The sequence below is a fragment of the Gopherus evgoodei genome, chromosome 14 (genome assembly GCF_007399415.2).
Source record: "Gopherus evgoodei ecotype Sinaloan lineage chromosome 14, rGopEvg1_v1.p, whole genome shotgun sequence".
NCBI classification, from domain to species: domain Eukaryota; kingdom Metazoa; phylum Chordata; order Testudines; family Testudinidae; genus Gopherus; species Gopherus evgoodei.
The window spans coordinates 3,477,479-3,548,507 of NC_044335.1; the positions used below are offsets into that span (position 1 = coordinate 3,477,479).

The window sequence follows — 71,029 nt, forward strand, 5'->3', positions numbered from 1 at the left end:
TGAGTCCAGAGCCACTTGGGAACAGTGAAGTGATGGCCTATCACCATCTCCTTGAGAAGGACATTGTGATCCTGTGCACAAAGAGAGGGTTACACATGGGGAGATTCACCAAGGCACAGTTAATCGTGCAGTTGGAGGAGAAGGACCGCTCTGAGGAGCAGATTCCTGGCCCAGATGGGGCTACAAGAGGATCTTGTCTGGTCCCCTATCAGACGAGGGTCTTCACGATTGGGTTCCCCATCAGGAGATTGGAGACGGATGGGATGGGAGCAGTTCCAGAGCATCGCCCGGTGACTCCGTGACAACTGGTCACTGATGGCAGACAGGATACTGGGCTAGATGGACCCTTGGTCTGACTCAGTGTGGCCGCTCATGTTGTTGAATTCTTGCTCCCCAACTCCTCCCCTTCCCCACCCCATTCCAACCCTTTCTCCAAATCCCCAGCCCTGCCCCGGACACGCTGCATTTCCCCTCCTACCCCTCCCGAGGGGGGAGAAGTGGAGCAGCGGTGCGCTCAGGGGAGGAGGCGGAGGTGAGCTGGGGGGGAGCAATTCCTCTGCCCCCCTCCAGGGTTACTTCCTGCAGCCCTCCCTGCACCCTCCAGCGCCACAACTCACCTCCGCTCATGGCCAGCTCCCGGTTTTTTGCACCCCAAGCAAAAAAAAAAGGAGACAGAGTGCCACCCCTTGGAAACTGCCGCCCTAAGCACATGCTTGGAGCGCCGGTGCCTAGAGCCGGCCCTGGGTTTAACCCCCGAGGAAGGGAGGCCGGTCTTGCCAGAGAAAGAGGGTCCATCTACACTACAGTCAGCGGTGTGATTGCAGCTCAGGCTTTGATCTAGCTAGGGGTGGCGATGGGCTAGACCCGCCGGGGACCCTGAGTACACACTCAGTCAAACCTTGTGCCTAGCTGACCTGCACTCACACCTCCTGACTGCAGTGTAGACAGAGCCAGAGTGAGACACCCTGTCCAGGGCTGGTAGTGTCCCCGGCAGAGCAGCCTCGGTCCAGGTCACGAGGGCTTCTCCTTTGCACCTCGGCCCACATGGACAGCCTCCTAGCTTGCCTCGAGGAATGCCGCCCTCAGGTTCCTGGCTCCTCGCCATGTCTTTCCCATAGCTTTCAATCAGACCTATCCTCACCCCCGCCCCCTCCTCTCCTCTCCAAGGTCCACTCGTCCCCCTTCTCCCTCCGCCGGCTTTTCAAACCACTCCTTAAACAAACACGGGGTGGCAGAGCAGGGGGCCCAAATTCCTCTCGTTAGCTCCCTGTTTACATTACTGCTGGGAAAATTACCCAGGGCACCTAACGGGCACTATCTGATGGGCAGGAGGGGCGGGGGCCTGGCAGTGACTCTCCCTGGAAATTAGCTATAGCACCAGGCCAGAGGAGAGGGACACAACCCCAGAACCCTGACAAGAGCCGGCTGTGCCGCCATCTGCCACAATCCCCTCTGTGCTGCATCCAGACGGGTCTGTGCCTTGCTAAAAGCTGCTGCTGCTTGGCTCACTGCTCCCTCCCGCCTGCCTCGCACCACCGCTGTGTTCATCCCCTTTCTGCTTGTCAGAAAACAACGGGTGTGTTTGTGCACCCTGGGCCAGGAGGGCACAAGACTCTGCCTGGGTGTATAATACACCCCCCCATTGGAGTGCATCAAAGCAATCACAAACCATGTGCCAGGCCTAGCCAGGCTGTGAGAAGAAGCCGCGCCAGTGACGTGAGTGGATTTGTGCCCATTTACACCAGGGGAGAGCTTGGCCTGTGCACGCCCTGTGGAAAACTAACTAGCCATGCCGTCGAGGGCCCAGGCCTGGGGTGACTGGCAGAGTGCCCCGCACGCCCAGCTGCCCTTGCCCGGGGATGGTCATGGCGGGCAGAAACAGTAGCCCAAGTGGTGTGAAGTCCCTTTGTTCACCAGGTCAGCCCTCGCCGCCTTTCTCACTGAGCTTATGAGGGGGGTTTTGACCCCTGCGCACTGCCGTCAGACCCAGGCCTCTGCTAAGGGGAGATGTCTCACAGTGGCACATGGAGCAGGCCAGGCTCCGTGTCTGGAAGGAGAACAGGCAGAGCTGTCGTCTGATGGTGTTTGTGTACCGGGACACCAGGCTGCCTTGGGGAGCAGTCACCTCAGCTCTCCCACCCCACCCCCTGGCTCAGATCATAAGATAAGAACTGCCATTGTGGGCGGCAGGTAGGGGAGGCTGGGGGAGGCTGTGCCTCCCCAAAAAGCCAGTGTGGCCCCGCCCACACTCCACCCCCACCCCCCAGGCGGTGCTGCTGGGCCCAGGGGCCATGCTGCCTGCCTTTCCGGGGCTGCAGCAGCTGTGGGCACCAGCCAGCCTGGGGTGGGGGTGGCAGCCGTGGTGGGGTGACTCTGGGTTCTGGGGAGCGTGGAAGGGGCAGGGCTGGGGGCTAGCCTCCTCCAGCCCGCAGTTCACGCGCCGCCCATGATGGTCAGACCACAGGTCCATCCAGCCCAGTATCCTGTCTCCTGACAGTGGCCAATGCCAGGTGCCCCAGAGGGAATGAGCAGAACAGGGAATCACCAAGTGACCCATCCCCTGCCGCCCACTCCCAGCCTCTCGCTAGCCCTGTCCAGAGAGCTGCAGCCACAGAGGACCCAGCGCACTGAAAGCTGCAATGGATCATTCCAGGAGGCTGTGGCCTGCCCGCCATCCCATGAACGGGGCTCTGCCTCCTACAGACTCTGCTAGGCCTCCTGCGCTCGGCTTTCAGCTCCCTGCTGGCTTTGTTGGTCTGGGAGCCACGGACAGATCCACATGGTGGGAGCTGGGCTCCTTGTAGCAATTGCACTGTCCGGCAGCTGCTCTGTACTGGGGAGGTTGGATTTCATGTTACTCAGACCCCAACCCTAGCTCCCTGGGGCACTAGAAAAGTCCACCAAAAATGCAAACACAGTTATTGGAATTGCAAACACTTGACTTCCCCTGTGCTGGGAGCAGCTAGACTCATCCCTCCTTCACTGGCTTTGCAACGGGGACATAATCCTCCACCACGCCATTGCTGGGGTGTGTGTGTGTGTCTCTCCTCTGCCGCAGGGCCCGTGCCCCCCTCCCGCCCACTAACCCATATGGAGCAATCTCTTCCTCCCCTCTGCTGCCTAGAGACAGGCCCCAGCTGCAAAGTTTGGATCTGGATCCAGACGTGAATTTCCCCAAAGTCCCGGGAGGCTCAGAGCCGGGTTTTGGTTTGGTTCATTGCAGAGCTGGGGGTGGGGGTGGGGGGACGTAGCTGTGACATGTGGATCTGCTTTTGGATCACAGCTCCCCAAGGTTCACTCAGGGGTGTCTGGGCTGCTGGGGTCCGGTTCAGCTCACTCTAGCCACAGAGTTCACATCCTGGTGGGAATTTCTCCCAAGCCGAAGGATTTCCAGCTCTAGGGTTTGGTTCAGCCCTGAGGCTCACCCATGGCCCCCCAAGAAGGGCTTGGAGCTCACCATCTCTGTGCAAAGGGTGCTGCGCTGGAGCAACCCCTTGTCTCCCCATCCTGGCCTTACTCTGTTGAGCAGACGAGCAGTTCGTGCCAAGAGGGAGATGAAACCCTGTGTTCTCACCACCCCCTACCCTGGCCCTCGCACCCTCCGAGATGCTCGGCACAGCGGTTCCTTCTTCCAGCTGGCAGTTTTGTGGGGTTTGCTGCCCTCCTCTGTGTGTTATACTGAAACTTCCCCTTTATTTCTGGCCAGCCCAGTTGGATGAGTGTCACCCACCCAGCCACACTAAGATCAAGCCACCCGCCTGCAGCATGAGGCATGGTGCTAGCTTGGGCCCCGAGAACCTGCTGGGCCCAAGCCTGCTCCTCTGCAGCCCTTGTAACCAGCCGAGCCCTCGCCACAGCTCCCCGAACACGCCTGAGATCGGCCCTGGAGTTAAAATAGCCCTAGCCGTGGCGCCTGCCTCGCCCCAGGCCTGGCAGTGGAGCCCAGCATGTGATTAATGACACCTGCTGCGGTCAGCACCAGGTTAGTTTTAAACCATGTTCCCCGGGGGCGAAAGGGCCCCTTACAGCACCAAGCTATCAGAGAACAAAGGACGGAGCCCTCCCAGCCAGCGAGAGGGGCATTAATCTCCTTCTGTCTTTTCAGCTGACACCCCAGGCCAGGTTTTCAGTGAGGCTCACCCTGCAGAAATCTGTGGGATTGCACGCCCAGTCTGCACATGCTAGCTCTGCCCTTCTGCACAGATATCAGGGCGTGGCGCAGTAGATGGCCAGTGCTGGTAATCTGCACCCACAGCGACCCAGCTGGCCCCCAGTTTCCCTCTGGTCAATTCCCTCTGTCAATACCACCCAGGGGCGGGGGTGGGGGGGAGCGATTTAAAAACCATCCTCAGTTCTCAGTGCTTGGCCGTTCCTGTGGATTCCTGTCATTTCACTCAGACCCTGGTCTGCCTTTTCTCAGGCAAAACGCCCACTGATGTCATTGGGCCAAATGAATCCCCACCGATGTTTCCCGGGGGATGAATTTGGACCAGGGAATTTTGCCAGAGTATGGAGTGCAGGATTGGGTCCTCGCCAGCCCAGACTTTCTCGTTGTGCCTGGCCTACTTCTGCACCCCTTCCCTAAACACCTTTCTCTCTCCTGATAGTCTGTTGTAAACGTAGGCGCCTTGGGCCCCGCCAAACAACGTGTGTTCAGACACTCTTTCAGACCCCTCTAAAATTAGTGTCTACATCTCACAAGCTCATGCACCCAATTACACAGCAGTATGGGGCACGCAACGCATGTACTAAAGCACTAGATGCGTACATGGCCATGAAAATCCAGGATGCGCCTGTGGTCGTCATGGTAATTGCACATCCAAATGAGGCACGTACGTGCATATGCATTTTTGTATCTAGTGGGGATTGGCCCAGGGTGGCGCTGGATAACAGCATCCTCCGTTTCCTGGGTGTTCCTCAAAGCAGCTGCGAGCTGGAGTTCTTCTCCAATCCCATTCTGTCTGTAGTTGGGCTGGCCAGCAGGTCTGGCTCTGAACTTACATCCACTCATTTTACACCTCCAGGGAGTCAGGGCTTGTTTACCCTGCTGTAAGTGAGGTCAGGATCTGGCTCCAGATCTTTTAATAACAGTTTCATAAGCTGTCAAGAGTCAGCTGCAGAGCATGCATGTCACTGATTTTTTGGGCAAGTCTGTGCCACTTATAAACCTATAACAACCTTGTTTCAGGGGGCAGCCATGGGCAGAGTGCCCACCCTGCCTTAAAGCCTCGTTCCTGCCTGTGTTTTCAGAATGACGTGTTGAAAAGCAGAGCTAACGGAGGCTGGCTGAAGGAGCCACTCACATCGGTGAAAGAAATCGCAATCAGAGGGAACAGCTGGATCATTGGTTATAGACCTGCAGAATCAAGTGATTCTGCTTTGTATGGAGACAACTCGATGGAGATGGCCACTTGCATGAGGACGCATGGGGCCAAATTCTGCTCTCCATGATCAGCCAGCCTGGAACTCTCCGCTAACCACAGCAAAGATGCTCAGGAGAGAAGCGACACCTAGTACACCCCAACCCCCCAGCAAAGCTGGGAAGTGGCCCAGAGTCAGAAGTGAGCCGCAGGAGAATGAAAGGCATGGAGGCCAGGGGATGAGGGCTGAATGCCTGCAAAAACGATACTGCTCTCCAGCATCCGCCTGCAATCCCCAGAGAGGGTCTAGCTAGCCAAGTAGGGGGAGCAGCTGTTTGGGGTGGAGTAACTGGTATGAACCTGAGAGTAAACGGTCCCCTGGTGAGATCTAGGATGGTTGCAGCTGATCATTCAAAACAGCCTCAGTCACTGCCTCATGTCTGGGGCAAGGCGGAATCCAGCGGCTTAGGGAGGGCTCTGGAAAGCACTGGGCCTCAGCAGACCCTGAGCTCAGCCCCAGTCTATATCAGGAGAGTGCATGTGCCCCATGGGACGGCACAGCTTGCTCCCCACAGCACAGCCAGCCCAGCTGTGCTTCCTCCCATGTTGGGGTGGAAGGAAGGAGCTGTCTCTATGCTCCCCTGTTCACAGGGGTTGCACTGTGCCCCTCTCAGTGTGGGGTGTAAGCAAGGGGCTCTCTCTTCCCCCAGCAAACCTGGGGCAAGCTGCACAAGGGCCAGAATGGACCAGTAAATAAAATCCAGAGCCCCTGAAATGTTCAGCAATGCAGACAATTGCCAGATTCATCCCAAGCCCAGCAGACAGACAGGTGTGAGGGAAATGCTGCTCATTGAGGGCTTTGGTGCCCCAGCCACGCAGGATCTGAGCGGTATCCATCCACTGGTATCTCCGGATGCACTAGGCAGCAGCAGTGACTCTGCTTCCAAACTGGGGGCAATGTGAAAACTAGCCCCTTCTGCCATGCCCAGCTGTGCCTCCGTTTCCCCATCTGTCACATGTGGATAATGTCCACCTCATGATGCTGTTGTTTGGCTTCTAACCTTAACCACGCAGGTCTCTGCAATCTGCCACTGGGAAGCACCGGAGCATATTATCCAAAGTGACCCCCAGGCTCCCAAGTTGTCAATAAATCTCTATAAGAACTTAGTTTCAATTGGAGAAACAAAATGCAGTGTTAATAGGGTGACCAGACTGCAAGTGTGAAAAAGCGGGATGGAGATGGGGGGTAAAAGGTGTCTTTGTAAGACAAAGACCCAAATATTAGGACTGTCCCTATCAAACAGGGCCATCTGGTCACCCTAAGTGTTACTAATTCAAGATGCTGAATTTAGGCACAATCCAATTTGGCTCCATTTGGCTTCTCTGCTGGGTTGATGTGCTCAGTAATTGTGACATCCGATACATTGGATTATTCATCCTGGAAACTGCTGGGTTTATGAGCTATGCCGGAGTTATACAACAGAGTTTCACTCCAGTTATTAATCAGGCCAAGCAGCCATTTTTAGTGCTTCCCAGGCTACAGAGCGAGAGAGACGATACTTTGAATGCTACCGAAGCCATCTGCTATTGGCAGTAAAAATATGCTGCTTGGGAACGGGAAGTAAGTGAGGATCCGTTTGCTGGGGAATGATGGCTCAGTTCTGTGCTGGAAATAGGCATAACGCTGGGAACACAGCATAGCAAGAGCAGAACCGCTGGCGTCCTTTGGTGTGATTAGACCTGGTGCAACAGCAAAACTGTGGACACCAATGGATTTTATTGGCTGAAAATAGGCAGAGACTTGGCATGTGCATGAAACCATCCACCCCCAATGTGGAGGCCAAGCAATCTATGGGGTGATCCAACACATGTCAAATGTACAGCTCCCAGCAGATCCAGGCGGTCACATGGTCTGAACCCCAAAAGACACCACCTGATGGGCTGCATCCAGCTCCCATTTCAGTCAACAGTGAAACTCCCATGGACTTTGAGCAGAACAGAATGGGGACTGGCACCGGCTGCTGCCACCGTTCCAAGGGTCAGACTGGGGCAACAAAAGTGAAGGCAGGTGCATTTCGTGGACGGAGGCACAGCAAAGATGAGGGTTATTCTGAGCAAATGTGTCTCAAAATGGTGCCCTGCAGGTCTGTAGGATCAGGGAATGCCTGGGCTTGACGTCCTACATTTGATTTCAGTGAGACGGTCCATGTGCATGGCTGTTTGCAGGACCGTGGCCCTGGAGATGGCTGGGATGAGGTGCCTAGTCACAGGTCACCAAGGGATGAACTTGACTTGAGCTTCCTTCTGCCCCTGCAGTTAGTCAGGAGCAGGGTGCGGAGAGTGCTTGCTGGGGAGCAGGGCCGGCGCTTCCATTTAGGCGACCTAGGCAGTCACCTAGGGCACCAGGATTGGGAGGGCAGCATTTTGCAGCCCTCGGCAGCAATTCGGCAGCGAGAGGTCCTTCCGCGCTCCATGTCTTTGGCGGCAATTCGGCGGCGGGTCCTTCACTCGCTCCGGGGCCCGCCGCTGAAGTGCCCCGAAGACCGGGAGTGTGGAAGGACCCCCGCCTAGGGCACCAAAAACATGGTGCCGCTCCTGCTGGGGAGGCCCGGGAAGGAATGGCTTTTGGAAGGTCAGGCTCTGTACACAGGGCTGGGTGACCGCCTAGCCGGTGAGTTTTCTGTTGACTTGCTGGTTGTGTTGACTTATTTGACTTTTTTCTCATGAAAATTAGCCGGTGAGGCTAAGAACGTGTGGCTACGACTCCTCGTTCTAGAGTCGCTCCCTCAGCTCCTGGGGAAATTCTCTGCCTTCAAAGGGAGGTGACGCTTAGAAAGATCAAGGGCAGGACAAGCTTTTAATGGTTGCTCTGGTTTGGACACATTGAGCCAAATGCTGCATCATCACCCCGCCCGGACTTCAATTCTTCTCCCAACTGCACCTGAACTCAGCCGGGGGCTCCAGCAAGGATGTGTGGGAAATGGAGCAGACTTTGCCCTAGGAATCTAATCTGTCAGCAGAGATTGCAACAGAAGGGGGAAAAAAATGCTGGAATCAAAGATTTCCCGTTACATGGCCTATGTTAGCAGCAGGGGTTGTTCAGGGCTCAAACGCTACCAGGAATATTTCCAGAAATGTGTCAAGACAAGACACTGCTTGCCCCATCCTGTCGACCTTGCATAGTCCAGCTGGCTAGCAGAGCATCCTTACCAGCTTCATTCATGTGCCCCATGGGGGATATTTGGGTTGGCTGCTCCTCTTGGCTCTGCATTGGGAGCTGTAGGAAGAGAAAACTCTTGCTTTCTGCAGCAAATTCTCCAGGAAAGTGCATGGAAAACAGTCTGAAGGAATCTGCGGGGTTATAGTAGCAGATGGGAATTTGGAGGAAAGATTTGCACTCCGAGGTCACGCCCACAGGGGACAGTCAGGATGATTTAGAAGCTGCACATCGAACATGCTCTCACACACAGAGCTTGTCGGCTGTCGGGGTTTTCCTACCTGAACCGGGGATTAAATGCACAGGGGTGCAATGTGGAGAAAGCCTCATTTGCATATTACTCTACAAGCATAAAGTAACTCAGCCTCGCCTGCAGCAAGGGAGTGGTAGGGGAGATAGTAGGAAAATCTCTCTTACTCCAAGGGTGGTGAAGCTCTGGACTAGGTTTCCAAGGGAGGTTGTGGAATCCCCGTCATTGGAGGTTTTTCAGAACAGGTTGGACAAACTCCTGTCAGGGATGGTCTAGGTTTGCTTGGTCCTGCCTTGGTCCTGGGGGAAGGACTTGTGACATTTCGAGGTCCCTTCCAGCCCAACACGTCTAGAATTCTCTATCCCAGCAAACAACCCCAGGCCACGCGGTGGCCTCGGTTACACTCACACCTGCGTGTGACTGAGTGGAGGTGGAGTGCCCCGCTGGCAGGGATGCAAGGCTTTCTGAGGTGAGAAGCGAGCACAAAGGGCGAGGGGGATTAGCATTATTATTGCTCTCCCAAGCGACCCTTCTATGTCCATTCCCTTCTGATGCCCTGGAAACTTCCTAGCTGGTGTAAGCTTTGGCCCACGTTGTGCGAATTCCCTGTACCTTTCGGCAGGTCTAATTGAAAGCCCAGAAGGGTGACTCCTTTCCCAAAGCTCATGGATTCCTTCCAGCAGTTCCACTGAATGCAGTTATGTGTATCCTTGTTCTAGGTCGACCACGGTCTCTGCTCTCACCCCCAGAGGCTGGAGTAGCATGCTGGCTTGGGAAAGGTGGAAGGGCTCTGCAAAGCATAAAAGCAAAGCAAACATAAGCCTTTCCCACTGCTCCCTGGGGACCATTCATCCTGGATACTGACGGCGCAACCTTCCTACTTCTCTGGCTGTAGCTAGTCAGACCTGGGCACCCTCCCCAGCACTTCCTTGTGCTCTGAAGTCAGTCTGCAGAACAGATCACACCTTGCAGCAAGGAGGGAGAAAGTCTCCAGTTCCCTTACGGAAACTTCTCAGGCAAAAAAGACCAGAAAGGAACATTTAGGCATAAAGAAGAGTCTTAAATCAGTGACGCTTCCAAAAGCCAGGGCCCCTGACTGGAGCAGAGGGAGACGTTCCAGACACTCTTCTTTAGCCTCACATAAGCACCTTGCCTTTATAGCTGTTTATTTCCATTTGCGCCGCCCCCCCCCCAGTTATGGTGCCCAGGATATTGGCCGATACAGGTGAGACGGCTGCAGACCATGTAGCAACACTGATCTACACCCCCCCAGCTCAGGACCTGACCCTTGGGATCAGAACCCTGGGGTGACAACATGCCCATTGTATTGCCGGAGATGCATTTATTCAGGCTTACACCAGAGCTGCATTTAGCCTCAGAGCCCAGTTTTCAAATGCAGGCTGCTAAATAGGGTGTCCAACAACCACACATACCAGCAATTAAGGTTGTTAATATGTGGCACTTCCAATCAAGGATCACACTTTAATGTCCTTAGTAAGCTCAGCGTCACAGTCCCTCTAGGAGAGTTTTTGTTTTAGCAGCCATCGTAACGAGAGGTAAATGGCAATCTGGCCACCAGCATAGCTTTCCTCCAGGAGGGGGTGCTCTGAATGGCTTTTGGCAGATCACAGAGCAGTAGGACTGGAAGAAAGTTAATTTTACACCACCATTTTGAGAGGAAAAGTCATTTCCAGCCAAAAAACCAACCTCAACTTTTCGTTTTGAAATGGTCAAAACGGGACTTTGCAGCAATTAAAAAAAAAAAATTCCAAAGTGTTTTGGATTCAGGTGATTGGTTGAAACTGACCCTTTCAGGAAATTCCTGACTAGCTTTACTTAGAGCTTTGCTGCCGGCTGAGGGCCTGGGGTCTGCACAGGGTGCTGGGTGGCTGCAGGGGGAACGAAAGGGAGCAGGCCCTGATCCCGGCACAGAGCATGAAACAACAAACTAGGATGAGCTCTGTGGCTCAAAAGCTTGTCTCATCAATGGCAGTCGGTCCAATAAAAGATAGTCCCTGCCCCACCTGCTCTCCCAAACAACAAAACAGGCTGCAGTTCAAAGGAACCAGCAGCACCGAGCATGGAGGCGGAATCCCCATGGACCTGGCCACCAAGCGTAAAGACAGGCTCCACCCACATCACTCTTCTGCTCCAGATCTGAACTTCCGGAAAGTCTGGTGTGGGGGGCAGAGAAAGGAGTTGCTTCAACACGCTGCAGCAATGTATCAGGCAAGACTGGCGCTGAATTTCCCCAGCATTCAGGGCTGCCCAGCTCCAAGGGCTGATCTGTGCCCTTTACTAGAACTGGACGTTTTCATCTGATGCTGCAGAGGAAGGGAAAATGGCCTCTGGTGTGACTAGCCATGCTCAGGTCGCTGTGTGAGGGGCAAATGTGATCAGTGATCACAAGGGGACCGCAGTGATCAGCTGGTGCCTTGATGCCTGAGATTTCATGCCCCTTAACTACAGATGTTGTTATTGCCAATAAAATTACCCACCCAGACACAGTATTTGTTTCCCTGACCTCCAGCAGCTGTGAATTGCAAGCTGGGTGAAAAACGATTCCCTTTATTGGGCCACTGCTTTCATTGAGGGCTCACTTGTTCCTGTGTTCTGGGGCAATGTAGAAGTGAGGGACCAATCAGGCTCCACTAGGACCAGCATCAGTTCAGATATATCAACCCGAGTGCCCTCTACCTCTTCTTGCCAGGTTTAGCAACCCTGGTCTTTGCAACCCTTGTCTGGTGTCTGTCATACACCAAACCACTGTTTTCCATGCCCTTCTCTGGAGCTGTTCCATTTCAGGTATGTCTCTCCCCCAATGAGGCAGCCAAGAGGGGACACTGGGGTGACCAGACAGCAAATGTGAAAAATCGGGATGGGGTTGGGGGGTAATAGGAGCCTATATAAGAAAAATACCCCAAAATCAGAACTGTCCCTATAAAATTGGGACATCTGGTCACCCTAGGGGACTGCCAACCCCAAGTGCTCAAAAATCTTGAGTTAGCCCCCTGCTCCATCATGAGAATGGCTTAAAGGTCAAGAGTTTGCAGAGAAATAAATGCTGGGTTCGTTTCCTTTGCCTCCTGGTTTTGGAGCTGTTGGGTCACGTGGTGGACGACACGTTTTCTGCAGAGTAATGTGGGAATAACTGAGAGATGGGGAAACCTAGAGCTGCTAAGTCCATCCTCTGACACAAACTAGTGAAGGCACCATGGCAGCAATGGCAGAGCTTCACAGCTGCTCCTGAAAGGGGTCTAGTGTCTTTCTTCAAATGTGGGGCTAGCAATGTGGGTGGGGGAATCCCACAGCTATGCAAGGCCCTTTCCTCCCAGGGGTTCCTGTAGCCGCACTGGCTGCTAGGGTTAGCGCTTGGGGTGGGAGCTTGCATCTCCAGCTGTTCCTCTCTCTGCAGGCAGTCCTGACGGTGGCATTTCAGAGCTGCTCAGATACTCTGGTCTCTTCCCCCACAAGGGCTGCAATCATCATCATTACTACAGTAGTGACCCTTCCTGCCATCAGAATTAAGAACTATGCGCACAGCTGGACTGTTACAATAGCTGACTGTTTCTGTTAGCCAGCTGTCATTCCAGCCCGCCGTCTGCCCCGTGGCTTGTCTCACGCCCCTTGTGTGTCTTGACATGTCGATAGTAAGTGCTTTGGGGCTGGCATTGACTACGTTTGTACAGCACTTAGCACATTAGGGCCCCAACCTGGGCTCTACCTCAATGTAAATGCTCACTGTTTTTATAGGACAACACATTTATGTTGCCATTTTCATCCAGAGATCTCACAGGATTTTACATAGGACCATTGTGTCTCAGGTAAACACCCTGCTGCCAGTTCTCATTATCTTATTGCCAGTCCCGCAACTGACGTGTCGATTCCAAGGCCAAAGGGGACAACTGTGTTCATCAAGTTTGATCTATACAACACAGACCAGGGACCTGCCCTGAAAACATGCCCAGGGCAGATCTCTTTGAGAAACATCCAAGATAGATTGAACAACTGCTGGCAATGGAGAATCCACCGCGGCCCTTGGAAAACTGTAGGTGTTGTTTTTCTTCAAACCCCAACTCCTAGAATCCGGTGATTATGTGAGGCCCACAGCTTGCTTTTCCTTCCTTTTTGAAGTGTCTAGCTAGCCTTTGTGGCTGCAGAGAAAGGCCTGAGATTTAAGGCTGAAAATCCAGAAGCCAAATGAAAAGGATCCAAATTGTATATTTAAAAGAATGGTGATTTTGAAGCCACTCTCATGATTTTTGCTTGTTTGGGGTTGGGATTCTGTGCATAATTTGGCCAAGCAAATTAGTGGCAGAGCCTCCATCTCTGCTCAGCCCACTGTCCTTGGCCCCACTGCTCCCGTAGGGAATGGGGAGCACGCACCCCTGATGTGAAGCAAACAACCTGCAGTTTAAAAATGGATTCTCCAAGTCCTGCTTGAGTCAGTGAGCAAAGACAGGACACACACACTGGAGGGTTTGAGATATTTATTTACTTGTAAACAAATCAACCAGCTGCCCTTTCGAATGCAATGCAGGGTGATACATAAACCCAAGTTATGAGAATCCTTGATGCCTTTGAATGTTGCTTCCTCTATTTATTTAGAAGTAATCAGGAAATAGTCCTAGCCATTGCTTACTTGACAGCGACACCTCGTGGTCACTAGTAAAAATGATACAGGAGGCGCTCCCTTGGAAAGGGTTGGCATTGTTCCGCTAACCTTTTGTATGACAAAAAACTAGCAACACGTTGCCAGTGACCTAAACACATGGCTGTTACAATCCCATCAGCATCAAAGTCTGAACCACAAATTGCTATGTATAATACTTTTATTTAAAACCAAAATTCTTATTTTAAACTAGCATAAGAAAATATATATATATAGTGAGAGACATTTTAAATACATCGGTTTTCTAGAAATAAATTTCTATATTTCATATATATATAATATATATTTATTTATATAGACAATAAAACCTAATTTGTCAGCATGACACAAATGAGTTAGAATGCTAGAAGGCATCTGATGCTGCTAGAAGTTTAGGGTGGGGGTGTGGGGACTTAGGGTGACCAAATGTCCCAGTTTTATAGGGACAGTCTTGATATTCGGGGCTATGTCTTATATATGAGCCAATTACCTCCCACTCTCATCCCGATTTTTCACACTTGCTATCTGGTCACCCTGGATAGGGAAGGACCTAAGGTACAAAGCCTCCATCTGGAGACAGGGCTGACCATTTCCAGAGTTTTTTGGAGCAGGGGGAGAGGGGGGCTTAGATCTAGTTTTGGTTCAGTCCCAGCTCTGGCTTATCACTAGGGCAGCATTGTAATTCTTTCTTTCTTAGCTGAAATGCTATAATGTCCCCCATGTAATGTCCTCTTCCCACCATAGAGAGTCTGGAACTCTGCCCTAACAGATCTTAATCTGGTACCTACACCACTCTGATGGGCGGCACTCTCAGGACAGTCTGCTTTGAAACATCCTGAGCTCTCTGTTGACGAAGGGTGCGTGGAGGTCTGGCACTGGAAAGTGAGAGCTGCTGAGCTGCCTGTCTTCTTGCTTGGGTTTTGTAACGCCACAAATCTCTGCGGGAGTGACACACATATTTGAGGAATTTGCAAAAACTTTCTAACCCCTTCTGCACACCAATGCGGCAGGGTCCCCAGATCCCCACAGGGTGAGGGCTGGACTGGCCACTAAAGGAGCAGAGTTTGCCTTTGGTGCAGTGAAGGATCCAGAAGCTCAGATCCTTCTCTGGCACTTGGGTAAACTCTCCAGAGTGGGTGGGCTGGGAAGCTTCTATCTCTGGTGGTTGCTCAGGCTTGCCTCCTAGTCCCGAATGGCAATAGGACAAGAGATTTACTTACAGAATTTCAACTCTCCAGACTCTCAGTCCAGTATTTCAACCAAGTTTGAATCCCACTGTAAAAATGAGGGACAGTTCGGGGTGTTGCAGGATTCTTCTACTGCCCCGGTTTGTCCGTGGGAGAAAATCCCCCAGCCCTTACGCAGGCAATGGGACTGGTACCTGAGTAAGACCTGCGGGATTGGATTCTGGGGCTCCTTATTTGGCGTTCTGTGCCACATGCCAGGTTTGCAGTGCCAGGGCAGCTGAGGGCTCTCGCCACCTAGCAGGAGCACAGCCCTTGGGAGGAAGATGGAGCATGGGCAGGGCCTGGTGCAATTCTGAGATTTCCAGCCTGGGGAATGTACCCCTTTTTCAGTCACTCGGCTCTCCCCTGCTTTTAAGCTCACAGACGCTTTCATTTCTCACGCAGATGAGATAGACAGCTGGCCCCAGGAGAGAGCCAGCGTTATGTGTAAGCCTCTGGCCCCCACTCACCCCCGAGCAGGGGTCTCCGGGAGCAGCAGGCATGGAAAGAGTTGGAGGGAGAAGGCTAGGAGCCTTGGCACGGGGGCCATTCAGACCTCTGCGTGGCCAGGTAATTGGGCTGAAGGTGCTGGGCGGGAGCTGGAAGCATGGCCAGCTGTGCTGTAATGGAGCAATGATAAGGCTCCCCAAGATAGGCTGCTCCTCACCTCTGGTTATGGGCCAAAGGGCTCGGTCCATTGCCGGCATTCTGCTCCGGTTCCATTGGGTAGATGGGGGAACCCACCACATAAATCCAGTCTGCAGGCAGGGGACGAGCCTGCCGGGAAAAGGGGAACCTCCCACCAGTCAGCTCCAGAAGAGCTGGTGAAGGCCCTGTGTCTATCAAATGTCCTGCTGGCCGTTTCTGCCGCGCTGGGTGATGGCACTGCACGGGATAACTTGCCCCTTGGCTCTCAAGACATTCCCCATCTGTAAAGGAGGAGGAGGAGGAGGCTATTCCATGCCAGACTTGAAGCTCCTCTTCCCCCTGGGTGCAGGCCCAGCTCGGCGCCGTTCCGTAACTCTTCCTGCTGGGCAGGTAGCTGAGCCGGGGTGCAAACCCACCACGGCCCAGCCAGCGGCATTTTCTCGCTCGCTGTCACTGGCTCCCTAAGGCAGCTGGCTCTGGTTGCACCAGAGAAGGAGCTGAACTGTGAGGGTGCATCAGGGTAGAGGAGAAAACAGAGCTTTGCTTTCTCCATCGGGCTGCAAGAGGAAATGTTCCACGGGCCGTAAACGGCCTCAAAAGAAGCACGTAGGGGTGTGTGTGTGTGTGTGGTGGAGGGAATTGTGCAATATTCTCTGGCTGGAAAAGGTGGAAAAACGAACACGGAGAAGAAAATGTTGCTGAGACCTCAGGGTGAAGATCTCCTTTGTGCCCCACGGTGCTCCCATGGGGCCGCCCCCAGTGCTGCCTGCCGGAGTCCTACCTGGGAGGATGCTGGTTAGGTGCATGCCAGGGAATCTACCTTCTGCTTCTTTTGTTTCTTTTCCCTTTTCATTTTCTTGATGGTCTCGGGTTTCTCTGAAACACAGAAAAGATCGCTCGTTGGCTGGGAGCCGGGAATGCTTCGAAACCTGGTTTTACTTCTCAGCTCACTGCAGTGAAAAGAGTTTGTTTGGAAAGGGAAGTTCCCTGTGCAGGGAGAGGAGCTAGTGATTGGAACAGGAGACTGGGAGCCCCACCCCTCCATCCAGCCCAGCAGGACTCCTGGGTTCTCCTCCCAAGTCTAACGCTGACTTGCTTTGTGCCCTTGGGGTCATTATTTAATCGCTCTGTTTAGACCTCAGTTTCCCCATCTGTGAAGTGGGGATAATACTATTGACCTCCCAGGGGTGTTACACTGAACTAACAAAGACTGGCCTGAGCTGGAACTCAGGAGACATAGGTTCAACCTCTGCTCTGTCCCAGACTCTCTGGGTGACCGTAGGCAGATCACTTAATCTCTCTGGGCCTCCGTTCCCATCTGTACAATGGGAGGATAGATCCCCCCTCCACCTGGTGAACCCTTGAGTTCCCATTCAGTTCAATGGGGACAGGATGCGCCCCCTGGTCTGCAGTTCTGACCATGCTGCCCCCCTCTCCTCTCCCTCCCTTACTTTATAGCCAGGGCATGCACAGGCTGCAGCTCCACGTTCAGCCCAAGGAGCAACCAGGTTCCCCAGATTGGCTGGCAAAGTTCCTACCCAGGCTCTTTGGGCCAAAAGCTCCAGGGAAGTCAGAGGGTTCCCCCCAGCAGAGCAGACTGGCCAGGAGGTAGAAAGGAGCCAAAGGTGGCCCCAGAACTCCCAGCTCATGCCAGGGCTGTTTCTCAGGCATCCGGGGTAGAGGGAAGAAAAAGCAAAAGTTCACAAGTTCTGTGCTGTGAAATAGGGGTCTCACTTCAGACCCATCTCTGCCATAGAGAGGAACAGGAAAGCAGCACAATTGAGACCCCCACCCTCTTTCTAGCTGTGGGCTGGGCACTCAGGAGCAGGCTTGGGCTGCGTGGTTAATGGAGAGAGACCCCCTGACCCAAAGCCCACTGAAGTCAGTGGCTAGATGCCCCTCTGCTTCAGCGGGCTTTGGATCAGGGTCAAACGTTCCTCTCAGCTCTGCCCAGCAAGCCCCAGGGCCAATGTGCTGTGGTGCCTGCTCTGGTGGATTTCCCCCATGCTGGGAGAGAAGGGTATCAAACCAGGCTCCATCCTGGGCCTGGAGAGGAGAGTGTGTCCCTCCCAGACAGCCTGGGGAGGGGGGTCTCTGCAACAGTCCCCAGTGTAGTAGGGAAAAGAGCCATTTCCCCACCCCTGCCGTGTAGACCCAGGGTCAATGGGGGTGGAAAGAGGAGCATGGGAAAGCCGGAGGGAGGGATATTAAAGAGGAGAAACATAAAATGGCAGGAGGAGCCTGGTGCCCTGTCAGATTCCTCACATCCCTGGAACGTTCGCTGGCAATGACAGTGTCTGACACGCACCCTCGGGCGATTGGGAACACACGAGAAGAGTTTGCTCGGTGCTCCTGCTCGCCGCAGCTGCTCCCAGCTCCACTCCACGGCGAGGAGCCCAGCTGCCGGGGCTTCCCATGTAGCAGGAGATTCGTTCTGCATTCTTCTTCTCATTTGTGGTACCAGCCACAAGCCCCAAGCGAGTTGGCTCCCGGATTGTCCGCCGCAGCAGTAGCTCCTGTCTCTGCTGTCGTGCGCCACGAAGGGGAAGTTCACACCGGGGGGTGGGGGAAGGGGAAATTGTCGAAACCCCAAACAATACAGGTTTCCACACACACAAATGCATGTTGACCCAGAACAATCCCACACATTCCTGGAGAGGACAGGCCACCTAAAGCCAGAAGAACAGGGAAGATTCCCATTGATTTCAGTGAGCTTTGGATCAAGCCCCTATGTAACTCCTGTCATTGTAAACTCCACAAGCCTCTATATAAAAACTATCCCTGGGGGGCCATTCATTGAGCACATAGAAGCAGTGACCTCTACAGGCCCACTGAGAGAAATGTGGGGCCCCAACACATCATGTTGGCTGGGGTCCAACCCTTCCCATTTCACCCCAAGTACCAAGGTTTTGGGGGGACCCTAGTACCCTTGTCCCCCCTTTCCTCCCCTCTTGTCAGCCCTGCCCCCCTGGGATTTAACAGCTACGCCGCAGGACAGTTTAGGACAGGAAGTGAAGAACACTACGTTCAGTCACGGGGGAAGGGGTTCTGGAGGTGAAGTGGAAATGCTTTCTTGGGAATTTGATCATGACACGAGCGTTGACACCCCTGATCTTGCAAAGGGGCCACAGACTCTTTATAGGCACCAGTGGTCCGGCGCCAGGCTTTAGGCTTCATCTGAAGGGTGCCCAGCATCTCCGAACCGCAGTGTGACCACTGATTCAGAGAGAACAGACCTGGAATGACCCAATCCTCTGTCTGCCTCACCTATGCCTCTGGGCAGTAAACTAGCTAGGAGCCTATGCACTGCTGAACTACCCACCAGAGCTGGGATTTGGTGGGCTGAAGGCCCAGTGTCCAGGCTGAGTCCACTCTCTGAACCAAGGTGTAAGCTTGTGCCTGAGTCTGAAGCTTTGACAAGACAGACCCGTTGCTTGGCCATTTGTTTCCATGGGGTTTCTGATCCAGGGACTTCGCAGGATTGTTCCCAACTCTCTCCCTTTCCTCTCCCTACATCTGCTTTCCTGGCTGGGGGTCTGTTTTCTTTCCCCCTTCTTTGTGTTACCCGAGCAGCGTTCTGGCAGCTTTGAGCGCAGTCCATACTCTCCGTTTTGTTCATGTCAGTTCCCAGTGTGGAATCCAGCCGATGATGTTACCTTGAGCTGCCAAGGCCCAGGAGGACAACAAGCGAAAGCCTTTCCTAGCTTTCCCCAAACGGCATCTGTAAATCAGATTCACTGACGGCCTTGAAAAGATCTGATGCTCCAGCGACTGTCCTGTGGGGAGGCAGAATCCCCATTCCAATGTCTCTGTTTGAAAGGAGCCCTCGCGTTTAAACCCCCCCCCCCCGCTCTGCTCTGGTAGCTTCAAAGGGTCTCCAGCTCCATGCTTTGCAATCCATGGGGGATTCACTGAGCCATCAAAGGAAACTTTGACTCATCAGTGGCTCCGATGGGGAGGTTGCTCCTCCCACAAAGTAAAGAGAAGTCACCCCAGGTATCTGATGCCGCCACAACATCTCGTTCCTTTCACTAGCCCTGGCCTCTTGCCCCAGAGTCGGGGAGGGCCCTAGCTATTCTGTCCTCTTTTGGGTCCACATTAAGCCCTTAGGCCAGATGCTGGGGGAGGCCTTGGGAACATGCCTGATGTGGTGGCTCTGAAGCAACAGCTACATTGACCCATCAAGGATCCTCTTCAACATCACAGCCCCCGGGATCTTGTGTGCCAACACTGTAAGGATGGTGACAAGGAGGCCCAGGGCCAAGTCAAGATTGTTGACAGGCTCCCTCCAAGCTGACATATGGATTGTCCTGCCTGGCTCTGTTATTCAGCACAGTAGGAGAGAGAGGGTTTGTTGTTATGGAGCAGCACATTGTTTTGAAAGGTCAGTGACTAATAAACATGCAATTGCGCACGTGGCAGAGAGAAGCAGCCAAAGCAATACACAACACAACACAACACACACACCAGCCTGGCTCAGCACCAGCGGAACATCCAGCTTCAGGGGCAGTGCGTACAGGAGCAGTGTACAGAGCTTGGGTGAGGAGGAGAAAGAGGAGAAAGCAACATTTCCCCTAAATTCATGCCACCTGGCTCCCATTATGCTCCCCAGTGCTGTGAGTTACACGGAACGATGAGCCAGCGGAAGATCGCTGCTCATGGGCATCATTATTAGTGGAAAATATTTGTGACTTATTACAAGCTGAAAGGGCCAAGAAGGAGGAGGAGGAGGAAGAATTTCTCTGTGCTCAGCCTCCAGATCTCTATTTACTTCAGCTCTTCACCCCTTCTTTCCCCACTCAATCACTCCTATCTCCCCTTCTTTCCCCCCTTCCCCACTTCTTTTACGAGCTATCGATCAATCGATTGATCGCTCATTTGCTGTCTCCCCCCTTTGGCTTTTCTCACTTGAAGCGATGTGCTCTTCATCCAGTGAGCCCCAACTCAGAGCCGTAAATCACTCAAACACTGGGGCCAGGAACTGGGATCTCATGCCAAGGGCGACAGACCAGCACTCCCTAAAAGCCAAAAGCATCTTTGAACACTCACGGCCTGGCCAATCACATCCAAGAATGACCTCAGCCACCTTCTGGTTTCTATTGGGCCCAAAGATCCACAGCAAGGATTTAGATTTGATTTCTAAGCAGAGAATCCCCTGCATTTGTCTGGGAAACGCGAAAGTGGTGGTGGCTGGATACAGGTTGACAGTGGCAATAGAAGGGTCTATGTTTCAGCAGCAGGCTGTCCTTGAAGCTGGAGGCTCCCCAGTTTGGCTAATGGGACTGGCTAAGTTTGGAATTAGGGCGCAGGATGGATTTCATGGCCTGTCAAGGGAACATTAGAGCAGTAAAACCCAATTTAGCCAAAACCTCCTTGGGTCAAGTCTCCTGGCTGGCAGGGGTCATCGTGCAAGCCACGGCTCAGAAATCACCTTTCTAATACTCAGTATGAATTTAGCAAATATGCAGGTGTATAATACTTTGCAGATCTCTAGAGCCTTTTATCCAAGGACCTCAGAACAGTGATGTATTATGTCGCACTCAGCCTCTCTGAGCCAGGTATTTGGCAGATGGAGAAACTGAGGCAGACAGCAGAGTCACGTGAGGCAGTAGTGGAGTCTGGCCTATTTGTCAGGCTCCAGCCCCTAGTCATGCATGCCCAGTTTGGCCCGTTTGGATTAATGCCTTAAGCCACCCGCCCACAAGTGAGACAGTTGTCGTGCTCAGCACTTTGTAACTCCATTGTCTTTATTCTGATGTTTAACAAAACACCCTGAATGCAACCCCTGAGCTTTGCAAATGGCTAAACAGAGCAAGTGGCTGCTCCCTTCTTATGGTTTGGCCTCCTCCCATATTGTGGGAGAGGAAGGCATTGTGGCTCTGGCATAGGTCTGAGGACAAAGGGTACCGCTGCACAGCTATTTTTAGCGCGGCTTGCTGCACTCAATTCCTGGTTCTACCCCAGCCTCCCTGTGCGAAGTCTGATCGATTATAGACACTTCCTGGCTCTGCCCTTCCCGCTTGCTTTGCTTGACCTTCAAGCCACAGCCAGGTGTTCACAGCATAGCGGTTGGCTAGACTGACAGAGCAACCCCCAGGAAATGGGAGTGTAAAGGGCTGGATTGCAGGGTCAGCTCCAGAATTGCTTCACCCATGTGGATGCTTGTGTGAGCACAATTTTCTTCCTAGCCAGGTGGATTATGGAGATGGGCCTGGGCTGATTTCAGAGATGCAATCCAGGCTTCCCGGTCATGACAGGTGTGCTGATATGGGGAAATCATAAGAACTCAGCACCCTTCTCTTTGGTTGTTTAGGGACATAAACAAGGTTTGAATTTCCCCCAAATGGCTCTAAATACAAGGACTAAATCCAGTCTCCTTGGCCAGCTTGCTTGGGCATCATCTCCTTCCACACCCCATTCCTCACCTCCAGAGCAATGCTTCCTCATTCTACACTTCCTGGATTCCAGCAGGGCCGGGCAGGGCACCACCTCCTCTCTGGTGCTCCTGATGACTTCGCGCGTCCTGATCTTCGATCCCCACTTGCAGCCGCATGTTCTCCCCTCATTGCTGCAGAGGCTCCATTCGCTCCAGGGTCCCATCTCACACATCTCTGGCAGGGGCAGGAAAGAGCAGTAACGCAACAGTGGCCTTTTTGCCTCTTGCAACCACACTTTGCACGGCCAAGTTTTCGCATGCGCAGAATTTCAGATTTATGTGCACAAAACCCCAGGCAGCCAGATGTGTGCTAGCACAGCTTGAGGGAGGGGCCAGAGCTTGGATAAGAAACGCTGTGGACGGATTTGTAGAGACTGCAGCCTGAGGCTGTGGGAAAACATGCCCTCCCCCTTTAATCCTGAGCCAAAGCTCACTGAGGCCCATAGGAGCCTTGCCTCTGATTTCAGTGGGCTTTGCACCAGGCCTGGAACCTGAGCACATGCAAGGCTGGCAAAAATATTGCTCTGGACTGAAATCCTTTCTCTGGTGCTGGGGGATCCCAGGCCCATGGGGGATTGTTCAGGAATCAGCACAGATGGGAAAGGGCAGAGGGAGAAGTGTCCCCAAGGGAGAAGGGGCGGAGATTACGCAAGACTTACCCTGACACTCCCTGGTGCTGGCCTGGGCCGTGGTGTTCGGCGGGCACGTGCTGAAACACTTCCCTTTGTGCAAATAAAATTTCTCTTTGCATTTCATGCAGAAATCTTTGCTGAAGCAGCTCTCGCAGCTCGGCGACCTGCACTCTGCAGGGAGGCACGGGGTACCAGTCAGTGAAGCCGCCCCTTGGCTGGCAAGAGGAGTGTTAGGGCAACAGAGCAGGGCACCTCTAGTCACCCGGGGATCTCAAAGCCCCTTGGCAACATTGAAAAATCCCACCCCCATTTTAGTGACGCAGAAAGGTGAGGTGGCTTACCCCAGTCACATAGCAGAGCAGTGACGGAGGAAGGAATAGAACCCAGGAGTCCTAGCACGCAGCCTGCTGTGCTAACCACTAGACCACCCTGTCCCCCATGCACTGGAAAGCTGAGTGTAGGGGCAGCGTTCTTAGGTGGGAAACGAAGAGGCGAAATCCAGACTTCTCCCTTTCCGAACGGCCAGAGCGTTGTTTATCATAAGGTGGGGCATGGCGGGGGAGGGCAAAGCAAGGGGGAGCTGAGCGCCCCCTCTGGACGGCAGGTGAGCACTAATAATAATAATAATAATAATAAATTAATTGGAGATATACCAATCTCCTAGAACTGGAAGGGACCTTGAAAGGTCATTGAGTCCAGCCCCCTGCCTTCACTAGCAGGACCAAGCTGCAGCTGGTAGGAGAGCTACGTACTTGTGCATCTGTTGACCTCTTGGCCTCGCAGCCCAAAGTAGCCAGGTGGGCAGGCATGGACGCATGCCCCATACTGGCGGATTCCATCCCTCCAGATCAGCAGGAAGAGACGCTGCTGGCAGGCAATGCACCCATTATCCTCCGAGCACATGACGCAGCCCGTGCAGTTCTCAAAGAAGCCAGCGCTCGCTGCAAGAGAAAAAAGGCAGAGAGGAGAGGCTGTTGCCATCAGCTGGTGCATTGCACGAGCGGAGCCGGGAGCAGGGGGAGGGGGAATAGGAAGGAACAAACTGCCCCAGGCTTTCTTGCCCTACATAATCCCCAGCTCCCAAGGCTGGGCTGACCATTGCTCCAGCTTGTGCAGGGGTGGCTGATGGGCAACGTAGGCTTGAGAATGCCTGGGAGAAGCCAGGGAAGGAGGGAGTGGAGCTAAATAATAGGCTGGTGGAGGGCTGATTAGGTGCTGGTTTGAATGAAGTGTCGGTATTTGAACGAGTGTCCTAGAAGAGATGGGCTCCCTTCTCCTTAGCTCCTGGCATCTGTCTGCTTGTAATGATTTCTCTGAATCACTCAGCCCTCCCTTTGTGTATGGAACATTCCTGTTTGTTTTTCATGGGCCAGTACTACAATAACATCTGCTTTTCCAGAACACCATTCTCCCAAGGATCTCAAAGCACCACACGCAAGCCCCCTCTGTTACAAAAAGGGCTGAGATAGAGCTCAGTCTCATCCTTCACTTACATGCACGTCGGGGCTGAAGGGTCACACACAAATAAACACACCCACAAAACCACTGGCATCAACTGTGGGACATTTCAGATATGCCTGGACTGTTGGGAGAGCTCTTTGGAACTGTGGTTCCATGTGACCAGTCACCAGCTGCTCTGTAAAATCAAAGGCCTGAGACGCACAAGTTAGGTACTTAACTATGAACTTTACTGACCACCTCTGTGCTGCGTGAGTAAAGCTCCATAAATTCTAGCCCAGCAAACTTGCCAGGCAGGAATCAAAAGGGAAGATTTCCAGGATATTCCATGGAGAGAAGGGTGATAAATACGAAATGAAATTTACAGCACAGGCCAAACCTTGCCATCCTTGCCTAGCCCATAGGCAGCCACATTCCCCTGAAGTTCGGTGCATTCTGGGTTTGAGTAAAGTACACACTCAGGCCCTAATTCTGCAATGTATTTAAGTCCATGCTTAACTTTGAGGCTTTGGAGGGACTTAAGCACATGCTGAAGTGCTTAGCTGAATTGTGGGCTTAGCAAAGATTGCTAGATTTGTCCCTCTGTGCATGAATAACCTTATCTAATTAGTGCCCATAACGCAGTACATGTGGGAGGCATCTTTAGCCAATTAAGTAACGGTTGCACATATCCCAAAGCATGTTAAATCAAGGATCAGTTAGTGGTTACAAATATTTCTTGACCTGAAACAATTAGCCAAGGTCTGTTAAATGTCAAAGGAAAGGAAGAAAGTTTAGGAAACGTTACAAAAAGGGTAGGGCCAGTTATCATCTTATTGCCTAATACTACAATCAGGGCCATCCCTAGGGGGGTGTGGGGCCCGGGACCTCTATGGGTCCCTTTAGCATTTTGTATACAGGGGAAATCTGTTATAGGGAGGGGACACCAATGCTGGGGGGCGAGGGATGATGGAGAGACACAGGATAGCACGTGTGTTAGGGGTGAGGGGCCCCCTGTGCTGGGGAGGTCCCAGAAAAGGGAGGGGTCTCGGGCAGAAGGGCAATGGATGGGATCAGCCTGGCTATGGCGTGTTCTGGTGGCGCTAGGACGCTGGCAGTGGTGGGCGAGCAAGAAAAAGAAATACAATGTATGCCTCCTGCCGGTGAGTGCGGACCCGGCGCCAGGCCCTCTGCTAGCTCCCGGGGCTGGACTGGCCCCCCCAGGCATCCTTAACCCCATCCCCAGGCCGGCCTGGCCCCTCAAGCACCCCAACCCAACCCCCAGGCCGGCCTGGCCCCTCAGGCACTCCTAACCCAACCCCCCTGGGTCAGCCTAGCGCTCCCGCATGACACACACACACCAAAGTGTGGGGCCCGCCAATGTGCACGGCGGGGAGCAGTCGCCCCAATTCACCATACCAAAGGGACGGCTCTGATTACAATAACATCTGCTTTTCCGTAACACCATTCATCCAAGGATCTCAGACCTCGGAGTGAGGTGGTATTACATCCATGGTGGAGATAAGTAAGCTGCAGTACAGAGATATTAAACAATGTAACCAATCTCACGCCACAAAGCAGAGGCAGGAAAAGAACCCAGGAGTCCTGAATCCTTTTCCTCTGCTCTAACTGTTACATCACCGTCTCCCATTGGAGAAACACTGGCAGCAGCTGGTGTCACAAAGGGAAGGGAATGGAAGGGGAGGGGCCTACATAGAGGTGATGTTTGCCCTCTATGAATCCATCACCATTAGCCCAGGTGCTGGCACCTGCCAGGCGAGGGGGTTGACATGAACGGGAGAGAGGCCAAAGCTGGTTTGAAGAGAAAAATGAGCCAGTAGATATACACTGCACCACTACTGGAACCTCAAAGATAGGGACACCAGAGTTACGGACTGGCTGCTCGACCGGACACCATGTGGAACCAGAAGTAACCAATCCGGCAGCAGTGGAGACAAAAAACAAAACAGCCCCCCCATCCCCACCCAAAACAAGTTCTGTACAGTGCCTGCATTGCATCTGGGCTGCCCGTCCCCACTCCCACATGCTGGGCAGCCACCTACAGAGATGGGGATGCTGAGATTAGCAGGCAAAGCGGCCAGCCAAGACAGACAGTGCGGGAGCAGCACTGGGCTCTGTGCAGCTTTCCTGGAAGACATGGGTGCTGTTTTTGCTCCCCTCCCCTGGCTGGGAGGGGGGCGCTGTTTTCACACACACTCCCACCGGGAGGACTCACCTCCCACCCCTGCTGGCCAAGAAGCTGCCTGCAAGGAAGTCACCTTGCTGCCCCTGGAACCTGGCCCAGGCCCAGAGTGTAAACTGCTGGAGCCAGAGTTAGGAACGTTTCAGAGTTACAGACAACATCCATTCCCGAGGTGTCTGTAACTCTGAGGTTCTCCTGTATGTGTGTACACACGCGCACACACACACACATGCACAAACACACACACGTGCACACATGCACACATATGTGTGCGCGCGTGCACATACACACACATGTGCATGCACACGTGCGCGTGCACGCACACACACATGCGCGTACACACACACACACACAAGGGCCATATCCTCAGCTGGTGCAATTTGCTGCAGCTCCATAGATTCCAAGTTTAAGCATCTATCACAAGCAGAGCATGGCTGATTTGTACGTGGCCCCAAAAACTTTATTTCCTGCTCCCAGCAGAACATGGACTCGCACTCACCCCAGAGCAGAATCCAGGCGGCTTGGTTTTATCTTCGCATCATGCCTCAGCCAGCTCTCAGCCCCTCAGCTCGACCTGCCTCAGGTTTAACGGCCTCATTCAGGAACTCAGGCTGTCTGCTTCAGGCACTTTGGCAGCCCCTGCCTCTGACTTTGCAGCCCCGCTTTGGCTCATGGAACTGACTGGGACCTCAGAAGGGACTGTGCATCCATTTGCCACATGTGGATCCCCAGCTTGCAAGCACAAATTGCTATCTGGCCACCAGCTGCCTGATTCACATGTGCAAAATGGGCTTGTGTCCATATTTGTTGGTGCAATGAAATGTGGGCGCAAGTGGGTGTGAAAATGTGTAGCCTGGCTAATATCCCTGTGGCCCTGAAGCTCTTTAGGACACAAATGATCCCAAGGCCCATGAGTATATTCTATAGGACCCAGACTGGGATGGGGATAAAGCTGAGTTTATTCTGCTCATGCTCCACCCACAGTCCCAGAGTCACTGGATGGCTCTGCTGAAACCACCAGCAATGGTATAGTTAAAACATATTAAAAGGGAGGCCCTTGTCCGGGTACACAAATGCACTCCTACCTCATCATCTAAAGGCACCGCACATGTACACACACACACAGCTAGCCAGGCTCTGGCTGTTTTAGTCACACTGAGGAGGGTTTGGGGGCATTTGCTCATATAAAGGGCTAGACATCTAATATTTGTAATGAAATCTTATGTTGTGCAGTAACTGCAGCAGAAGTGCTGGTGTGCCTCCAAGCGCTGAGTCAATCTGTACTGGATCTTATTGCATTAAGCCAGGTTTCTCACATAGCCAAAGCTTAATAAAAACTAACTGGGCAAAATAAAAATCCCAGGGGCTGAGAGAGTCTCTATATTAATACCTCTGGGGCTTGATCCAAAGCCCATTGGGAGACTTCCCTTTTCCTTCAGAGAGGTTTGGATTAGGCACTTGATTCTCTGGGCACTTTTGTTGCATCTGCCACTTAAGCCGCCCTGCGGCTGCATGTGTTTGCACGCAGTAACCATACAGGCAGCTGCAACAGAGTGTACGGAACGTGCATGTCATTTTTTGTAGTGTAAAGAACCATAAAGAGGTCATCAGCAACTTTAACAATGGTATTGGTTCTTAAACAAAATGTAGTTTCCAGCTGTCCTGGTTGCCCAGCCTAAGGCTCTGATGTGTCTCAGCAAAATAGAGTTTAAAGCCAATTAATTAGACAGTGAAAGTCATGTTAAGTGGACCAAGGAACCAGTGAAAAGGAGGCTCTGCTACACATGCCAGGGAATGTAATTTGACAAGAATCTCAGAGAAGATGGAGTCACACTTGATACCAAAATGTAACCAGTTAAAATACAAACAGCCAGATTCTGATCTCACTGTCCACCGGCAGGATGCTACTGACTTCCGAGGAGCTACTCCTGATTTACCAGTGTAAGCAGGATCAGCATCACACCCGTGAGCCCTTTTCTTCCTATAAAGCATTTGAAAGGCACATGTGTTATCAACACAGAGTTTTCATGTTGCCAAGACATTGATCTCCTTGCTAGCTTCCCCAGTCATAAGTGAGATCAAAACGTGACGCCGATTAGAATAATAGAACCATAGAACTGGAAGAACCTCGAGAGGTCATCTAGTCCAGTCCCCTGCACTCATGGCAGGACTAAGTATTATCTAGACCATCCCTGACAGGTGTTTGTCTAACCTGCTCTTAAAAATCCCCAATGATGGAAATTCCACAACCTTCCTAGACAATTTATTCCAGGGCTTAACCACCCTGACAGTTAGGAAGTTTTTCCTAATGTCCAACCTAAACCTCCCTTGCTGCAATTTAAGCCCATTGCTTCTTGTCCTGTCCTCAGAGGTTAAGAACAATTTTTCTCCCTCCTCCTTGTAACAACCTGTTATGTACTTGAAAACTCTTCTCATGTCCCCTCTCAGTCTTTTCTTCTCCAGACTAAACAAACCCAGTTTTTTCAACCTTCCTTCATAGGTCATGTTTTCTAGACCTTTCACCATTTTTGTTGCTCTTCTCTGGATTCTCCCCAGTTTGTCCACATCTTTCTTGAAATATGGCTCCCAGAATTGGACACAATACTCCAGCTGAGGCCTAATCAGCGCGGAGTAGAGCGGAAGAATGACTTCTCATGTCTTGCTTACAACACTCCTGCTAATACATCCCAGAATGATGTTGTTTTTTTGCAACAGCTTTACGCTGTTGACTCATATTTACCTTGTAGTCCCCTGTGACCCCCAGATCCCTTGCCGCAGAGATCCTTCCTAGGCAGTCATTGACCGTTTTGTATGTGTGCAACTGATTGTTCCTTCCTAAGTGGAGCACTTTGTATTTCTCCTTATTGAATTTCATCTATTTTCTTCAGACCATTTCTCCAGTTTGTCCAGATCATTTTGAATTTTAACCTATGCTCCAAAGCACTTGCAACCCCGCCCAGCTTGGTATCATCCGCAAACTTTATCAGTGTACTCTCTATGCCATTATCTAAATCATTGATGAAGATATTGAAAGAACCAGACCAGAACCGATCCCTGTGGAATCCCACTCGTTATGCCCTTCAGCATGACTGTGAACCACTGGTAACTATTCTCTGGGAATGATTTTCCAACCAATTTTGCACCCACCTTGTAGTAACTCCATCTAGGTTGCATTTCCCTAGTTTATTTATGAGAAGATCTTGTGAGACAGTATCAAAAGCTTTACTAAAGTCAAGCTATACCACGTCTACTGCTTCCCCCTGTCCACAAGGCTTGTTACCCTGTCAAAGAAAGCTGTCAGGTTGGTTTGACATGATTTGTTCTTAACAAATCCATGCTGACTGTTTATCACCTTATTATCTTCTAGGTGTTTGCAAATTGATTGCTTATTATGATGTACATGTTGCCTGGGGTTTTACGTAAGCAGTACCTAGCATTGTGCAATGGGAAGAGTATTGTGCTCAAACTGTGGGTGGGTCCTGACTGTGCATTAAGGCGGGGGTCCAGAATGCCTCAGCAGGTCTCCTGGGAGAGGATGCTGCTCTACCTGGGACCAGTCTCTTGTGATTTAACATTGTGGAGAGTCTGGGAAGCTGTGAGGTAGTCGTTAAGGCAGGGGATGCCAGGATGCCCAAGGTTGGACTTTGATACGGGTTTCCCAGCGGTCTGTAATGTTGCTTACAGCACATCCCAGTTAAGGGAGAAAGGAATCCTCCTCCAGAACCACTTCCTAGGGGGGTTTGCACACTCAGAGTGGGGCTGGCAGCTTGAACCTGTTACCCGGATTTCCATAGCCGCTGGCATCCTCTGTCGGGATGCAGGCCCCTGTGTGCAGGCACTATAGGAAGATAAAGTATGAGCTGGTCACTACCCCAAAGAACTTACAGGCGAATAGCCATGTACCCCTGGTGCTTCCATCTCCAGCTTCACCCCCCCCACACACACCAGTGTGTTAACCCCCATATTTTGGACGCTAAGGTCCAAATCTGGGATTAGGTTATGACGGACTGTCCATTACAACATACCCTTCCCCCCTGCAGCCAGCTGGCATTCCAGAGCTGGTCTCATCTCCTGGGCAGTGGCCGGTTTGGAATAACAGCACAGGCGTCTGCTCCAGAGCTGTTATACTGCAGCCCATGTGCTTCCCATCGCCAGTCCGTCTTCACACGGGGCTGCATCCAAACCCCACTGAGATCAGTGACTCTCGCTGACTTTGGATCAGGCCCTCAGTGGAGTATCCCTGGCAGGGGCATCACAACAGAGGGGAATCATGCAGGTTCCTCCGCCCCCAGCAGCCCCAAATGCAAGGAGTGGGGTACTAACCAGGTGGACAATGTATCAAGAAAACAACAGCAGGTGGGAGTGGGGGTTATGTCCTTCATTAATCACGGTCACTACAGCTAGCTACTGTACCCCTGCAAGGGAGAACCCAGCCCCTGCCCAAAAAGCTTATCGTGCAAACAGACGAGCCCGGCGCTACAGCTGCCAGGAGTGCTGCTGGGCTTGGGCAACGAGATGCCGCTTGGCTGCCCCGCTGCCCCCTTCCAGGAGCCATGTCCACTCAGACACGTTCCCAGCGGCCAGGGCAGAGGAGCTGCTGTAAGTGGCTTTAGAGAGAGTCTAATTACACCCAGGATGGGGGCGGGGAGAGGGCGAGCCCTCACTTTGCTGCCTGGTGCTGCAGGCTCTGGGGTTTGGCTGGTGGCTGTATAGTCGGGAGCACGGTGGACAGGGTGGGGTTACGGGTTAAAACAAGGGGATCCAGGAAGGCCCTGTCTCCTGGAAGAATCTGATACTTTCCCCCTGTTCAACACAGCGTATTAAAAAGCACTGAATGGACAAGGAAGTTTATTCATGGGCTTGTGATCCCTTCTCAGTTTAATCCTTTGTGGAGAGGTTTCAGAGCAGTAGCCGTGTTAGTCTGTATCAGTAGGAACAATGAGTCCTTGTGGCACCTTAGAGACTAACACATTTAGTAGGGCATAAGCTTTTGTGGGCTAGAACCCACTTCATCGGGTGCATGGAGTGGAAAATACAGGAACCACTATAAATACCTGAAAGGATGGGAGTTGCCTTACCAAGTGTGAGATCAGTCTAAGGAGACAAATCTGAAGCCAACCCACAATGCTGAATGAATGGCCCTGCTGCTAACCATTGCATGGGGCAAGCTGAGGCCTGGAAGAGGAAAAGGTGATGCCATACAGACCTGCAGTGCTGGAATGATTGGCAGGCTCATGGCTGGAATACCCAGGGGACATGTTACACATCTGGACTGATAAGCACTGGTTAGGACTGGGACTGTGGGATTAGAATGGAGGTTTGTGCTAAACTCAAGGAACACAGGTACAGCTCTAGCGTGTCTGCGGGCTGGAAGAGCAGGAGGTGGGAGAGCTCTGTATTGCTACAGCAGATCACTTTGCGAGCCAGGGCCCGATTAGCAGGGGGCTAGTGCAGGTCAGGAGGGTGGGGCTGGAATGAAGGTGCACTGTTGTCTGGCTGGCTTCATGCTCCGAGCAGTGGCAGCATTGCATGGGGGTCTCAGGCCTGGGAGGGCAATGGGGGCTGAGTCAGAGGAGCAGGATCAGAGTGGGGCTGGGAAAGGCTGTCTGGTCTAGCTCCCTGTGTTCTCCAGACTGAAGAGGGGGACGCCACCTTCTGAAGGGAGCCCAACCAGTTCCTACATTACAGCTGGCATCTGGGTCAGTGTAGAGAGAGGAAAAGCAGAGATAAACTGAGCCCCTCTTACTGACTGGGCCATTGCTCCGGCTCGACGCAGGCCTCCCGCTCCAGCTCCCGCCCAGAGGAGAGCAAAGAGTGAAAGTGCTTCAAGTCAGAGTTCTTCTACATTTCATTTGCTTCCAGCTGGGCTGCTCTTTGGCTCTCCTTGTATTTGACTGAGGATGGCCAAATCGTAGGGCCAGTCCCGGCTGGAGATGGAATATGAACAGGATTCAGTTCCTGTTTCCCTTCCTGCCACCTGAAGAACACTCCCTGCCAGCCCAGCCACCGCCACCGAGGGGGGTGCTGCACCCGCAGGGCGACAGCTGCTGAAAGTGCCTCTCATTAATCAGAGGCCAGCTCAGTCCCAGCCATGTCAACGGGGCGGATGCACCAGCCCAGCAAGGTGTGGCTCCTTTAACGTTGAAACCTGCCTTGCCCACACAGCTGGATAACTGATGTGCAACCGGGGGGCTCCCTGCTGGGATAAGGGGGGTGGGATTGGCTCTGGTGGGGGAAGGGGTCTGTGGCCCCGATCCTGCAAGCTCCCAGTGACATCAGCTGTGTGGCACACCTGGAGTGTCAGTGATCAGACTTGCTCCCATGCTCATCTCACGTTGCCTCGCACTCCTCAGGCCAGGGTCACCCCCCTAGATGGAGGCACGTTCAGCAAAGGGGACCATTGCTCGCACGCACCCCTTGGGACACCCCTCCCATCTCTCCCTAGGGGGCTGCTCTGCAGTCTGTGGCCCCTGGACACAGGCAGCACACAGGAGCAAGGGACCACAGTCCCCCGCATGGGGGAGGCGGGGCAGAGGGGGCTGCATTGGGAGATTCTCCAACACAGCACCTAGCCATGCTGGCTCTGTGCATCATGAGGCCACTCAGGGAAAGGAGGCAGTAAGAGAGAGAGGCGGAGGAGTGGGGGTGCCCTTCCCTTCCCATCTGGATCGGTGAGTCCCTGATCTCGCAGAGTCTCAGTAGTCCAGGTACCCAGCCCCCCAGTCCTGGGCTGCAGGGCAAGCTAGAGGGCCTGATACAGAGAAGTCAGGGCCAGTCAGAGCACTTCCCATGGCATCATGAAAACTCCAGCTCCTGGGTGGCCCATGGGCGGAGGCCCTGATTACTGTGTGACTGCCTGGGCTCGGCGTGTCGGCACTTCCCCGTCAGGGAGACAGGGTGCACGGAGCCTGGAGGACGGAGCATCACAGCAAGGGTAGGGGGGAATCTCCAGGCTTGGCAGCCAGCTGAGCCCTGGGCACCCCTCCCGCAGAGCAGATTTCAAAAAGCAGGCATTACCTGCCTTCGGCTTCAGAGATGCCCCCGTATCCCAGTGCCCCGCACAAACCAGGCAATCGCTCTGCAAAGGGTCCAAAGGGCAAAAGGTCCCTTGTGTGGGTCTCAGACAGCCAGACAGTGGTGGAGCTGGGGGCAGAATCCAGGACTTCCTGAGTCCCAGCCCCACGGCCTTTGCTTGTGTCAGATAATCTCTGCAGCAGCCTGGCCTAGCGAGGCCGGGAGAGTCTCGCTCGCTGAGTTCAAACACTGACTCGCTGGGTGACTTTGGGCAAGTCACTGCCCCTCTCTGCAGCTCAGCCCCCCCATCTGTAAGAGAAGGGTTCCAACTCTTCCATGCCAGGCGGTGATTAGTCAATGGTTCTGGGGCACCTTGAAAATGCCAAGGACTCTGTAGGTGCGAAGCTAGGTCTGGCAGCAGCCACAGACCTTTCATGCCAAATACCCAGCACCCACTGAGACGTAAGGACCACCGAACAGAGCCGAAAAATACTAGCCACTGCTTCCTGGATGCCTGCTGGTGACACTCCCATGAAAGGGGCCCTAAGAGTCTCCTCTCCCTTACACTAGGGTAGAACCACTAACTGAAGTAGATTGGCTCCTGATTTACACCGGTGTAACTGAGGTGGAATTGGGCCCCATTCCATTTGGAAGGGGTGGGGGTCTGGGAGAAGCTTCTGAAGACAATAAAGAAACCCCAGGTACAGATAACAATTAAGCAATTCCTGTTGCTCAGGCCTGGTCTACACTACGCGTTTAAACCAATTTTAGCAGCGTTAAACCCATTTAACCCTGCACCCGTCCACACAACGAGGCCCTTTATAGCGATATAAAGGGCTCTTTAAACCTGTTTCTGTACTCCTCCCCGACGAGAGGAGTAGCGCTGAAATCGGTATTACCATATCGGATTAGAGTTAGTGTGGCCGCAAATCGACGGTATTGGCCTCCGGGCGGTATCCCACAGTGCTCCACTGTGACCGCTCTGGACAGCAATCTGAACTCGGATGCACTGAACAGTTAGACAGGAAAAGCCCCGTGAACTTTTGAATTTCATTTCCTGTTTGCCCAGCGTGGAGCTCTGATCAGCACGGGTGGCGATGCAGTCCCAAATCCAAAAAGAGCTCCAGCATGGACCGTACGGGAGATACTGGATCTGATCGCTGTATGGGGAGACAAATCGGTTCTATCACAGCTCCATTACAGAATATGAAATGCCAAAGCATTTGAAAAAACTCTCCAGGCTATGATACAGAGTCCACAGCACAGTGCTGTGTGACAAGTGTCATGGAAAGCCAAAGAATCAAATGGACGCTCATGGAGGGAGGGAGGGGGTACTGAGGACTCCAGCTATCCCACAGTCCCTGCAGTCTCCGAAAGGTATTTTCATTCTTGGCTGAGCTCCCAGTGCCTGTAGGGTCAAACACACTGTCCGGGGTGGTTCAGGGTATATCTCGTCAATTTACACCCTTCCCCGCCATGAAAGAAAAGGGAAAAACATCGTTTCTTGACTTTTTTCAATGTCATCATATGTCTACTGCATGCTGCTGGTAGACACGGTGCCGCGGCACTGAACAACAGCATCCTCTCCCCTCCCTTCCCCGGTGGCAGACAGAACAGTGCAGAAAGACTGGTAGCCATCCTTGTCATCATCCCGTGAGTGCTCCTGGCTGGCCTCAGGTGAGGTCAGCCGGGGGCGCCTGGGTAAAAATAGGAATGACTCCCGGTTATTTCTGGCAGATGGTACAGAATGGCTGGTAACCGTCCTCATCATAGCAACTGGAGGCTGAGCTCCATCAGCCCCCGCCCCCTTTCACGTCTAAAGAAAAGATACTGTACTGCCTGGACTTCATAGCAGCGGGAGGCTGGGCTCCTCTCCCCATGACCGTTTAATGTCCTGCCTGGACTATCACAGAAGCTGGAGGCTGCCTCCCCCTCATTTTATCTCACTAAAAAGTCAGTGTTTCTTATTCCTGCATTCTTTATTACTTCATCACACAAATGGGGGGACACTGCCACGGTAGCCCAGGAGGGTTGGGGGAGGAGAGAAGCAACGGGTGGGGTTGTTGCAGGGGCACCCCCTAGAATAGCATACAGCTCATCATTTCTGCAGGATCTGACTCAGAGCAGCTGTGCTCTCTGATACACTGGTTCTCTAGTACGCTTGCCCCATATTCTAGGCAGGACTGACTCTATTTTTAGATACAACATAAAGGAGGGAATGACCCCCTGGGTCATTCCCATTTTTGTCTTTGCGCCCCCAGCTAACCTCAGCAAAGGTCAGCCAGGAGCACCCATGACAGCAGCAGATGATATAGAATGACTGATAACCGTCATCTCATTGCCAATTTACACTGGCACAGCAGATAGTACAGAACAACTGGTAACCATCTCTGCTACCTTGCAAAGGCAAATGAATGCTGCTGTGTAGCGCTGCAGTACCGCCTCTGTCAGCATCAGCCAGTACACATACGGTGACAGTGACAAAAGGCAAAACGGGCTCCATGGTTGCCGTGCTATGGCATCTGCCAGGGCAATCCAGGGAAAAAGGGGGCAAAATGATTGTCTGCCATTGCTTTCATGGAGGAAGGAATGAGTGATGACATTTACCCAGAATCACCTGCGACACTGTTTTTGTACCATCATGCATTGAGATCTCAACCCAGAATTCCAATGGGCGGGGGAGACTGCGGGAACTATGGGATAGCTACAGGATAGCTACCCACAGTGCAACGCTCCAGAAATCGATGCTAGCCTCTGTACATGGACACACACCACTGAATTATTGTGCTTTGTATGGCTGCATGCACTCGACTTCATACAATCTGTTTTACAAAACCAGTTTATGTAAAATCAGAATAATCCTGTAGTGTAGACTACCCTCAGTGAGAGGAGGAAGGAGATGAACCCTCAGCAGCTGCCTTCAGAACAAACACCACCTTGCACTGCCTGACAGCAAGGGAAACAGCCCCTGGGAGAACCCGGCAGCTTTCTCTGGGGAGAGGGTCCCGGTGCCACATTCCAGCTGACTGCCCCAAAGTAGCATTCATCCTGGCTCCCGTACCTGGGTCTTTTACACAGAGACATTTGCCATGGCTGCTTTCTCCCCACAGCCCTGTTTTCAGATCCCAGGACTCAAAGTGGCACCACACTGTGCTGGGAGAAGGCTCATTTATGGCCATGAGGATTCGATATGGCTTGGCTTTCCCCTCCAGTTAATAAGGCACCTTGGACCCATTAAGTTGTTATGGTCAACATTACATATTTGCTAAATGCCTGCAACATTTGTGTTCCTAGCTGTAGCTGGAGGGACTTCACTGAAATGCCAAGGAATTTATGAGTGTCTATTGCGCTTTTACGTTTTTATGATATTTTTTACATTCTCTGTCGACAATTTGTTTGCGAGCTGGGAGCAGAGCAGCTGAAAGAAGTTTGTAGTTCCCGGCCTAGCTTGGGAGGGCACCAGCTGAAACAGACAAGGTCTACTCCACAAGCCATGAGTGTGTGACAGAGTGCTGAGAACCAGAAGCTGAGCCAGCATTGGTTACTGTAAATCCAATTAGCTCCCCTGGAGAGGGCCTGATTGAGAGGAGGGGTGGCTAATGACTAGTTCGGCCGAGTGGGGCAGAGCTAAGGGGATAATTAGCCCATTAACTGCCAGAATGGGAAAGGAGCACCGGAAGGAAGTGCCAGGAGAGCCGAGCCGAGCAATGCCAGGGTACATGTAGATCTCTGCATGGAGCAATCTCTCCCCGCTCTGATGATTGTATAACACCATAGAATTGCTCCCCGGGGCTGTACGAGGGTGATGGCTGATAAAGCACAAATACAGTGCGCTGCGGTGTTACAGACTGGGGGGATCAAAGCCATTTCTAGGAGAAGACAGTAGTGCAGGGCCATGCCTATCCCAGCGGCTCATGCCAGGCATGCACACACACTCGCACTAGCTCTCAGTGTGCTAGCACGAGTATAGCCAGCTGTGTAGCCACAGCACAGGGAGCGTCGTGGCGGCAGGGCCCAGCTATGCCGCCTGCAAACTGGCCTGAAACCAGTGGGTTTGTGCTTGGCCCAGCTCAGCCGGGCCCCCGCTGCCGCTATCTGGGCTATTTATACTCACGCTGGTTCCGTGAGAGCGACGTGAGGGGACCAACCATACCCCTATCCTGTAGTATTGACCTAGCCATGAAAAAATCACAAACAAAACGGTTTCCTTTCCCGAGGTCTAGCTGTGCTCAAAGTGTAAGAGAAGCAGCTTAGAGTAACGCATCCCCACATGCAGCCCACAAAGGCTGTTTGTGAGCCCTCGGCCTTTTGGGCACCATCCCACTCTGCTTGGTGAGTTTGACCATGTCCCTTAAAGTCACATGAAGGGCAAGTAAACATGAGTATTAGTGCTGATCCTGGGCTCATTCACACCAGCGTAGCTCTGCTGGCTTCAGTGGAATTCCTCCTGATTTACACCGGACACCTGACTCGTGCAGGCTCTAAACTGGTGAGACTCTGTAGCTGTGAGGAACGTTTTGGAGCGCGTTGGTCAGACAGCCCTGGCTCATAGACTGCAGAGGGAGCTTTGCCTAAGCCAGGGCTGCAGGGCTGGGCCCACTCCGGGAAGGTGTGGGTTTCACACAGTCGTCCCTTGCACCAAGGGTGCTTGGGAGTCAGGTTCCATTTCACCCAAACCTCCAGAGCTGAGGAGGGGGGAGTGTATATTTTGGGGAGAGGGAAGGGAATGGAGCAGCAGACTCAAGGCCCAGACTGGTAACTTCAACAGCGAGCAGGAGAACAAGTGAGATGCACTGGTTAGCACTGTCCCTTCCAAGCGCCGAGGTGGGGAGGGGGAGGTATGCATCAGCCCTGACAACATGAATGGGAACCACACATATAACGATGGGAGGTAGCCTTAAAATATATTCAAGAAAGAGCTAGATAAGTTCATGGAGGACAGGTCCATCAGTGGCTATTAGCCAGGCTTGGCAGGAATGGTATCCCTAGCCTTAGTTTGCCAGAAGCTGGGAAGGGGTGACAGGGGATGGATCACTTGGTGATTCCCTGTTCTGTCCATTCCCTCTGGAGCACCTGGCATTGGTTACTGACAGAAGACAGGATACTGGCTGGATGGACCTTTGGTCTGACCCGATATGGCCACTCTTATATGTTCGTAGACATAGAAACCTCCAGCCTGAGAGTATGTGAAACAGGATTAGTTTTGTGGAAGAGGGGAGAGCGGGAGTGAGGCCAGCAAAGAAATAACTGATGCCAAAAGGAGCTATTGTAATTAGACATGTTGTTTTAAGTATTGATTTTATGTTGCGTACCTCTCACCTGCCCTGTATATGTGGAGTCCTTAGAGATGATCCCAGTCCAACCCCCCAGACACAAGCACGCCCAAACTGTGCATGGAGTTTACAGGTCCCATCATGACAGCCCCAGGCCCCAAATCCCTCAGATCCACATTTTGCAGGTGGACCAGAGCTCTTTTATTGATAATGATGATGATGCTAGGAGAAAAAGGGACATGAGAATCTCAAGGTAGCACTTCGTTATGCAGGTGAGGTCTTTGTTCTGATTGACTCGCAGACTGTGAGTGCATCGGGGATTCTGGCTCCCATCCAGCACACCACTTAAGCACATAGAATCATAGAATGTCAGGCTTGGAAGGGACTTCAGGAGGTATCTAGTCCAACCCCCTGCTCAAAGCAGGACCAATTCCTAACTAAATCATCCCAGCCAGGGCTTTGTCAGGCCTGACCTTAAAAACCTCTAAGGAAGGAGATTCCACCACCTCCCTAGGGAACCCATTCCAGGGCTTCACCATCCTCCTAGGGAAATAGTGTTTCCTATTATCCAATCTAGACCTCCCCTACTGCAACTTGAGACCATTGCTCCTTGTTCTGTCATCTGCTGCCACTGAGAACAGTCTATGCTTCAATGAGACAACTCACATGCTGAAAGCTAAGCAGGAGCATAGGTGCTTTGCTGGGGCAGAACCCAATTTGGTACCTGAGCTGGCTGACAGCAAAGAGAAGTTTTGTGTGGCTAACGCACCAGTTCATACAAGCCTAAGAGTCTTTGCTCTTCTCTCTCGGTCAGGTCTCAGTCAGATCCCATCAGCTGGGGCTGGCCTATTCCCACAAACACTTCAGGCTCGGTATTAACATCCAGTAGCCAGGGTCATGCTGCTGCACCTCCTCTGCTCGGCTCTGTGCTACTGGGGAACTGCCCACAAAAGAGCCCCTAGGAAGAAGAGCAGAAAGGATCTCAGTGACTCCGTCAAGCAGAGGGAGCCAATGACACAACCAAGCCAGAGCCACACCCAGCCGATCACTCACTTTCTCACCTGTAGAGATCACTGAGGGAGGGATGGAAAGGAACCTTGACCCCTCGACCATCAGAGGAGTAACGTTCTGGAACAGCCTTCTCAGGGGAGCAGAGGGGGCAAAAAACCTCGTTTATGGAGGGGATGGTGTGATGAGATTGCCTACAGTGGCATGAAGCTGAACTGCAACTAGAGATGGGACACCAGGTAGGGAGGGCTCTGAGTTACAACGGAGAATTTTTTCCCAGGTGTCTGACAGCTGGGTCTTGCCCACATGCTCAGGGTCCAACTGATGGCCATATTCTGGGTCAGGAAGGAATTTTCCCCAGGTCTGATTGGCAGAGATCCTGGCGGGGGGGGCGAGGAGGGTTGCCTTCCTCTGCAGCATGGACCCCGGGTCACTTGCACGTTTAAACTAGTGTAAATGGTGGATTCTCTGTATTCTGAAGTCTTTAAACCATGATAAGACGCCTTCAGGACCTCAGCCAGCATTTAGGAGTCTGTCTGTGATATGCAGGAAGTCAGACTGGATGATCACGATTGTCCCTCTGGCCTGAAAGTCTAGGATTCTAGGAGTCACAAAACGGGGTGTGCAGGTAAAGTCTGATCTGAAGCCAACTGAGCTCAATGGGAGTCTTTTCATTGGCCACAAAAGACTTTGGGTCAGGCTCTTAGTGTTTGAGGTCAAGAGCTCTGGCCTCATGTAAGGGAAGAGGTGCCTAAGAGCTGCCCATGCTCTGCTACTCCGCCAATGGACTTCAGTCCTGACCCTCGATAGCCCTGCTGCTCCGGTCTTGGGCAGCTGTTCCTCAGAATCTATTCACTGCTCAATTTATGCCATGCAGAATCATTTGTACCAACCACTGTGAAGCAACCTATGATCTACTAGAACCTGAATAGGGAACATATCTGAGCCACGTGGTAGCTTGAAGTTGAGCTATAAATAGCCAATGTGCCTTCATAGGAGGAATTGGGCATCATGGGTATAGAACTCGCCTTGTCCCCCAGGATATTTCTTTGTGAGGTGCTCCCCAAATTCCCTTTGCTGGACCACTGTACAGCTACTGGCTGATGCTACCATTCTTTGATGGCTCTGTGAAGGATCAAATCTACAGTGTGGACAATAACTGAGAACTGTTTGAAGGTCAAATCCCTGAGACCATAAGGGGGACCCTGGGCCCATGAGCAATCGCAGGCATCTGAATCCTCAGTGATTGTTTTTAAATATTTCTTTCACTCTCTGCTGTTTCACTATATCAGATCTTGCTGTTTCTAAGTTGGCTGGAGCCAAGGCACCTGTGTTTGTTAAGCCACGGCTCTGATGTCCTGTGAAGTGGCTCGGCATTGCCAGAACTCCATTCACAAGCAGAGACATGCATCCGACGAAGTGGTTATTCACCCACGAAAGCTCATGCTCCAATACATCTGTTAGTCTATAAGGTGCCACATGACTCTTTGCTGCTTTTACAGATCCAGACTAACACAGCCACCCCTCTGATACTTGACACAAGCAGAGAGTAATTCCTGATTTACACCCATGTCAGTGAAATCTGAATCAGACCCAGAGGCGGATAGGTGACTTGCCCACAGGCAGGCAGATAGTCAGTGGCAGAGCCAGAACAGAACCCAGGAGTCCAACTCCTTTCAGCATTACAAAAACCACCCCTCCCACAAGCAAAGACAATGAGCCGGATTCTAACCTCAGTTATGCTGGTATAAGCTTGAAGTTTCTCTGTAGAATTTAAGAGGGTTTCTCCAGACTTGCACTAGTGTAACCAAGGTCAGTATCTGGCCCCATATTTTTCCCGTCTTGATTTAAGCAAATTCTCTTTTCAGGCTGGCACCTCACAATAGGGTGACCAGATGTCCCGATTTTATAGGGACAGTACTGATTTTTGGGTCTTTTTCTTATATAGGCTCCCATTATCCCCACCCCGTCCCGATTTTTCATGTTTGCTGTCTGGTCACCCTACCTCACAAGCCCCCCGTAACAGACTTCATGCCGAATCCCAGAGGCGTGCTTGCCTGCTCTCAGAGAAAACGTTTGGTATCTGGTTAGTCTCTGCAGCCAGAGACAATCCCAAAGGTACTGTCTGGCTCTCAGAATGCGCTTCAAGCAACACTAGCTGAAGGATGAAAGAAAATGGCAATTGGAGAGAGTGAGACTGGACCAGACTCCAGGAGCCCTATCCCCCCGTCGCAGGATGAGAGCAGCCAGTGGCAATTACTGGACTCTGCAGCAAAAGCCCTGGACTCCCTGTGTTTCTCCCATGAGCAGTGCAGCGAACTTTGCTAGGCTACGCAGCCTTGGGGCCATTTGTCTTAGACATGTTGTGTTCGTCAGTTGTGCAATACTTTAAATACGAGATGAACTGACGCCATTTGTTTATCTACACCGCAGAGTCAGTGGGCCAGATCCTCAGCTGATGTAAATCAGCACAACCCCATTGATTTCCATGGAACCCCATAGATTTACACCAACTGAGGATCTGGCCTTTTGTATTGAATCTTCAGAACATGAAGAACATTGGCACATGCCTGCAGCATGGTTGGCACATGCCAAGTGCAATCACAGGGCTTTGCAATGGATATGTCTTGCACAACACATGATGAACACCCGCCCGTCAACTCATCACCTTTTACAAAAGCACACAATAAAAACAGAGAACATTGATTTGACTCCCATGAGACAACTGAGTAGCCCTTTTCCCATTAACACTGGTCACTTCTCCAGCAGGCTCTGATTACAAAAGTGAGTTGCTCAGGACACAGGGCAAGGTATAAAAACAGGGCAGGCCTGATGGCTGCAGAATTCAGACTGATCTGTCTGATGGCCCTAGTCTGCTACCTGTGTGCAGGTGAGAGGCACTTCCTGCCCTGCTTCGAGCCAGATGCAATATGATCTTCACCCAGTGTTGGCCATTGACTCTGACCATACCTAAGTGCTAGACATCAGCGGAGGCAGAAAGAAGATGCCAAAGGAGGCCACTCCTCAGCCAGGTGGTGCCGAGGGGCTGGGGCAGGAACGGTCTCTCTGAGCAGGTCTGTTCTTTCATGGGGGGATCTATCTGCAACAGCAGCTGGGAAGAGAAGCCTGAGCCTTCAGACAGCAGTCGGTTCGTGGTCCCCAAAGCCAGGATGAAATGTCTGTTTCACCCAATGAATCCCAGCTAGCGGAACAGATTAGGGAAGTTCACCAAAGTAGAATTTACCTCAAAGAGCCAAACTTACCCTTGGTGCAGTTGACTCAGAGATGACACCGGGATGAATTTGGACCAAAATATTTGAATCTGTTTAGTGAGGAGCTCTGGCCCTGACTTTCCCACCCTCCCCACTCAAACAGAAATATCGACCCTGGAAAGGCTGGGCAGCCAATCTGCTGTTCGCAGGATTCCAGTGCTCTGCAATGGCACAGACACTCGCCTGGGCACCCGCCATGATAGCTATTGCTCCCCTACTTTTGAGACAAAGTATTGCACAAAACTTGGAATCACCATGAAAACTGGCCAGTTCTGCACTATCTCAAAGCCATTACCTCAGACAGGCTCTCCAGGTGACAGTCAGCTAAATTACCCATCCCCCCTTCCCCAAAATGACCTGCTCGACAATATACAGAACACTCCCACTGTGCTTTGCCTCTTCCGGGCACTTCTGCAAACCTCAGCTGAGCTAGCCCCACAGCAGCGCCGCGCAGCTCAGAAGTATTCGCGCTCCGCATACAGATGAGAATGAGCTAACGATGAGGGGGACACCAAGGGATCAAACGGCAAAGTTTGTGTCTGCTGTCATAAATTAGCCCCGGACTCTCCTTTTGCATTGCTCAGTGCCCCATCCCCTATAACAGCCATCCAGATCAGCTTCAGCCATGACTAAAATGCCCCCTGCATGCCTCTCTCATCCTATGGCGAGAATGTTGCCAGACGATTGTTTGCCCACCTGCCAATTCTCCCAGTTGCTTGGGATCTCTCTGAGCCTAGGCTGCCCTCCCCGAGTGCAGCTCTGCCTGTTGCTATCAAGCTAGAAAGGCAAACGGCAGCGTGTACTGTACCTTGTTTCTTCCTTCTTTTCTGCATGCGCATTTCCATGGAGTTGATGAATAACAGCAACATGAAAAGTATCCACTGCATCTGGGCAGGAGTAATTTAGGGCAGGAAAGGAATCAGATCATCCAAGCGGCTGGCGTGCCTCCTGCCGGATACAGACCGAGCGAGGCCGGTGCAGGGAGAGAAAGTGGCTCTTGCAAAAGCAGAGCTCACAGCATCCCACGAGTGGCTTAAGCAGTCACGCAGCAAAGCTGGAAGGTGGCATGAATGGAGCATCGAAGACCCGGGTGGTGCTCAGTCCACTGCTGGGATCATGGTGCCGTAGAAGTGATGGCCGGTCCAGGGAACTTGTCCTTATATGCAGATCCCAACCCCCCACCCTCGCACCCCTTCAAAAAATCCCACAACTACAAACCAACTTGCAAACAAATTGGCTGAAATTTACCACTCAGAAACGCTCCAGGCTCCACCTCAGCTGGGAAGTGACCCACTCTGCATCTGCACGGCACTTGTACCTCTGCCAGGCTTGAGAATTCAGGTTCAACGCGGAGTCCACTGCTCAGAAACTCTGGGTGGAGTCAAGCAAATTAACCCTGGCAGTGCCGGCAAGCTTTGTTTCATCTCTTTCCCTGAATCCCGGTGCTCCCCTCACAAGCCCGTGTGAATTAGTCAGATTTAGCTTTGGTCTCTCCAGCCTTTCTTCTAGGAAGGGGAAAATTAATCACTTGAATGTACTAAATCACACTCCATATGACAGATCTGCTGTGTCTTGGCGGCAAAGACAAATGGGTACAAGCCAGATCCAGAGCTGGAGTAAACCTCCGTCACTCCACTGACTTCAATGGAGCTGAGCCAGTTTACACCCCTACAGGATCTGCCCCTCATCCTCTTTAGAGCTGCTGCAGCGCCTCGTTTTTCAAGCTGCTGATAAATGTTTCTCTGAGAGCTGTAGAACCTGAGACTTGTCTCTGAACTGGCGTTTGCCAGCACGTAACCCTTTCGCAGCCAGTCCCGCTCGCTCTGGGCCTTGCACGCTGTTTGGCTGCATTGTTTAGACAGCAATGGCAGTTTAAATGCTGACAGCCCGACTGGTGGGACGGCCGTGTGAGCTAACCACTAGGACTGATGTCTGGGTCGCTTTTACTATGGCCTTGCTGTACTGCGGACAGTGACAGGGTGCTGTTAACAGGCTCCAATTGGTCTCTAGAGAAGTTAGCACCCTGGTCACTTAGGACACCCAGGGCACTGAATGTGGAGGAAGATGGGAACACTTATGCTTGCAGGTAGCCTGGTGAGTTAACGAGGTAATTAGCTCACCACCCGGAGAACCCAGGAAGGGAAGCAGGCAATGTACAAGGCTAATTCAGGGAGCAGGAGGGAGCGCCTCAGAACTGCTGCTATAGGCTTGTATTGTAGCCGGAGCTTAAGGAGACAAACCACGAGCACAAGTGGTGAAGTTACCTTGGTGGATCTGTGGGCTGCTTAATTCACCAAGAGGGCTTCCAAGCCAGGGTTTTCCTGGAGAAGAAGTGGGAGCCCATTCACAAGTGGGGGGCTTGTCTGGGAACCATTTGTTAGACAGAACCAGAAAGGCTTGAGAGACGGCGTGCAGGAGGCCAAGTTGGAAAAGACCAAGAAGCTGATGTGGCGGCTGGTAGAGCAACAGAAGGAGATGCAGAGGACATTTCTGGCATTCCAGCAAACCCAGCAGGCCAAGCAACAAATTCTGCTGGGATGGCAGGTGGAGCAACAGCCAGTGTTTCAGGAATTCATGAAGGAGCAGACCCAGGTGCAGCAGTGTGATAAGTCCTGCCAGGGGGAATGGAAGTCAGGAGGGCTGGGACTCTGTAAAATGAGCCCCGGGGCTGGTCCTGACACATTCCTACTAACTTTTGGGAGAATTGCTGCTTGTGTGTGCTGGGATACACGATTATGGCTAGCCCTTTGTCTGGTGAGAGAAGCACAAGCCACTTACGCTGAGTGACGAGCAGGCCAATATTAGACCATGTAGGCTTGTCAGCTGAGAGGTACAGAGAGAAATTTAGGGCAGCCAGATAGACTCAGGGGGTCAGGCCCAGAGCATTTGTGCAGAAGTTGAAGGATTGAGCCAACCAGTGGCTGAGGCCAAGTGGGTAGCATGTGGAAGAGATTATGGATGCCATGATATTAGAACAATTCATGCAGATCCTCCCAGACACTTCTAAAGTCTGGGTGAGGAGACATCAACCAGTGATGGTGGAGGCAGTGGTAAAGTTGGATGAGGAGTGTGTTGGAGGCAGGTTTTCCCAGGAAAGCAGCTTGTCCCACACACCAGGGGAAGCGGAGGACGGGGGGAGATGGGATCCCTCAAGACAAGAGGCAAGATAGGCCGCTTCGACCAGCCAGGATATTACCTGCTACCAGGGTAGGGGGAAAGGCCACATTAAGCGGGACTACCCGGAATGCAGACTGGGGGAATATTGCAGCTGGATTGTGGTGATGGAGACATCTAGGAAGGGTGTGAAAACAATCCTGTAAGGGTGGGATATAGGCCAGAGGTGAGGGTTATTGATTGTTCGCTGGTTGTTTGCTCTTGCGGAGCAGACTGGTAGAATTTCAGTGATTTCAGGAGGGGGAAACCCTGTGCGTGAAGTGTGTACACAGGTAAAGAAAAATTATCCATTGACAATAGACCCGTCGGAGGTACACGGGAGGCTCCAATGCCAGAGGGTCAGGGGAGTGGAAACCTTGTCCCATCCTGTGGTCTTGGGGACTGATCGGAGCCCATTCTCTTTATGGAGAAGAAAGACCTGGATGGGGGAAGGAACCTCAATGGAGGGTGAGAAAAATCGGGGCTGGGATTAAGCCTGAGACCCAGAGCCCACAAGGGTAGATACCAGAAAACTAGGGTTACCAGATAACAACTGTGAAAAAACAGGACAGGTGACAGGGGAGGGGGGAAAGACACCGATATAAGAAAAAGTCCCAAAAAACGGGACATCTAGTCACCCTACAGAAAACCCTAAACAGAAAACAACAAGCCAAAAAAAGTGGGGCCCAGGTGGAGAATACTGGGGCAGAAGAGAAACTGGAAAAGGGGGTGAAGGAGCCGTGGTAACTCACACAAGGGCAACCCAAATGAAGGACAGGAGGTGAACCTCCCATACTCCAGTAAGGGGGCCTGGAGGAAGGAGTGACCTCAAAGGCCTGACTGCTAAAGAGGATCAGAGACCGTCAGCATGTGAGGGGCTGATTGGAGAGGAAACCCCTGGGATGGGGTAGATCCTGAGCCAGAGTTGTAGGTTGTCCCTGGTGTGATGACCTATGGGACAAAACTGAGTTATGGGGGTAGACCCCCACCTAAGGAGTACTTCTGCAGAAAGGCAGACGAAGGGACATGGGACAGCAAGGGATCACAGCCTCCATAAGGGAGAAAACTGAGCCTGAGTGGAAAGGGGGACCCAAAGCTGAGCTGAGAAACACAGAAGGGAGAGGTAGGTGACAGGTGCTGTTAAACGCTTCGAACTGGGTGTTATGGAAACCAGCACACTGGTCACTTCGAATGCCCAGGGCAGTGAGTGTGGTTAAGGTAGGATGGGGCATGTAACAGGGTATTTGGAGAGCCAGGTGGCTTAGTGGTTAATGCAGTGAGGTTTCCCTGGCCAAGGTGCCTCAGTCTTTCAGGCAGCGGGTAGGGGGACCTGGGCTCTCCCACTCTACCAAGTCCCAGCCCAGGGCCCTGTGTGAGTTGACCCCTGAACAGGGGGCACTTGGAGCAGGGAATGTGAAGCCACGGCCATGGGATACTTCCTACCAGAGACCCTTCAGTTTGGAGTAGGGCTCCTATAGTCCCATTCACTGGGTGGCTTCTTGTGGCGCTCTCTCATGGATTGTGGGTGGTACCTAGGCACAGTCCCAGGAGCCTTCAGGTGGGGTAGCCATGAGTTTGGTGCAGCTGAACCCCACAATGTCTCTGGGCTGCAGTCACCCCATTACTGGTGGCTCCTAGGACTCCTCTGCAGTTTCCCTTGATTGGGAGACAGAACGTGCTCCCTGGTGGCAGGCTTGGCTGGCAAGCTAATGACCCTTCCTTGCAGCTTCTGCCTCTTCACCAGTCAGCCCCAACCTGGGCCCCACTCTCTCCTTTTCTACCCCCTCCTGGCCTGGCTGCAGGTATAATGGGGCAGGGCTAGCTGGTCCCAAAAGCTCTCTTTAACCCCTGCCATGATGGCGGTCAGTTTCTCCGCTTCATCACAGGGCACTTACACCTGCTGATTGCCTGGTGAATTAATGAGGTAATAAGCTCATGTACTTTACATCCAGTACAAACACACTTCTTTCTTTCTTTTATAAAATTTAAAAGTTCATAGGATTTTCAAATGGAAGAAAATGTGTCCATTGAAACTTTGCAAACCAAGGAAATACAAGGGAGGTAACAGTTAATAATCCCTACAAGAAACCAGCTGATGCTGGATCTGTCCACAGTAGCATATGCCATGACTGAGTGCAAAACTGGGTTCCAGACATGGATTCTGTGCCCCACAAATGTCTTGGGTGTTCAGCTCCAGAGCTTTGTTTTGTGCTCATCTCTTATAGCTTTCCATCTGCAGACAATGGGGTGAATGCGAAGGTCATGCTGGAGAATATTTTGCACTGCTCTAGCACCCTGTACCTAAAGATCTCAGAGCATTTTGCAAAGCTGCACAATGCACCAGGAGATAGGTAAGGAGCGTTTTACCCATTTCAAAGGTTGGGCAAACTGAGGCACAAAGCGGCAACTTCTCTTTCTGACATTGAGAAGAGAGAAGCCATTTTAAAACATGAGAGAGAGTGACTAGTGAGGAAAATGTTAGCCAAACCTATTGGAAGTTCAGTTGCAATAGTCTCTTGTCTTAACATTATTTTGCTTGGCATTTAAGGCCTGAGCCTTCAATTCTTGTCATGTGAGTCATATTCCCTGAAGTCCATTCAGTGACATCAATGGAACTAGTTAATCATGTCGGAATAGGTGAAAAGTTGCAGGATCCAGCCTGTAAAGCTCCCCCAAAATAATGAAACAGCTACTTTGAATGCAACATACAATTCTTTCTTGTGGTTGCCATTAATGTGACATTTATTGAGACCCTTCCAGAAGTTCACGTCAGCAAGTCCCTCAGGAGGAATTCATGACGAGCAAGGCTTTCATAAGGATATTGCCATGTGACTTCCCAGGAAGGGGGACACTCTTGGCCAAGCTATCACCACAGAACCCAAACCAAGGGCAGTGGCTGGTGCTTAATGCACTTCCCCATTCTCTGTTCTTCAGGTGGCCCAAAGAAGCCTGGTTCTTGAAATTGTCTGGCATTTTCTGGTCAGTTTTCAAAGTGACTCAGGAAAGGGTAAGGTTGTGTTACAGAGCAAGGGAGTTGAAGCCAGCCTGAAACTGGAGCCAGGATGGTTAATAGCAGTAGTCTCCATGGCTCTTGGGAAAGAGACAGTGGAAACAGAGGAAACTCAACTGCAGCCATGAATGAAATTCAACAAATAGGAAAATGTCTCTCTTCATTGAGTAAGTCCATCGCATCCACCACGGTGTGTGAGTCAAGGAACTTACTGAATGAACTGAGCTTGCCATCCACTTTCTCATTTCTTACCTTAGAGGGTTCCCGTTTCAAGATGCTCTAATTTTTCTTTGGGCCAGTCCTCAACAATTCTGTGAAACCTATAAAACCAATATCAGAGGGGTAGCCGTGTTAGTGTGGATCTGTAAAAGCGGCACAGAGTCCTGTGGCACATTATAGACTAACAGACGTATTGGAGCATGAGCTTTTGTGGGTGAATACCCACTTCGTTGGATGCATGTCAAAGTGGGTATTCACCCACGAAAGCTCATACACCAATACGTTTGTTAGTCTATAAGATGCCACAGAACTCTTTGCCGCTATAAAACCAGACGTATGGAAAATTCAGAATAGATTGAGAAGGACCAAGAGTCCCCCATCATAGGGGAAAATACAACCATCTCTCAAAAGGGAAAAGCTGTAAATCCTTAAATACATTTCCATTCTGCGTTTACATTCACGCAGGCTTTTAGCTCCTGTTACACTTTAAAGTACAATGGCCCATATACTAAAAGTCCTCTGAAACTTCCTGATAGAACAAAGTGCAGAACCTGGTGGCTGATGAAGAATCTACAGTTATGCCACCTTTGCTGTCGTCCTGTTAGTTCTTTTGAACTAAGCAGATTTGGGCTTGTCTAGTACCTCAGTGGGAGACCACTGAGGAATATCTACCACATATTCTTTGGGAAGCGGTACTGGTGATTCAACTGGGACCATTCTTTAGTCCAGACCCAGGGCATTGCTAGCAGTGCTGTATGGCTGAAGGTGCCTCTTTTGCAGGAGATGTACCCTTGTGAGGACTAAAGAACCCATGGTACTCTACAGAAGAGTTAGTATATTAACCTCAAGTCCTGGCAAAATTCCAGCATGAGCAGCCATGTTCTGTGTCCCCAAACTCCATCTGGAATTTGGCTGGCTTAGGTCACAGGCTCTCTAACATGCTCAGTGACCAAGCTCCTGATCTCAAATCCTGCCCTGGGTGTCCCAGATACACAGAGAGCAAAGCATAACCTCCAGTCTCACTTCCTTTTGTATAAGATTAAGAGAAAACAATGAAACAAGAAAGAACAATAGCAGAGTGTCCAGAGGACAGAGCGCTGTGTGTGCAACTCCTTTGCAACAGGCTGTAGCAATTCTGAGAAGAAAATGGCTACTATGTCCCACACAGGCAGAGTTATCAGACATGTAAAGGAGTAAAGCAAAGGAGTCGCTGTTTCATAGCCGCAGACGGCCCCCAGCCCATGCTGTGGAAGGTCAGCTGAGTGTGAACAGCATGGCCTTGGGGACACTTCTCCACCTCATTTTCCTCATATGCGTGTGCAGAACTAGCAGCCTGAATTTGGGCTCTGGCTGTGGTCGCATGGGTGAACTTGCGATGCAAAGTGGGTTGTGTGCCATACAGCTTGTTCCATGTCAGTATACCCAGCATTCCCCGACAGCTCACAGCTGTCTCCAAAGCCGCGCTAGGAACAGCGATCCTGGGCCTGTGTCTCTATACAGACCGGCGTCCTGTACCCCACGTCTCTTTTTCTATGTAGCATTGTCCTTTCCAGCCAGTGCTCAGAAGGAGGCTGCTGGCTTGGAACCTAAATACAGAGACACTTTGCCCTTTATATTGGCTTCCAGTCAATGGAAGGAGATGTTGGCCTTTTCCACCCCCTCAATGAGTACAACGAGTTTAATGGAAGTTACTCATATCCTGCAAGGGAAGCACAGGGCATCTGAAATGGGTTAATTCTTCATTGGAACAGACGGGAATGGACACAGAGTATTCTGGGTCTATTTGATGCACAAGCATTTACTCTCAGACTGGGATTATGATGGCAATGCTTCCAGCTTGCAAGTGTTAAAACTCTCCCAAATGCCCCACTCCAGGTTCAGTGCCCAACCAAACCTACCCCGCCCCTGGCTCCTGCAGCCCCTACGGACTCTCAGGTCAGTGGGGTGTGACTCTGCAGGCCTGATTCTCCTCTCCTTTGCACTGCTCTGTGTCGGGAGGAGGAAGGGGGGTGAGAGATGGGTGCGTCCTAACCCTGACCCAGGGAAGCACTTTTGGGTGTGACCTGTAACACAGGAGGTGCATTGCTCTAGACGCAGGTATCTGGCAAAATCCATGCTTCAGCTCAGGCTGTAAGCAACTGAGGACAGGACCCATCTCTTCATTCTATGTGAGTGTTTACCACTGCTAGGTGCCACCACAACACAAATAATAAATACTAATCTGGGGTTCTCTGGCCAGGTAAAGGGTTATTCTACCCCACCCATCACCAACAGATGGGCCACTGGCTTTAAAGAAGTAGTTTTCAGTGTGGCAATGAATCTGTAAGGAGGTGTCCCCACCCAAATCCCTGTTAAAGAGGCTGGGTTGGGTGTTGCTCCAGAAAACAAGGCTCTTCAAAGGCTAAGCCTGGTGCTTGTTGCCAATAGCAGTTATTAGTTTCAGTTCTCTGCAGCCTGTGCCATAGCAATAGATCTCGCTCCCTTCCCCAGCAGTGCCAGTTTGGTGGCCTGGACAGCGAGCACTGCCTGCCTTCACTAGGCGATGAAAATGTAAAGGGTCGGAAACTCTAGAACTGGGACGATTTGGAAACAGCCCCGAGTCCATGCCTGGCCCCCTCTGCAAGCCTAGTGGGGATCAGTTCTGAGGCTCAGTGACCCCAAGCAATGGCTCCCGACTTGGGGTGTGTCTACACTGCAGCTGGGCACGAGTGTCCCAGCCGGGCTTCACAGTCTTGTGTTAGTGGGGTTTGTGCTCAGGTACTCACAGAGCTGTGCAGACAGGCTGGAGTCTGGGCTGTGAACACTGAGGTGAGGAGGGGGTTCAGAGCCCAGGCTCCAGCCTGAGCCACAATGGCCGCTCCTCTCTCTTGAATGCACCAGAGTGAGTCCCGCTGGCACAAAAGTTAGCCTGTCCCTCCAGTTAAGCTCCCTTTAGACTGGTGAGTTCGGAGAGCTCTTATTTCGCAGGCAGGGGCGTCCTGCTCATCACTGGGCTCACTGCTCTAACCAACCTGATTAAACAGGAGTCCCAGCACTGAGATGTCCGTCCACTTTAATTCCTTCCTTTCTTCCCATCCGTTCCACTGTCTCTAGGCAAAATTTCACCCTCAGGATACATGCAGTCTGTCATAAACAGATAGCTAAGGGTTAATGTCTCTTACACCTGGAAAGAAGTACCTGAAACACCTGACCAGAGGACCAGTCAGGAAACCAAACTTTTTCAGATCTGGGTGGAGGGAAGTTTGTGTGTGAGTCCTTTGTTCTTGGTTCTTCTGCCTTTCCCTCTCGGCTATGGGAAGGATTTTTCTATTTCCTGCTTTCTAATCTTCTGTTTCCAAGTTGTGAGTACAAAGATAGGTTTGGTTTTTTTGTATTTACATGTATGTAGTTGCTGGAGTGTTTTTAATTGTATTCTTTTTTAATAAGGCTGTTTATTCATATTTCTTTTAAGCAATTGACCCTGTATTTGTCACCTTAATACAGAAAGACCATTTTTTATGTATTTTTCTTTCTTTTTACATAAAGCTTTCTTTTTAAGACCTGTTGGAGTTTTCTTTAGTGGGGAACTCCAAGGAATTGAGTCTGTGCTCACCAGGGAATTGGTGGGAGGAAAAAGTCAGGGGAAAATCTGTGTGTGTTAGATTTACTAGCCTGACTTTGCATTCCCTCTGGGTGAGGGGGGAAGAGAAATTAGCTCTCAGTACTTCTGTTTTCCAAGGCTGGGAATGGGGAGGGTGGAATCCCTCTGTTTAGATTCACGGAGCTTGCTTCTGTGTGTCTCTCCAGGAACACCTGGAGGGGGGAAGGGAAAAGGTTTATTTCCCTTTGCGGTGAGACTCAAGGGATTTGGGTCTTGGGGTCCCCAGGGAAGGTTTTTGGGGGGACCAGAGTGCCCCAAAACACTCTAATTTTTTGGGTGGTGGCAGCTTTACCAGGTCCAAGCTGGTAACTAAGCTTGGAGGTTTTCATGCTAACCCCCATATTTTGGACGCTAAGGTCCAAATCTGGGACTAGGTTTCTGATACAGTCAGCTGCCAATGAAATCAACGGGATGTGTGTGAGGACAGGATCTCCCTCTCTCCTGTCTTCATTCCTTCTCTTGGATTTCTCCCCTGCTCCCGCCTTCCTACCACTGCCCTCCCCTTACAGTCATTCCCTCTGCCCCAGCCCTACCACGCTCATCAGATACAAACAAATCCTTTCCCAAAGAGTTAAAGAGTCAGATGACAAAGAGACCATTTAAGAATCTTTGGCCCTTTCCACTGGAAAGCAAAAGTAATAAAGGTTGGGATTTTTTTTTTAATGCCAATGTGAAATAAATTGAAAAATTACCCATAAAATGCAGGTTTTCAGCAGCTGGCTCAGCTTTTCTTTCCATAAACAAACAAGCTGAAAGTAATGCCTTAAAGTGATTCAATTCCCAGATCTCTCGAGAATGTGTGTGTGCGTGTTGCGGGAGAGGGCACCCAGAGTATGAACATCTCCCAGTGTGTATGTGTACGTGTAAGGGAAGGAGCAGATCATTCCATGAGTGTGTCATCTTCGCTGTGTATGTGTCAGGGTGAAGTGGGACATTCCATGTGTGAGTGTGTGACAATGCGTGTCTGCGTTTACTGGCTGGAGCTGGGTGTGGCTATGCACGTTCGTGGGGTTTGTGCCTCAATACACAGCTGCTGCTGGAAATGTATGTCTGCTGATGTTGCTTTTGCTATGCTGCGGAAAATCCTTTCCAGCCACATGGCATGTCCCAACCCCACAGCTGTCTAGATTCGGTACCTTCCAGATTGATTTAAACATAAAGACAAAGAGACCTTCATGGCCAATTATTCAGCCAGTTTAATTGTACCTTTCTGAGCTCATCTAATTTATACGCACACAACACACAAAAGCCAATGGGGACCCGTGGGTGCAGATCTCCATTTCACTTGCATGACTGCACATTGTGCACATGTGAAATGGATGTACTTGTGCAAATCCCAGGTGCAGTTAGGAAGGCCTGCTGAAAATCTAGCCCTAAACAGGCAAAAGAAGATCTCTCTGCAGTGCATTTGCTCTCTGGGTTAAGCACAAAGTACAGTAGGTCAGACAGCTGGTTAGTGTTATGGAGAGAGGCTACTGTCTGATGGTAAGAATGATAACACACATCGGGGCAGAAAAACATAAGGACAAATGCTTTTTAGATGATGCCCCACATAATTGTCCCTTTGCCCTCCCTGTAGGACAGAGGGACCAGTGTAATACAGTGGCATAATGGGAGGAGTTGCTAGTGCTGGTCTCTGAAACATGGAAAACTTTCTGGAGGTGACATCAGCTATCACCATGGCAATTGCCCAGCATGCACCCTCTTTATCTGGAGGTGGAGGGGATCTAGGATAGAGACCATTTAAATCATGAGTTGTGGATGAGCTTGGTCCAAAGAGGGTCAATGTCTCTGCAACTGCTCAGAACGTTCTCAAGGGAGCAGGAATGAAGACTAGGCTTCCCAAGAGGCCCTCTGGCACACAATTATACCACAGCAGTCTAGTGGCTCAGCTAGTGCTGGGGGAGGAAGTTACTTAGCACATTTGTTAGAGAAAAGTTTTACTCCTTTGAGTGTTCAGAGTTGCGGCTCCTGGAAAATGCAAATTTGTTATTGAGGTTTTTAAAGATTTGCTTGTATGATGTTTCCATGTGTTTCATAGAATCATAGACTATCAGGGTTGGAAGGGACCTCAGGAGGTCATCTCATCCCACCCCCCCTTTGTCCCAGTCTGTGCTTGTGGAGTACTGGTATGAATAAATGTTCCTTTCTCGTGTCATTCAGAGAGTTCATCACTCAAGGGGAAAAGGCTGAGAATGCTAAACCTAGCGTATTTTGATCCACCTTTGGATCATGCTCAAGTGTGGGATAGATATCAGGATGCATTTTTTGCAAGATTTCCATGAAGTTTAGTTGTGCAGTTGCATGCACAAAGTGTTCCTGCAGTTTTGTGTGTAAAATGAATGCAAACTTGCATGCCTACCTGTGCATACCATCCCACTGCCATGCCGGCACTCACACATCCAGCAATTCCACGGTAAATTGGCTATTTGTGCAAGGAGTAACCCAAGTGGTGTGAGCAATGCGGATTGGTGTATACACAAATTGTACATGCAGTTTGCACATGCAACTGCATGCCTAACCCTCTGTCTGTAGAAGCTGTTAAACACGGGTGCTAAGGGCAACAGAAATATGAATACTCTCCAAACAGCTGTTGCAGATAGTTGAGCAAGTGCATGGATCTGATGTCTGATACACACAATGGGACAATTTGTTGCTGATGTAAACCCATTACAGCCAGTAGAGTAATCCCAGCATCATTCATTCATTTTAGTACCATCCTGCTGACACTCACTTCATCTCATTGTCTCGGGTCTCTAAGCACCAGCTTCTGAGGAGTTGATTCTCACATTAATATTGGTCACACCTGTAGTTTCATTTCCTCGACTCCTCGTGGAAACAGTCTGAGTAAATGGAAATCTAATGTGCTGTCTTGGGGACTGACCATAAAACAACATGAAGGGGGTATAGAGGTGCCCCTCCCTGCCCATTATCCCAACATTGGCACAAGTGAATAAAACCTCAGGCAAGCTGTGTCTCCCTTATTAAAACTTCCCTTGTGCCTGGCTACTACTGAGATGAAGCCCCCTTGTAAATCAAACCATTTGTGAGATACCGAAGCAGTTCTCTGACGGCTCATAACGTTATTCAGTACATAACATACATCTGCCATACTTAAGCTCAGAAAAATCCTCCTCCAAACCCCCAGCCTTTATCTTTCCATTTTTCCCAGATCTATGTCTTTTGTATCTTTAATTGAAACTGACAACAAATTCCTGAAAAACAACCCCAAAGTCAGATCTATTAAAAAGATGAGATGAAATTTTATGAGTCTCAGAGTTGGGTTTTTTCAGTTATCAGACCTGTGCTGTTTTCTAAGATGAGTAGAAGCCCTAGAGCAGAATCTCTGTCCTGCCCTCAGTTTGTTGATAAGATTTCCCTATATTATAAGGAACACAAATTTCAGAATGCATACCATCAGCTTCCATTATCTTCTCTTTGGTGGCCAGCTGCTTGCTTCTCACACAGAAACATTTGGGGTTTAGTGGAAGTAAAGGGAATCATTTAGCAATGATCCTGAGCTAGGGTCTTGTTGTTTGTGGCTGAGATCAGGGCCTGATTGTGCTAGGCACAGTACAAACATATAGTCTCTACCCCAAAGTTTACAATCAAAATAAACAAAAGAAAGGCAGTATTATTATCTATGGTAGAACCAGGAACAGAACCCAGAACTCCAGGTCCTAGCCACTTACTCACAAAAGATGGTCCACTTCAGGAAAGTCCCTAATCAGCTGGGGTGCATTAGCATTCTGCCCTCAGCAAGTCCTTCATCACCTCACTTGAGCTGATCGAATAGTACAAGGAGAGCTTTTCAAATAAAAGCAGTATTCGGGTAGGTTCTGAGTACTGGTGAAAATGCGGACGAATACTGACATTTTCACAAATGTTCGTGGGTGTGACTGCTCCTCTGAAAACTCATTCTGGGAATGAACGATTTGTTATTTGCTATTTAAGCGGTCACTTGGTTTTGGTTCTGCTGTTTCAAAAGTTTTAGATCCCCTGTCACGGAATGCAAATGTGACCATGTGACGTAGGCAACCAGTCACACACCTCAAGATACCAAGTGACCCATTCATGAACATTCCATAGGCTGAAATTTGTTTGCATAAACCTATCCGGCAAATATGTATGAATAAGGGTTGCACTGAAGAAGTTCAGGAATGATTTGCAAACCCCAAGAACAAAGGACTAAATATACCTGAGTCTTATTCCCAATGAGTAATTCCACCACCTCTCCTCATCTCACCTGCTCAGAAGGGAACGGAACACTGCCATTTTTTTTCACTTTAATTTTTGGAGGAGGTTTGTGGCCCTCCAAAATAATTAATGGTCAAAGACACCCAAGCAACAGTCCTGTCTAACATATGTTACTGGAGGGGGGGGGAAGTCCATTATTTTTTCTCAAGATCCAAATTTATTGGTTAAGATACAATCAAGATCTGGACTCCAGAGAAAATAATTTTAAAAACTAACAATAATGATAATAATAATAATAATAAATCAAAAGATTTATTCAAGGATCTGTTCAAAAGCATCTGGCAATCCAGATTTGGACCACGGCCCACCCTGCTGTAAGATCTCAAGGCTTTTCACACATAAGTTTGTGCTGGATGAAGGAGGGACCATTTGATATTATTATGGAATTGTTCAGCGCCAGACTTGGTAAGAAAACAGAGAAGAAATGCGTGCAATGGGGTATTTGGCTTAGGACAGTGCAGTGAAATGAGAGAAAGAGATTTCTGGAGCTTGTTGAAAACAGAGGGATGAATGTAATGATGGAAGAAAAGAAGAAGGAGAAATTCTGATGGAGCTGCCAAGAATGAAACAGACAATTTCACCCTAGATACACTCAACATTTTTATGGATGTATTTGTGTTGGACTAAACATTGGAAGAGAGATTTCCAAAAGGAGAAACTCAAGTGCATCCAAAACAATGAATATGGGTTTGATCAGTGAAGGATTTGAATGGATGGCCATGGATAAGGATGAAAAATAGTCAGCATTCCTCTTCCATCATAACAACCCCAGATGGTTGGATAGTAGCAGCCCATTCCCCACAAGAATGGAAATTCATAGCAGCTTGCATACCAGTGTTTCACAAGCAGTTTCTCTAGTAAGTGTGTGTGGTTACAGCACATTTCAAAGGAAATACTGGAGCTCTCTCCCTCCGCTTCTCAGCTCTCCAGCTGATCCATTGAACAGCACGGCAACTTCGGGTTCTTCAAAGAGTGCCACCTTCCTTCATGACACTGAGATGAGCTTTGGGTCATTAAAGCTTATTGGAGCAGAAGGTGAGCCACTTTGTCCTGCTGCTGAGGAGCTGGGCCAATGAATTCCACTGGCACAAGTGAGAGGAGAATCAAGTCCTTAGTCTGGCTAAGTGAACTCCATCTACAGTTAGTCACAGTTCCTGAGGTGACGTCCCTTCTCACCCTTTGTGAGCTCCCCACTCAGGTCTCTGGCCTCTAGCCGTCCCCTTTCTCTGAGAGGCAACCCAAGATCTTTCCCTCCATGCCTGGACTGTAGGCTGCAGACTCCTGCAGTTCACTGGGAGTATCTTAGCAGGTCTGACTTGAGTCCTGTTCTCCTGGGGGCAAAGACAGCAAGCGGCCAGCTCTCATGCTGCAAGGTTCTAGCTATTCGAAACAAAAGCATTGCGGAGAAAACATAATGAAAACAATACACGGCTTATATGCACGTCCAGTGTTCCAGGCACTTCCCCTTCTTCCACACGGAGCCCTGATAGCACTAAACCACTTCAGGCCCTTTACTCAGCACCTGTCTCTCCTGGTCATGGCTTCATGTCAGTTCCGAGAGCGACCTTCTCCTAGATCAGGGCTGTCTCCATATACAGCGTTTTGTTCCTTGCCTGCTGTCATAAACGGATAGTAAAGAGTTAATAGAACAGAAGTACTTCATGTCTCTTTTGACTGTAAAGGGTTAACACGTTCAGTGAGCCTGGCTGTCACCTGACCAGAGGAGCAATCAGGGGACAGGAGACTTTCAAATCTTGAGGGAGGGAAGTTTGTGTGTGTGCTGTTAGTATTTGGTGGTTGTTCTCTCTGGGTTCTGAGAGTGACCAGATGTGCAACCAGGTTTCTCTCCAATCTCTCTGATACAGGCTCTTATAAGTTCAGAATAGTGAGTACTAGGTAGATAAGGCGAATTAGGTTTATGCTTGTTTTCTTTATTTGCAAATGTGTATTTGGCTGGAAGGAGTTCAAATTGGTATTTTGCTGAAAAGATTTTACTTTGTACTTGTATACTTAGGCTGGGAGGGTATTCCCAGCGTCTATAGCTGAAAGACCCTGTAACATATTCCATCTTAAATTTACAAAGATAATTTTTACTGTTTTTCTCTCTTTAATTAAAAGCTTTTCTTGTTTAAGAACCTGATTGTTTTTTTTATTCTGGTGAGACCCCAGGGGACTGGGTCTGGATTCACCAGGGACTTGGTGGGGAGAAAGGAGGGAAGGGGGAGAGAAAAGTTAATTTCTCTCTGTGTTAGGATTACTTTCTCTCTCAGGGAGAGTTCTGGGAGGGGGAGAGAGAAGGAGGAGGGAAGGTGAATTTTCCTCTCTGTTTAAAGATTCAAAGAGTTTGAATCACAGTGATCTTCCAGGGTAACCCAGGGAGGGGAAGCCTGGGAGAGGCAATGGTGAGGGAAAGGGTTTACTTTCCTTGTGTTAAGATACAGAGGGACTGGGTCTTGGGGGTCCCCGGGCAAGGTTTTTGGGGGGGGGGCAGAGTGTACCAGGCACTGGAATTCCTGGTTGGTGGCAGCGCTAAGAGTACTCAGCTGGTAATTGAGCTTAGAGGAATTCATGCTGGTACCCCTCCCCCATCTTTTGGACTCTAAGGTTCAGAGTGGGGAATTGTACCATGACACCTGCCAAGCCTCTTGAACCAGGTCAGACCCATCCATGCTGCACCCCAAGGTCTGTAACTTCCCCAGACTTGTTCCCTGCAATAGGGATTTGAATTAATTACCCTCCTCCTGACTTCAGTTCCTGCAGAAACATCGGTTAGCTGCCCTACTGAGCCGGGAACTCAGTCACTGGCCAGCCCCTAAGAACACACAGAACATCTACTTCCAAAATGCAATAGCCTTGGAATAGTCCATACGTCTGTGGCATCTGTCCCAGCTCAATATAATTGTCTCTGATGAGTCATGCTTCCAAAGCATCGCATTTGTCCTTAGCCGCCAGTTCACAGAGTCAGAGATTTTAAGGCTAGACGGTATCATTGTAATAATCTAGGCCAGTGCTTCTCAAAGCCGGTCCACCGCTTGTTCAGGGAAAGCTGGGCCAGTTCATTTACCTGCTGCATCCACTGGTTTGGCCAGTCGCGCCTCCCACTGGCCATGGTTCGCCGCTCCAGGCCAATGGGAGCTGCTGGAAGCAGCGTGGGCTGAGGGACGTACTGGCCACCGCTTCCAGCAGCTCCCATTGGCCTGGAACAGCGAACCGCAGCCAGTGCAAGCCGCGATTGGCCGAACCTGTGGATGCGGCAGGTAAACAAACCGGCCTGGACCACCAGGGGCTTTCTCTACACACATGGCGGACCAGCTTTGAGAAGCACTGATCTAGGCTGACCTATGTAACACGAGCTAACGAATTTCAGCCAGTTACTCCTGACTTGAGCCCAACAACTTGTTCAATAACAGTTCAGCTGGCAGTGTCTATAAGCTTCCTTTATACTAGGGTGACCAGATGTCCTGATTTTATAGGGACAGTCCCGATTTTGGGGGCTTTTTCGTATATAGGCTCCTATTACCCCCAACTCCCTGTCCCAATTTTTCAGACTTGCTGTCTGGTTACCCTACTTTATACACTTTAAACAGGGCAGAGAGACAGGAACAAGAATCCACTGTGGGGTGAGGATCTTCACCCCCACAAACCCTTGATTGTACGTCCTATCCAGAAAATGCTGTGCTCCCAGCAGGAAGCCCCCACCCCTGGCACCATTCTCTGGCATGGATGGACCTGGAATAAGGCAGCAGTGAGCCACTCCTGGGGAGGCACTGGGCTATCAAGTCCAAGAGGGGAGATGGAGACAATGTTGGGACAGGCTTCTGCGGCACTGAGGGAAAGTCCGGTCCTGGCTGGAGCTTCACGTCTGACCCACCCACGCTCGCTCGGCCCAAACCTGAAGCCTCACTCTGCTGCCAGTTCTTTTGATTCGCATAATGTTACCCAGAGTGCTTTCCACTAGGGCACTGAAATTGCCCTCTCCATTCACGGATTTCTGCTGTTTTTAATCTGGCTTGAACCTCTGAGCCAGTGTCTAATGGGGTACACTGGCCCTTTCACACTGACAAGGGAGGTCTCCAGGGCCATGCTACCCCATGGCAGGGGTTTCTCTGTGGAGACCCAGGGCACGCAGGAGACAGGGCTCAGAGAGAGAGGAAGTGGTCCCAGTGGTGGAACCCAGGCTGCTGACCTTGTCTGGGGTGTGGGACCGACGTTTTGAAATGTGGTTGGGGCCAGTTCTCCTCTCCCTTAGCCAGCTCGAGGGAACCCTGCAAGTGCAGACCCAGGGTGGCTGGGATTTGTGAGTGTTCCCAGTGGGGCATGCTGGGGAAGGGGTCAGGCTTAAACAGCCTCCTTCCCTCACAAATGGGGTGACTCTGGAGGGAACTGGGCTCGGCATCCCCTGAGACAGGGCGAGCTCTGCTTGGGTTTGACGACTGGATCTCCAGTGAGGGGCTGGTCAGAAGTGCCTGAGAGGAAGAAACCCCAGGAAAGGGCCGTGCTGTTGGGTTAACTCCATAGGTGTGGCTTGCTGCAAAAGCTTGGCTGCATTTTCAGCGTCGTAAATCTGAGCAAGTCCCCACCTCCCCTTCTCAAGCAAGAGCAGCCCAAATTGTCTCCACTGATGGGAGCAGCTTAGAAGACCTTGATCCAGGCCCATGGCTGCGGCCCAGTGGAATTCAAGGGTAATCAGAAGCAGATCCTGTTTGCAGCCACACCTGGGCTATATACATAGGCACCGATTAATTCCTCTCATTGCAACGGATTCTTTCAGCTGGAAGGGATGCCGCCCTGACCCATCTCACATGATTTTGCAAAACAAGCTACAGCAGAAGCCAGGAAGCTTTTCTGTATCTGGGCACTGACACCCTCCCCGGTCAGAAAGGATGTGGTGAAACTGACACTATATCTATCATTCCATCGCCCAGCCAAACAGACCAGTGCAGCTCCTTTGCTTCCAGTAGCCCAGCTTTGGCTTCTGCTCTTCACACCGGAGATGAGGCTAGGCAAGAAGCTTAAATCAGAGCTTTCAGGAGGTGCTTGCCTCTACTTTGCTCCCCACCGAGAAGGCGGAGGCAATTTTCTGATGCTTGTGGGACCCCACTTCCTGGATGGGGCCCAAAGATGCAGGGGCAGCTCCAGGCACCAGCACACCAAGCGTGTGCTTGGGGCAGCAAGCCACTGAGGGAGCTCTGCTGGTCGCCGCGAGGGCGGCAGGCAGGCTGCCTTTGGCAGCCTGCCTGCGAAGGGTCCGCTGGTCCCATAGCTTTGGCAGACCTCCCGCAGGCTGCTGCCGAATCCGCGGGACCGGGGACCTCCGGCAGGCAAGCCGCCGAAGACAGCCTACCTGCCATGCTTGGGGCCACAAAATACCTAGAGTCGCCCCTGCAAAGATGAGCATGGACAGAAACTGAACATCTTAAAATAAAATCCTGTGGCACCAAGAGATCCATTTGGAATTTTCGTTCTCCCTAGATCCAGCTGTGGTGTGAGCCCGGCTGTCAAAGTGCTCTATGATCGCAGAGGAATTTTGGTGCCAGAACAGAAGCAAATATGAAAAACGGAATGTGTATTGAGCAGTGACGGAGGAAGGGAAATAGGGGAGGAGAAGAGAAACAGATAGGGAGTAGAGAGGGAAAGGGGAAAAGGGAAAGAAGGTTTGGTATTGAAACGGCAATCCTCCTTAGTGCAAGCTGAGCAGATTCCCCGGGTTTATTTGATCTCTTTACTTTTGTCCCTTTGAGGTAGAATATATTAAATAGCCTGACTTTATATAATGGAAATAATTGAAACAATACTTTTATTTTACAGCTGCTACTTGCCATGATTGCAGCCAGCAGAGGCCTAATTCCTATAGGTGGTCAAGACAGAAACCGCCCTCGGCACTAGCTCACTGGTTATTGTTGACACATGTAGACAGCATCTTCCAGTTTTCTTACAGCTGTCAAAATAGAACACAGGGCAGCAGCTCCTGGAGGCCAGGACTCCACGTCTGGGTGGCACTGGACCATGTTCAATCTGCTTGTCCTACAACACTGCCTGTGCAAAGCTGCATGCCGGCAAAGGGACCTCAGTTCCACGGCCATCAGGGAGAGAGACTTCAGGGGCTGGGGCTGGCTCAGGCATTGAGCCCCGGGGTCAAGGTGCTCTCCAGAAAGTGTAGAAGGGGAAGGAAGGATGGCCTAGTGGTTGGGAGGTTGTAGTGGTCTACAACCTAGACCTTGTGAGACCTGAGTTCAGTTCCCTCCTCAGCTACAGGCTTCTTGTGTGACTTGGGAAAGTCACTCACTCTCTCTCTGGGCCTCAGTTCCCAACCGTCAAAAGGAGAAAACAGCCCTGCCCTGCTGCATGGGGATGTTAACGCTTGTGAGGCTCAGACGTGATGGGGTCAGATAAATACTGTAGCTAGGCAGACAGAATCTCAGCAATGTAGGAGGGGCCAGCTGCAGTCAGGCATGTTAGGCCATATCCAGCACCTGACTAAGGCAGAGCCCAGAGCCCCAGATCCTGAGATCAGAATCTCACCTTTCACGTCAAAAGGAAAAAGTTACCAGCTCTTCTGGAGGCCAAGAAAAGCTTGGACCTGTGACCCGAGTGCAACTGTTGCCTGCCTGAATCTGCAGCCAGCCCAAACTAATCACTCCACGGGGTGTGACCTGCTCTGTTCATCCTAACTCTGAAACCTGCTGCCATCCAAAACAGGGGCAGGGTGTAGGGTGACCAGATGTCCTGATTTTATAGGCACAGTCCTGATTTTTGGGTCTTTTTATTATATAGGCTCCTATGAGCCCCCCACCCCCCATCCTGATTTTTCACATTTGCTGCCTGGTCACCCTAGCAGGGTTGCCAGGTGGGGTGTGCTTATACTCATGTTAATCCCACCCAGACCAGCCCCTGTTCCTAGACTGGACTCAATGCAAGCCCGCCCCTTGTCCATCCGACGGCATTAGGAGGAGCTGTGACAAACTGCATTGAGAAGGAGGCAAGGACTGGGGAGCAGCCTCCCAACTCCATTTCCTGACGACCTCCCCTGCAGGAGGGTAGATACAGGCTGGAGGCCTCAGGCTCTGGCTAGGGAACCATCTTTGTGCCGCAAAAGCTGTCCTCTCATTAGCAGAGCTTCCTTTTCTATCTCTGCCAGGGGAGATAAACTCCCCCCCTGCCCCGCTGCTTTGCTCACTCCTCAGAGGCCTGGCTGCTGGGGAGACCGGAGCAGGGCTGTGTCAGTCAGCATGAGGCAGGGAAGGTGGGAGGGAAACAGGACAGAACGAGGCGAGATGGGGGTGGGTTCTAAGGCCGCTCCCATTGGCACCCAGGAGGTGCTCCTATGCCTTGGATCAGAGCATGAGCAGCGAAAATGGGGATGGGAGGAGACAAAGGAAAGTCACGTGAGGGACAGCAGAGTCCTTTCCGCACTGTACTTGTCTGTGAGTGTTTCAGACCCAGATGCCGATGGGCTTAGGTGATAGGAGAGAGAGCGCACTCTGAATAATGCCTTGGAGAGATGCGGAATCTCTTCCCCCTTCCTGGGATCTGGGCCACGTGGCTGAGAATCAGGGGAGGGATCACACCTCTGTCATCCTAATCAGAACCAGGAGAGAATCATCCCATCACCAGTGCTGGCAGCTCCCCAGGGAGGGGGGCAGAATGAGGTCAGTGGTTATCTCTTCCCATTGACAGAAAGTCTGGTAGAAGAGAGATTGATGCCCCTAGTGCAGCTGAGTCTAGCCAGGCCATGAACCTTTATGGAAAGGAAAGTATGCTTTTATCTTCCATTCGCTCCCCACCACCAAAAGAAAATTAAAAAAAACACCTTTGGGCAGTAGCTCAAATCCTCTTGCAGTTACCCAGTCCTGGCTGCTGCAATATCAAGGAACTTTCTGTGCCCATTTCATATTATTTAGGCTTTTTTATTCATTCCAAAGTATCCAGGGGCACAGCCCACATAACAACCACATACGTCCTGACTTTGCAGATACTTCCGCACATGATCATTCCACGGCCTTTAGCAGGCCACCTGCTGAAGAGTGTGTAGAAAGGTTTGCAGGATTAGGGGCTTACGACATATGTGCTTTTCTTTTCACCTGTATTGTCTGCTCTGTTTCTAGTTGCTTTTCACTGTTCATTTTCTTTTATTTACATTCTTCCAGACAGTGACAAATCTCTGTTTCGCCCCGTGTGGACAGCCAGTTTCAATAGCCAGTTCGGGGAGCTGACTAGCTTGGGTTGCCAGTTCAGCTGAGGAATGGCTCATTTGTTTACAAATGTTTTCCATTAGAAATTGTACAGGAAAATCAGCATAAACATTTCGCTCAGCCTTCAGGACTTGGAAATCAATTGGTTTTACCAAATCTAAATTTGGGGGTCAGAAATGGCGTCGGTTGATATAGTTCATGGGTGATGCGCAGCCTGGGGAGAGGGGAAGCCAAAGTGGATTTGAACCAACTTTGCACCCCCCTGATCCGGAGCTGACGAGGCTCCTGGAATAACTGAGCCAGCCCTCAGGTTACTGCAGACCCTGGGCTCTAGAACTGCCTGGAATCTCTGCATCCCTGTGTGCTTTGGCCCCACACCCAAATTGCCCTACCATGCCAGGCTATGGGCGCTGGCTAGTGCTGGGAGCAAGCTGGGCCAGGAATCCGGAAGCCCTGGGGTCCCTGGCTTTGGGGCAGATCACATGGCAGGGCTATCCCAGAGCTGTGGTCCCTGGAAGCCCTGGCAGACTTGCCTTTGAAATGCTGCATGTGTTCCAAATTTCTAAGGAGCTCTTTCACCCTTAACGGGAAAGATGACAGCCAGTCATGCTGCTTGTTCTTTGAAATTCAGAACTGTCACAGCCAAAACAATTGTAAATCCCCCCCCCCCATTTTTCCAAGAAAAACTAAACAGCTGTATTTCCCTGCCTCTTGGAAATCCTCCAAAATGTGGGACTTCTCCCAAACTCTGAGCCAATTCTCTGCTAGACTGAAAGCACCCGAGGGTCGGAAATGAAGACAACAGACTGGCAAAGATGCTATGCTTCGAAACTTCTTGCCATGGGACACAAGTATAAATGTTGGCACTGGAGCAGATTCTTTGCTGAGCGAAGGCAGGTTTGCAAGCCCTGGCAAGAGCTAAGCATACTGGCCATAGCCTGTCTGGCTTAGGTACTTCTATGGCCCCCATAACCAAAATATCTGAGCACCTCACAATGTTTTTAATCCTCTTTTAATCCTTATTTGTCCTCACAAATACCTGTGAAGTAGAGAACTGCTATTATTCTCACTTCACAGCTGGAGAACTGAGGCACAGAGACTCAGTGACATGCCCCAGGTCACACAGGAAGGATGTGCCAGCCCCTTCGGAGTCACTAGCATGGTTGGCAGGGCTAGCACTTCCTCCCCAGCATTCCCCAGCTCCCTGTCACTATGTTCCGGCTGCCCTCTGGGCAGGTGTGCTCTGGGACAATGGCCTGGGAAGGCTCTTTCACCTGCTCAGGGGCCAGACAGAACTTGGTTCAGAGTGTGCAGTCTCCAATGATTCCTCGACCTCCAACGAAAGAAAGATACACTAGGGCTCTAAGCTGCACACTGTAGCGCACCCCAGACTGAACCTCTCTCTCAGCTCTTGCCGTCCATCTGTAGCCGTGAGCCGTCTCTGGGTTTTCTTGCCGTGCACTTCCTGTGTTTATTATTGATCTCAGTGAATGGAGGGTATTTTTGTAGCCAGAATTCCCTTGGTCTCTTCGGAATCTGGTATGCCCAGAGTCACCATATCTTGCTGTTTGGAGGGACTGATGGGAGCATCAACTGACCAATCCAACCCAGTGTTAGCTCTTGACTCCACATGAATCAGCAGACCCAGGAGTTCTGTTCCTCTCCAGATAGTTCAATGTGGGTCGATGGTTTGATCCTGCAAGTGAATAAAACCTGTGGCTCCAATGGGAGAAAGCTCATGAGTATGAAATATTCCTGTGAGAAAAGGGCCATGCTCAGAGCTATGGGGAGGGAAATCCTCTCTCTACCCCAGAACAGAAAGCAGAGTGCACAGGCAGCATCCTATGGCCTGGTGCCATATCTCAGCCCTGGTCTGAAGGTGCCACTATAGAAGCAGGTGCCACTTCTAGTTGCCAATTTGAATGGGGGCGTTTCTGAGATGGACACCGCTGGGTAATGGATTGATACTCACCAAATTACTCAAATGGGCCCAGGACGTCCATCAGTCTGTTATCACTTTTTGTTCCTATCAACCTGGATTGGAGTTGAACCGGTAATGTGGAGAGGAAGGGTCCCTCGTTTCATTACCAAGCCTTTTGAGCCACCCGATTCCCCTAGCCTTAGTGAGTCCTCTAGCCCTGTGAGACAAGAGAAGACTATTTTGTGTTGAGCTGCGTGTGAGTCCATTACCTACTGACACCCAACACTTACCACCAGCATTGATCACGGAGTGGATTTTTGCACCCAGCAAGAATGGATTCAGACTGTTCCACCAGTTCATTTCCACAGTCCTCATCAGGATCATGGATGTAAAAAAGCAACAGAGCAATAATAGCCAGACTAAAGAGCACGTGCCCAGCAAAAAACCTACTTTCACAAAGATCACATTTCATGCTGCAGCCAGCACTTTCCAAAACCACAGAGGATGTTTATTTCCTTGTACGCATTCCCCTACCATATAGATACATCTTAAATCGGGTGGTTGAATGGCAGCATTAACAGTAAACACAGTTCATTACAGATCCCTGCTGTAAATATGGTGTTATCCAGCCGGCACAACTAATAAGGCTGGTGCTTTGTAATCTCCTATCTAGTTGAATTCCCTTACCAGAAGCTACACAGATTACCCAGGTTTTGTAAAATAAGTCATAAGGAAAAAGAACATATACTCACTGGCCAGCTATATGTAAGATCTTTGATCAAATGTGTTTCATAAACATAAAGATGTGAAACATATGTTACAACATCTAGGGTCTACTGGAAAGGCTTACAATATAGCTAGCCATAGTGAATACACATGGTATGAGCCGATATATCATAAAGATCATGAAACCCGTTAGCTTTCCTACCATTCTAAATCCATTGCCTTATTCTTATGCATCACTGGAACCCTCAAGTCAACCCCAACACCATGGCTACCAGTGCTGTTACACATAGCTCCCCCATCTATTGGCCGTGATGCTGCAACCCTTCAGGAATTCCAGCATATACTGGAAAGTGAACATCCTTCCATCCACCGGGACCTTAACAACATCCCTCAACACCGCTTGAAGTTGCATAAGCCCATTTGGACCCACACATTTAACCTTCAACAACGCAACTTCAACCCTGATGAAGCTTGGAAAGCCAAATGGAGTTCACAAGTCACAAATAAAAACCTCGTGAAAGACTTAATGCAGAAGATCCTTTCTTCAATCTCCCATGAAGCTCATGGGCAACCCTAACCCGTATCTACAGAAACCATGGAAGATGTGGATTCTTGCTGCACAAATGGAAAATTAAAGACTCTCCAGTGAGCAACTGGTCACCCAGAACAGACCTTGGAACATATAGCATATTTGGGGTCGGGAAGGAATTTTCCTCCAGGGCGGATTGGCAGGGGCCCTGGAGGTTTTTCGCCTTCCCCTGCAGCATGGGGCATGGGTCGCTTGCTGGTGGATTCTCTGCAGCTTGAGGTCTTCAAACCAATTTTGAGGATTTCAATAACTCAGTCCTGGGTTAGGGTTGTTATAAAAGTGGATGGGTAGGGTTCTGTGGCCTGCCTTGTGCAGGAGGTCAGACTAGATGATCATATTGGTCCCTTCTGACCTATGAGTCTATGAGTCTATGAGCAACTCAATGCCAGATTCACAAATACAAAGGAGGCATCACAGCAATACACTCTGCTACTCCAGACGCAATTATCCGGCTGAACCATGTAAATGTAAAATTATAGCTGTTGCTCTACATTTATGTCAGCCATATGAAGAAGATTCTTAAGCATGTTGGTTGAAGAAATGGATGTGCATTTTCTGTGTGGCAGACATCAGGTTTTTTTAAATCATTTCAATGGCTAAGACCAGTGTTTATTTGTAAGCATTTTATTTGTATTGATTTAAATTTTCAGTCATAAGAAATTTTGGGGGCGGGTCAGACAAAAGAGGAGGTCAGAAAAGATTTAATGCCAGTACACGTTGAGATTCAAAAAGTTAAAGCTTTATAACCATTAAAACACCAATTGTCAACATGGCATGCCAAAATATACCAAGTCAATATCCTTAGACTAAGTTCTCAAGAGGCGTTATTCTCACACGGCCTAGCTGTACATTTCTAGTGTTATTGTGCAGTAATATTTTTACATCGGTTTGTGTGAATCCACATTTACTGACATTGACCGATACCCATCTAATCTTTCCAAGCCTCTTTCAAAGTTATCCCCAGATCCTGAGCTCCTGATCAGGACCCTTTCCAGAAAAGGACTTAAGCCTGCGCATAACTCTGTTCACACCTGTGCTTTAACGGGGGCACCTGCTGAAGCGCTTTGCAGAGGTGGGGGCTCAGCCTTGCGCATAACTCTGTTCACACCTGTGCTTTAACGGGGGCACCTGCTGAAGCGCTTTGCAGAGGTGGGGGCTCAGGCTAGTTCTAGGGCTGTTGTAGTGAATGTGCCTGGGTATAAGCCTAAGCCCCCAGTTCTGCAATGTTCCTGTCCAATGAAGGCCTTTTCACCCACACAGAGTCCCACCTTAGGCAGGAAGGCTATGCATGGTCCAAAGGGTTGGCCACACAGGTCACTGGCAGGTCAGGGCCTGAGGGCTCAATCCTGCTAGGTGCTGCTGAGCACCTTTGGCTCCCTAAGCAGACTAGAGGGATGACTCCTAAGAGTGAAGGCCAGGTGAGCCTGAATTTCCATGCAGTCCTTGATACCACAGCTGAAACCAACCCAACAAGGGGGCCAACTGAAACAGTTATTTTATATCCAGATCATTTGTTTCCCGCTAATAGTTTTACATCTATTTTACCTCTTTTTGGCACCAAGCACTTTTCCTCCAAGGATCTCAAAGCCCCTGAATTCTTTTGTGGCTTAAACCCAGCTTCCACGTGTGCAATTTGCACACATTTCATTCTGCTAATGCCCGCCTGTGCACTGAGAAGGTTCTAACAAGGCATGTGCAGGGGATGGAATTCTCTCCCACAAAACACCTGGCTCCAGGTAGCAGAACCTAGCCCCTGCATGTGCTAGTATTTGTCCCCTGTAGAGTATGCACCAGTGGAGGCCAAAGTGCAAAAGCCAGGCCCATGTAAATGCGAATCACAGTATCTGTTAGGCCACTCTCCACCCTGATGTCTTTTCTGGAGCATAAAGCCAATGGCTGGACCATATTGCTTGTACAGTGAACAGACTGCACATTTACAAGAGTGCCTAGGCAGACATAGGCCTATATTTCCAACTGAGAAGAGCCCACCAGCCCCTTTGCACCCATCAAATGTGCACCTATGTTGGCCTGATTTGTGTGGGTAGTTACATGCACACGTGATGCAAACGGTGGTGCGGAATCACCGGAAGGGAGGCCACACCTCGGAAAATGTGTCCCAGGATCCATAAACCGTCTTGACATCTTGAAGCAATGCTCCATTGCCACACGGAATGACAACGCCTTGCCAGCCTTTTAAAAGAGGGGACACTCCGCAGAGGCGGCAACTGACAAAATGGTTTTTTACTGCTTGACTTTTAATTTGACACATGTCCCTTCGAGATGGGGTATGCTGGTGCTCACAACATGGGCTTTGATTTAATGTCCTAATAATGTGAAAACATATTGTTCCTTTCTAATTTGACGAGGGCTCAGTCATGCAAAACCCTTTCCAGCCAGCTCTAGCGGACAGGGCCTTTTATCATTCACTGCATTTTATTATTAATTAAAAGTTCATGTCTCCACATCTGGAGCCTCTGCAGTGGGCTGCCCAGTTCTCTCTTGCATGTGTTGCTTTTATTGGGAAGCTCTCATTCTATTGAAAAGGTTGAGTTTTGTGATGTTGTCTTCCTGTTTCCATATGCACAGTGACGACTCCAGTGCATTGGTAAAACAGAAAGACAGATTGACAATAAAATCCGCCCCCATGATATCTTCTTCCCCATCCCTGCCTTTGTTTGGTTGTTTTTTTCCCATT

The 71,029-nt window shown here is 50.8% G+C and overlaps 1 protein-coding gene across 2 annotated transcripts; it reads right to left on the reverse strand.

Moving 5' to 3' along the window:
* Positions 1-13,742: 13,742 nt before the first annotated feature.
* On the reverse strand, positions 13,743-43,800 carry RSPO4 (R-spondin 4). Of its 2 annotated transcripts, none has more exons than XM_030533245.1 (5): positions 43,436-43,800; positions 23,173-23,361; positions 22,448-22,591; positions 21,778-21,963; positions 13,743-16,228 (listed from the first exon to the last, which is right to left on the reverse strand). In XM_030533245.1, the coding sequence occupies exons 1-5, from the start codon at positions 43,512-43,514 to the stop codon at positions 16,149-16,151; spliced, it is 678 nt and encodes a 225-aa protein (XP_030389105.1). In that variant the 5' UTR covers positions 43,515-43,800; the 3' UTR covers positions 13,743-16,148. The 2 variants fall into 2 exon arrangements, with proteins under 2 accessions (XP_030389105.1, XP_030389106.1); XM_030533246.1 differs by lacking the exon at positions 13,743-16,228 and adding an exon at positions 20,296-20,370.
* Between the last annotated feature and the right edge of the window lie 27,229 nt (positions 43,801-71,029).

What these genes read in the sequence shown, in the direction of transcription:
- RSPO4 (XM_030533245.1), bottom strand. Translation starts at nt 43,514, where the DNA reads ATGCAGTGGATACTTTTCATGTTGCTGTTATTCATCAACTCCATGGAA. An exon ending in GAAAAGAAGGAAGAAACAAG is followed by an intron (nt 23,362 to 43,435) that starts GTACAGTACACG and finishes TTTCTCTTGCAG; the next exon opens with CGAGCGCTGGCTTCTTTGAG. An exon ending in AGAGGTCAACAGATGCACAA is followed by an intron (nt 22,592 to 23,172) that starts GTACGTAGCTCT and finishes GCCTCCCTGCAG; the next exon opens with AGTGCAGGTCGCCGAGCTGC.